A 72,089-nucleotide genomic window follows, 5' to 3' on the forward strand; every position below is an offset into this window, starting at 1 on the left:
TCAAAGTCTAGCCTTACTTAATTTCCTATTGTGGCCTTTACCACGACATCTACTACATTTACGTTCCACTACTAATTGCTCGCCTAGTGACGATAGACGTTTTCTTTTTGGCTTTCCTAATTTTTTCTTCATTGGACTGTCAAACCTGGGATGAACAATAATAAAAAAAATTAATAAGAAACAATGTTTATGCGAGGTGTAGCGAGGTATATTCAAGTAAAAAATGAAGAAAAAAAATGCACAGGGATCATCGAGGTCTAGTGAGGTTTAGCGAGGACTAGTGAGGTATGTTCATGTTGAATGCTATTGATGTCTAGTGAGGCTTAGTGAGGTCTACTGAGGTGTGTTCATGCTAAATGTTACCGAGGTCTAGTGAGGCTTGACGAGGTCTGGTGAGGTGTGTTCATGTTAAATGTTATCGAGGACAAGTGAGGCTTAGCGAGGTCTAGTGAGGTGTGTTCATATGTTAAATGTTATCGAGATCTAGTGAGGCTTAGCGAGGCTAGTGAAGTATGTTCATGTTAAATGTTAATGAGGTCTAGCAAGACTTAGCGAGATCTGGTAAGGTTTACCAAATTTTTATTGCAGAAAAACCCATAAAATCGCAGAAAAATTCAGATCCATTTAAATACAAGAAAAACCAACAACGATCACAAATATAATAACATATATGTTCAAAATATGATTTTAATTGTTAAAAAAACAACACCCATCGCAATATTTGTTGGGATTATGGCTTATGAACACAACATGAAAATTGTAATTTAAGAGAATTAATCACATTATACCAATATACATAATGAAAGAATAACATATCTTAAATCAAGGGAAAGAGAGGAACTTTATTAAGAGACAACCTAGTTACATAAAATCATAAACATGAATGCTTGACACAATAGAATTGTTGTCTAAAAACTCTATTTCTAGCACCCATAAGAGATTGCTCGAAGCCTCTACAAAAGTGGAATGAGTCTTGGGATTAACAAGTCTTGGTCTTCAAATGAGTCAAGCTTTCTTGATGAAGATCTTGGAGAAAACTAGTAATCTTTGTGAGTTAGAAAGAGATGGTTTTAGAGAGTGAGAGAGTGGAGAATGATCAATTCACCAAAATCTCAGGAACTGTCATTAGTGTTAACCAATGAGATTAGAACATTTTAAAATAAGTTTTGGAGAAAAAAATACGTAACTGTACGGGTCTGTATGGATGGGATGCTTCACTTGCCTGGGCTGTTGTAAGACAAACGATTCATTGCCTCTCAACAGGTGATTCAACGCCTATTGCACTTACTTTTGAACCCGTACATCGACCCAAAATATTTCCAAATGCCTCCAAACTTTTTGGGTACTCTTATATACTTCAAATAAACACTCTAGATGCAAAAGATAGTTTTTAAGTGCCCACAACAAAAGTCAACCCGCTCATGTTGACTTTAGTGAAATCGTTATGGCTTTGCACTTTTTTGTGCATAACAATTTCACTATGTATTTAACTGTTATCCCCATTTCCTGGAAGGGCTTTGGGCCTTTGCCCTGGCCCACGGTCAGAGGTCCGACTCGGCATATGGGCCTAGCCCAAGGTCCCTTGGTTTGAATATCGCCCAAGGGAATTGGTACGGATCGGGGACTCTAGACTGGGCCCATCTGGAGGTGTCCGAGACGTACCTCCCGGTTCGTCGTCACCTTGAACGATCCCGGCGATGTCCAGAGCGCCCGGACCATCGCGGCCTATGCGTCCCTATCCCGGAGCATGGTATGGTCCGGGCCCGAGGTAAACGGAGCGGGCCGATGGTAAACGGACCTAGATCACCTCCTCCCTAGTTGAAGGGCCAGGCGTCCAGAATCCTTAAACCGCCTCATTTCGCGTGGGCATTGTCCCCCACTTTTCGCCTGCAGAAAAGGTCGCCTCGGGATTGCCCACTGGTGTCTCAGGACTACGCAGCCAAGTATCCTGACCGGTCTTGTCTCCTGAATCAGCCTCATGACTCGAAGTGGTCAGAGCCAAAGCGCCGTTTTGTCGGGCGAAGACTTGTGTCACAGATCAACTAATTGGGCCTTAGCTGGTTTGAATTTTGTGTATTGTATACCTTTTTATATTGGGCCTCCACTAGAAAGGCCCCTGGTGCACATTCCTCTGATGAGCCCAGGTCGGATCCGGCCCAGACTCGATGTCCCCCTCAGCTTATAAATATAAGCTGTAGAACAACGTAAAAAAGAGAGAGAAAAAGGAGGGAGAAGGCAGAAACTCTGTTAAGATATAATTAGAAAACTCCATTGTAAAAGCTTCTTCTAGCTCTAATATATGGACTCGTGGACTAAGGCTAGTTAACACCCCAACCACGTAAAAACCTCGTGTCGATCTTCCATTTTCATTATTATTACTAGTAAATATCATTCATTAATATAGTTGCCGAAAATCTCGGTTAACAGTTTGGTGCTTTCATTGAGAGCTGAAGGAAGCTAGCGCCAACGTCAGGCCTTTTACTACGATGGTGAACACGCATCACACCACCTTCGACCCTACCAACCCAGAGCAAGGTAACGGAGACCCGCTGCCTTCTCAGCACATTCCTCAAGACCTGCCTGAAGACGTGCCTCCTCAGACATCTCACCAAGATGAGTCGCAAGACTGCGAGGGTGAGGCAGAGTACGAAGTAGAAAATGAAGAAGAGTACTACGAGGAGGAGAACGAGGGAGAGTATCACGATGAAGCCGCAGACCTCGGGGTCCCTCACGACGATCAGCAAGACTCGGAGGTGACTAGACTGAGGCAGCAGATCCTGGATCAGGAAGCCAGGATGGCTGAACAGGCGGAGGCGCACTGCCGGGTGCAAGAATCTCTGCGAGCCCTGCAAGCACTGATGGTCGAGTAGGGCCCGGCAGCCAACCCCACAGCTGGCCCGCAACCAGAGACGCAACAACCCGCTCCCCAAGCGCAAGCCGGGGGCCCCAGGGGTGCCAGCCCGATCCGTTCTCCAGTGCCTTTTCCCGACACGGCTACGAAAGTCCCGGACAAGGAGCGACAGACGACCCGGAAAAAGACCACCCCCGTCAATAAAGCCGGGGCACGTTCACGGCCGTTACCTAGGAAAGAGAAGGTGCGCCCTGTCCCAGGACGAGGCCACCCAATCAATCCGCAGGGAGAGCGGCCGCGGAACGATCAGCCCCGGTACGCCCCAGGGGCGAACGGGCGGGAAAGGTCTTTGCACCCAAGTGCCTCGGTCAACAAGAACCTCCAGGACCGGTCTCGCCACGAGGATCTTCACGCTCTCAGTTCAGGGGACGACACTTCCCGGGTAGATCTACGTGACGGACTGAATGCCCGGAAAGAGCGGGCCCGCAAGGAAAAAATCCTTCCTCGAGACGGCGACCTCAGGAACGACATTAATGACAGGAGGAACGAGAGAATCCCCCTAGATGATAGCACGGCCAAGCAGCTCATGGAGCAAATGGCCGCATTAAAGAAGGTCACTGACCGCTTGGTCCGCAAGCAGGAAGGAGCGGACACTGACTCTGACGAAGAGGATAAAGAGCCATGCGCGAGGCACATCCTGGACGCCGTACTGCCCAAGGGGTTCAAGATGCCAAGCCTCACCGCCTACACTGGAAGCACAGATCCTAGGGATCATCTGTCCCGGTACAACCGACTCATGACCGTGGCCCACGTCAGCGACGACGGCAAATGCCTCTGCTTCTCCATCACGTTGGGCGGTCCCGCCGAAGAGTGGTGGAAAAGGCTTAAACCGGGGTCCATCCAAACATGGTCCAGGCTACAGTCGGCGTTCCGGAAGCAATTCGTGGCCGCCATGAGGATGGACATGCAAATCAGCGCCCTCGCCAATATTAAGCAACTACCCGCGGAGACGTTGAGAGCCTATATCCAGCGCTTCACTGAAGAAGCCTCCAAGACCAAGATCAATGACGGACATCGTCTGGTGGCACTGCAGTCTGGGATCCGAGCCGGGTCCCCACTCTGGGACGACATGCAGCGCAGTAAAGCCACCACTATGGAAGAATTCATCAGGAGAGCCCAAGGATTCATCAACTGGGAGGAGGCTCAGATCCAGGCCTTCGGATGGTCGCCGGCTCCTCACCCCATCCCTCAGACGATTTCGAGTAGTGCGGGGCAGGTCCCTGCGCAGTCCTACGCAACGCCCCCCATAGTCCTGGGGATGGCTGTTGTGCCCGGTGCCAATTACACGCCTACGGTATACGGCCCTGCTACTTCGGGATACGCCCCGGCCCAATCAGCGCATTTCTCTGGTTATGGCGTCGCGCCGGCGGGGCACAGTATGGCCCCCATCGTAGCCCAGCAATCGCAGACCGGAGTAACCGAGGCAAGCGTGAATCCCTCCCGGAGGAAGCGGTCCGGCAAAGGCCAGAACCGGACAGAGCTGGCCAAAAAAGGGAAGAAGGGATACGAGCCCCAATATTCAGAATACACCAACTTGGTGGACACCCGGGAAAACATCTACCTGGCTACGGAAAGAGCAGTCCACTACCAGAAGCCTAGCCCCATGTTTAAGGGGGGAAGGAATCCCAGAGATACCAGCAAACGGTGCGCCTATCACAAAGATGTAGGTCACACCACCGACGAGTGTCGACAGCTCAAAGATGAGATTGAGAACCTCATCAAGCTGGGGCACCTCCATCAGTGGGTAAGAGTGCCCGTGGGCGTCCCTGGCGTGTCAGCAATCCCCGGACATTCCACGGCGCCGGTGACGACTCGTGCATACCTGCCCCAGGGAGGGTATGCACCAAGACCCTCAGCGCAGGCCCCTCAGGGGACCATCGTCGCGCAGGCCCCCGGCCCTGGAATGCCCTATCCTACCGGAGCAGCGCCCCCTCGAGTGGACGGGCACGTGGCGACCATATCGGGCGGACCCCACCTAGGAAGACCTTCGAAGAATGACCAAAAGCGCTATCTGAGCGAGCTGGACCACGACCAAGAAGTTTGCGCCCTTGTCCAGGTCCCGGCTCAGCGCCCTAAATTGATGAACCTCCCCATCACGTTCACGGAGGACGACGCCCGCAACGTCCATTTTTCGCGCCACGACCCGCTGGTCGTAGATGCCCAAATTGCCAACAAGCTGGTATCCCGCGTGTTGGTGGACGACGGAAGCTCCGTCAACTTGCTGTTCAAACCTGCCTTTGCCGCCATTGGCCTGACGGAGGCTGATTTGGCGTCCTGCCCGACCCAAATCTACGGCTTCAACGGAGACGTGCTTCTCCCCATGGGAAAGGTCCAGCTGCCGGTGACGCTGGGGGATGAGTTGCAACACTCGTTCAAGTTCTGCACCTTTGTTGTGGTGGATTGCCCAACCGCTTACAACGTCATCTTTGGGCGACCCGCCCTGGTCGAGTTCAGGGCCATCACCTCCATCCGCCATCTATGCATGAAGTTCCCGTGCAGCAATGGAGGAATAGGGACTGTCCGCGGAGACCAAAAAAGCGCTCGTAAGTGTTACCATGTCTCTGCCCATCCCGTATATAGGGTCTGGGAAGAGCCCGTCGAGCCGGCCCTCCGCCCAGTTGAGCAAGTAGTCCAGGATGAGGACGATCTGGACCCGCGAATAGGGGACGAGTGTGTCCTAGAGCCAATGGACGAAATAGAAGAGGTATGCATCAGCGAAATCGACCCAACCAAGGTCATCCAAGTGGGAAAGAGCCTACCGGCGGACATTCGGGCCGCCATTATCGCCCGAGTCCAGGAAAACCAGGATTTTCTGGCGTGGTCCCACTCTGATATGACCGGGATCGACCGCAATATCATCTGCCACACGTTAAGTATTGACCCAAACGCGACCCCGGTCCGCCAAAAACGCAGACCTTTGGGGACGGAAAGGGCCGAGGCCCTCAAGCTGGAGGTGGAGAATTTGTCTTCCATCAATTTCATCCGCGAAGCGGTATACCCCGTATGGCTGGCCAACCCGGTCTTGTTGCCGAAACCTAACGGGACCTGGGGAACTTGCATCGACTTCACGGACCTCAACAAAGCGTGCCCGAAGGACTGTTTCCCGCTCCCCCGAATAGACCAAATGGTGGACGCTACGTCCGGATACGAGATCTTAAGTTTCATGGACGCCTACTCGGGCTACAACCAGATCTCCATGCACGTGGCGGATCAGGAGCACACCAGTTTCCAAACCGACAAGGGCATCTATTGCTACATAGTCATGCCTTTCGAACTCAAAAATGCCGGAGCAACTTACCAGAGGCTCATCAATCGAATGTTTCGGGCCCAGCTAAGGCGAAACATGGAAGTATACATCGACGATATGCTGGTCAAGTCCAAGACGTCGGAGGACCATTCGGAGGATTTGGCGGAGGCTTTCGCGGTTATCCGGAAGTACGGGATGAAGCTGAACCCTAAGAAGTGCACTTTTGGCGTAGCTTCCGGGAAGTTCCTGGGCTTCATAGTGATCTTCCGAGGAATCGAAGCCAACCCAGAGAAGATCAAGGCACTGATCGACATGGCCTCAACCTGGAAGCACAAGGACGTTCAAAGCCTGACGGGGCGAGTGGCCGCCCTGAGTCGTTTCGTTTCCAAGGCCACGGACAAGTGCGTCCCTTTTTTCAACGTCCTTCAGGGAAGCCAGCGGTTCGAGTGGTCACCCGAGTGCGAAGAAGCCTTCCAAAAGCTGAAAGAACACTTGGCCAAGGCCCCCATCCTGGCGAAGCCAGTCGAAGGAGAGCCTTTGTACCTATACCTGGTCGTGACCGAGCATGCCATCAGCGCCGTGTTAGTATGAGAAGAGGAAAGGACACAACTCCCGGTATACTACGTGAGCAAACGGTTACTAGACGCCGAATCTAGGTACCCGCTGATCGAAAAGCCGACTTTCTGCCTATTTATGGCATCCCGGAAGCTTCGACCCTACTTCCAGGCTCACGCCATAAAGGTCTTAACCAACCATCCCCTGCGGCAGGTGTTGCAGAAACCTGAGTCGTCGGGGAGACTCCTGAAATGGGCAATGGAGCTGAGCCAATTTGATATATCCTACGTGCCCCGGGTGTCCATTAAGGGACAGGCCTTGGCTGATTTCATCGTCGAATGTTCCGGGATCCCCCCAGAAGAGAGTATCCCCGCATCTTCCGCGGCGCCCGTTTGGAAAATCTTCGTGGACGGAGCCTCGAACGAGAACGGGGCCGGCCCTGGGATCATCTTGGTGTCACCGCAGGGGCACCAGCTACAAAATGCCCTCCATTTCCAGTTCAAATCCTCGAACAACGAGGCGAAGCATGAAGCTGTCCTAGCCGGCCTGCGTCTGGCCCAAGAAGTAGGGGCAACGAACCTCGAAATTTACAATGATTCTCAGCTGGTATTCAGACAGATTTCGGGGGAATATCAAACCAAGGGAGAACGGATGGCGGCATACGTGACTCAAACGAGGGAGATGCTCCAAACGTTCGCGGCGCATTCCATCCGCTAGATTCCTCGGGAGAAGAACGTGTTCGCAGATACATTAGCGAAGCTGGCACCCGACGCAGAGGCCGAACTGGCCGGACTGGTTCCCGTCAACCATCTCCCCGTCCCAAGCATCAGGGCTCCCACCGTCAATACGGTCGACCACTCCACTTCCTGGATGGGGCCGCTGATCCGATACCTGTCCATCGGGGAAGTTCCGAACGATCGAGCCACGGCCAGGAAACTCCTCTACCAGGCCCACCGGTACGTCATGATGGACGGGAAACTCTATCGCCGGGGACTGTCTATGCCTTACCTTAGGTGCGTGTCCGGGACCGAACTGGGAGCCATTATGCATGAGGTCCACGAAGGCTTTTGCGGAGATCACACGTCCGGGCCCAGTCTGTCCAAGAAGATTCTGCGCCAAGGATACTTCTGGCCCACCATGAAGAAAGACTGCATAGACTACGTCCGTAAGTGCGAGCAGTGCCAGAGGTACGCAAAAATCCCTCGGGCCCCCCCGACAGAGATAACCTTGATGAACAGTCCCTGGCCGTTTGCAGTGTGGGGGATCGATCTTATGGGATCTCTCCCGACCGGGAAGGGAGGGGTAAAATATGCCATTGTGGCGGCAGACTATTTCACGAAATGGGTCGAGGCGGAGCCCATGAACATGATCACGTCCAAGAAGGCCCTAGATTTCGTCGTCAACAGCATAGTGTGTCGATTAGGCCTCCCCTACAAAATCGTGTCCGAAAACGGGAAGCAGTTTGACAGCTTCCACTTCACGAATTTTTGCGAAAGACACGGTATAGTGAAGAGTTTCTCGGCAGTCGCCAGATCGCAAGCGAACGGGTAGGGCGAAGCCGTGAACAAAATCCTAAAAGGGACGCTGAAGAAAAAGCTCCAGGCCTGTAAGAGCAAATGGCCCGAGGAACTCCCACGCGTATTGTGGGCCTACCGGACGACCGAAAGGACGTCAACCGGGCACACCCCTACTCAATGGTTGATGGATGCGTAGCCGTCATCCCAATTGAAACGACCGTCTCGTCCCATCGACGTGACACATACGATCCTACCCAGAACCACGCCTTGCTCCAGAAATCGCTGGATCTTATCGAGGAAATCCGGGAGGAATCGCAAGTGCAGTTGAAGATGTACCAAGGCAAGATCGCGCGACATTTCAACTCCAAAGTCAAGAACTGCAAGTTCGAAACTAGCGATCTAGTCCTGCGGAGGGTCTTCCCTGCCACTCAAGATCCGGGAGTAGGGGTTCTGGGCCCTAATTGGGAAGGGTCGTATGAGATCCAGCACGAGGTCTGCCCCGGAACGTACCGCTTGAAGCGGCTCGATGGTTCCGAGGTTCCGCGAGCCTGGAATGCGGAGCATCTCCGCAAATACTACCAGTAGTCCTAGGACTTGTCCCAGTTTAGTATATACGTTGTAAGCAATGTACGCCTCAGGGCTAATTCCCTTTTGAACAATGAAAACGACGTGTGTAAAACGTCGTAAAGGGCTATCGTCACCAAGAAAATGTACGCCTCAGGGAGAATTCCTTTCGAATTTCTTTCCCAAGTGACCCCAGACCATCTCCGCTCACTTGCGGGGGGTATCATTCCAGGCACATTCGAAAAAGAGGACCGAGCCCAAGGCCGGTCCCACCCCGGACGAACGATGTCCGGGGGTATATAATAAAAGGGACCAAGCCCAAGGCTCGTCCCGCCCTGAACGAAATGCTGTCCGGGGGTATATTAAAAAAGGGACCAAGCCCAAGGCTCGTCCCGCCCCGGACGAAACGACGTCCGGGGATATTAAAAAAGAGGACCGAGCCCAAGGCCGGTCCCACCCCGGACGAACGATGTCCGAGGGTATATAATAAAAGGGACCAAGCCCAAGGCTCATCCCGCCCCGGACGAAATGATGTCCGGGGGTATATTAAAAAAAGGACCAAGCCCAAGGCTCGTCCCGCCCCGGACGAAACGACGTTCGGGGATAGTAAAAAATAGGACCGAGCCCAAGGCCGGTCCCACCCCGGACGAACGATGTCCGGGGGTATGTAATAAAAGGGACCAAGCCCAAGGCTCGTCCCGCCCCGGACGAAACAACGTCCGGGGATATTAAAAAAGAGGACCGAGCCCAAGACCGATCCCACCCTGGACGAACGATGTCCGGGGATATATAATAAAAGGGACCAAGCCCAAGGCTCATCTCGCCCCGGACGAAATGATGTCCGGGGGTATATTAAAAAAGGGACCAAGCCCAAGGCTTGTCCCGCCCCGGACGAAACGACGTCCGGGGATAGTAAAATAGAGGACCGAGCCCAAGGCCGGTCCCACCCCGGACGAACGATGTCCGGGGGTATATAATAAAAGGGACCAAGCTCAAGGCTCGTCCCACCCCGGACGAAACGACGTCCGGGGATAGTAAAAAATAGGACCGAGCGCAAGGCCGGTCCCACCCCGGACGAACGATGTTCGGGGGTATGTAATAAAAGGGACCAAGCCCAAGGCTCGTCCCGCCCCGGACGAAACGACGTCCGGGGATATTAAAAAAGAGGACCGAGCCCAAGGCCAGTCCCACCCCGGACGAACGATGTCTGGGGGTATATAATAAAAGGGACCAAGCCCAAGGCTCGTCCCGCCACGGACGAAATGATGTCCGTGGGTATATTAAAGAAGGGACCAAGCCCAAGGCTCGTCCCGCCCCGGACGAAACGACGTCCAGGGATAGTAAAAAAGAGGATCGAGCCCAAGGTCGGTCCCACCCCGGACGAACAATGTCCGGGGGTATATAATAAAAGGGACCAAGCCCAAGGCTCGTCCCGCCCCGGACGAAATGGTGTCCGGGGGTATATTAAAAAAGGGACCAAGCCCAAGGCTCGTCCCGCCCCGGACGAAACGACGTCCGGGGATATTAAAAAAGAGGACCGAGCCCAAGGCCGGTCCCACCCCGGACGAACGATGTCCGGGGGTATATAATAAAAGGGACCAAGCCCAAGGCTCGTCCCGCCCCGGACGAAATGATGTCCGGGGGTATATTAAAAAAAAAGGGACCAAGCCCAAGGCCGGTCCCACCCCGGACGAATGATGTCCGGGGGTATATTAAAAAAAAGGGACCAAGCCCAAGGCTCGTCCCGCCCCGGATGAAATGATGTCCGGGGGTATATTAAAAAAAGGGACCAAGCCCATGGCCGGTCCCACCCCGGACGACTGATGTCCGGGGGTATATAAAAAAAAAGGGACTAAGCCCAAGGCTTGTCCCGCCTCGGACGAAATGATGTCCGGGGGTATATTAAAAAAAAGGGACCAAGCCCAAGGCTCGTCCCGCCCCGGACGAACGATGTCCACGCCAAGGCTAGAGACTTGGAAAATTTAGTTGGGCCTGGTCTCGGCCGTTGGAACCAGGACTAAAACCCCTTGCAATCAGTTAGTCGCGGCAACAAATCGAAATTTCTACTGAACAATGGAAAGAAGCTTTCTTAAAAGACAAAAGAAAGTAGCAAGGTTTTAAGTTTAATTACAAGCCAAAACACAGTAACAAAAGTACAAGGCCAAGACACGGGCCTACAACGCATCCGCCCGGAGGTCCGCATCCTTCCTCTCCTTGGCCTCGTATTCGGCACGCTTCGATTGCGGGTCAGGGAAGATGAGGAGGTTCATGTTCTTATCCTTGCACCAGGCCATATAGATGGCTTCGTCGAAGGTAACATCCACCAAGTTATCGGCCTCCTCCTTCTCCTGGCGGGTCGTCTCATGCGCCGCCTTCTCCTGAAGCAGGGAGTCGCCCAATTCGCTGACTCGGGCTTTCAGGGCCAGGATCTCCTCCTTGTCCAGGGCGGACTGTGCCGCGGCCGTCTCCAAGAGCGTCGCCCTTTCATCGGCGACTCTTGTCTTCCGGGACAACTCCTCTTCCAGCCCAGCCTTGGCGCGGCCAATCTCCTCGCGCTCCGCCTTCAGGCGGGCCACTTCTTCCTGGAGATGGGTCGTTTCCCGGCTAAAGGTCTCCTTGACGGCCTCCCTCTGGTTCACGGCCGCCTCCAGCTCCAGCTTGGCCATCTCCATCTTTATGGCAAGCTCGGCTACTAGGTCGGCACTCCTCTGGGACAGTAAGTCAACCTGGAGCAAAGAAAAGTTAGAAAATAAAACCAACAAATGACGGAAGGAATATAAGTGAAGCGAACATTACCGCGGTGGCCTGGTGGCGGAGAGCCTGAGAGATGAACAGCACGTCCGGGTTAGCTATCGTGGCGTACCTCTTCAGCTGAAGGTTGGACATAGTGCTCCCAACTTGATCCAGCAAGTCAGCAGCCATGGGGGTGATGTCTTGGCCCAGCTTGGGGCGGAAGCCCGCCTCGGCAGCTAGCCGGTCCACGATCGGCTGGGGAGCACTGAACTCGGCAGGACGGTTCGAGAACTCGACCTGACGATGGATTTTCAGGGCCTTGTAAGCGTCGTCCCTCCAGCACCGGCCATTTTCCCATGTCCGGTTGATCAGCCGGGACTGTTCGTCCCGCAGGGCGATCTCCCCCTCCTCGAGAAGAGTTGGGCGGAGGGGAAGGACTGGCGGAGCAGGGATCTCCTTCGTGGTTAGCCGACTCTCCCCATGCGACTCCTCAGCTGTTTCCGACCGTGTCGTCCGGGGCCTCTTCCCGCGTTCGCCTTCCCTGGCATTGTCTTCTGGGCCCCTCTTTCCTGAGCTCCGGCTTACGGCGTCGCCCGCCTCCAAATCAATCACCGGGGGCCGGTCCGAAGGGATGTCTGCGGCCGGCTCCACGGCCTGCAAGGGGACTACTGCCAGAGCCTCGCTGGGACAGGGCACTGGCCCGGGTGTTTCACTGGTGGGGAGGGGCTCCGAGCCTGCCACGACGTTTGACCTCCTGCTCACCTTCTTTGCCGACCTTTCCTTGATGAGCCTCCTCATCTTGCTGGCCGGGTTAGACATATCAGAATCCTCTGGAAAAGTACAGGAGAAAGGAGTTAGTATGATAAGCCAGACAGGAAAACACAGCAGTAAAAAAGAACAGCCCAGGACGAACCCTGATCTAGGCCCCGGGCGAGACTCAATTCCCTTAAAGCGAATGAGTGTATCCGGTCTCCTACGTCATCCGGGGTTAGAAACCCCCCATACTGGAGGAACCCGGACAGGAACATTAGGATCCCTGATCCTACAGGGATGGGAGATGAAGGCCTCATCTCCCCATCAGCCCCAAACGCGGGGTCCGGCGGCTCTAGCCTATCCCTAGCTAAGTCCCCGACTTGGGGAGCATAAGTTAAGATTAAAGGGGAGTTACCTCGCCCCGATACACTAGCCCCGGGAGTCCCGGCGTTTGGTAGGGCGTCTTCGAAAAGCTCCTCCAGCTCTTCCGAGGTGGCCTCTTCCGCCGGATGCTGATTCTTCTTACGCTGGGCTGCCATGGCCCGCGCCGCTCTCACCACCTCGGCGATGTGGTCGAGGGCCAACTGCTCCCGGACCTCGTTGTCCTTCTCGCACGGGATGCCCTGGAAGCTCGGGACGACAATGGTCTGGGTGGCCGCCAGCAACCCTATTAGCCGGAGGTTTTTATCATTGACGTAGCCCCCAACGTCCAGCTCCTCCGCGGTCAGCTTGGCATAGAACCTCCTCCTTTCCAGGAAAAACTCGGTAAGGGGGGTTTGAATGAAGGGACTTGCGACCCGGAAGATACGTTAAGAGGTGGAAGCAAAAGATGAGTAAAAGAGAGGGTCCGGGGGAATATTTACCCACTCGCTGGAAGTCTAGCAGCAGCGTGGGGTTCTTGTCAATAAGGAACCCGGATGTCATGAACCAGTAATGCCTGACATCCGGAGGGTGCTTCCAGGTGCTGGTAGGAGCAGGGTAGCCACTCCGCGGCTGCAGCCTGTAAAATCCATCCAAGCTCTTGTTTTTAACATTGACTTGCGGCACTAACTTGTAAAAGTACAAGACTTCCGCTGGAGTGGGCTCCGCGATCTCCTTCGCGACACAAAACACCTTCCACCCAGCAAGCAGACGGTACGCTTGCGGCAGCAGTTGGAAAGGTGCGATCTCCACGTATGTTAGGAACCGCACGAAGTAGTCATGAAGCGGGAGCATAGCTCCCGCACTAATATGTCCAGCGCTCCAAGCCCCGAATCCATCCACGGACGTGTGCGCCCGTTCCTCTAGCCTAGCCATGCGATTGTGGAAGAGGCCCGGAGTCGATTCGATGCCCAGCTTTGTCTCCAGGAGCAGCATCATCCGGTAGTTCCGGAACGAGTTGGCCGTTACGTCCATTTCCCACCTGTTGCCGGTGGGCGTCTTGGATCCGGGAGCGACTACAGGGGCCCTATTGACCTCTTCTTCTGAATGGAGTGTAACGCCCGTGGCCATTATTGATGATCTGGGAACAGAGAAAGAAAAACCAAGCAGTCAGTACCTTAACCCAAAAAAGTCGGTCGAGGTACAGGGAGTCTCCTAAGGACTGCTTGGAGTCCCGTCGGACCAGGCCCGAGACCCCGAAAAGCCCCGGGACCCTGATCGGGAGAGAAGGCTACTAAGGTCCACCCCTTGTCCGGGAAGCATCCGAGCACGGTGCCACCCAAACCAGGCAGCCTCCCTAACAAATTCTAAAGCACAGGGCCTAGGTGCATGCATCTAGAGAGCATAAGTTCACAAAGTTGGTAACAGAATTAGAAAAGACTTACTGTGTGGTGTCGACCGCTGAGGCTGGTGGCTGTCCGACCGTAAGGATGGCAGAACTTCGTTCTTGAAGTGGCACAGCCGATGCAGTAGTTCGTCGATGGGACAAACCCGAGAAACGCCGTCAGGTTGAGGAACGAAGGTTGAGGCTCTGGGTAACAGGCGGTGGCGCAGAACTAGCAAGCGGCGGAGTAGTTCGTCGGCGACGTCGGACATGCAAAGCTCTAACAAGCGTTTGGGTTTTTTCTTAAGCTGGTTCGAAAATGGAAAAGTGCCAAATGTTGTTCTCTGGGAGTCTTTATATCAGCCCCCAAATTCGGGTCCACGATCCAACGGTCAGGTGCCTCTTCATCCGACGATCAAGAATCGCGCAGGGGGCATTTATGAGTCCTTTTGGTCTGGATCCTCGACGTCTCAAATCCGACGGCCCAGGAGTGGCGAATGCCAAAGGACGTCCCATCCTACGGTCCACCTCGTTCCAGGGACATTAATGATGACTCCCCCCCCCCCCCCGTGCGGATGTGACGCCTCGTGACGTGCGCTGACCCCTACTCTAGGCCTAGCGGTCTCTGGGAGGCCTAGGCAACTCTTCGAGGCCCTTGCAACAACCACATGGCGACACGTGTGTCGTTTTTCTTAAAGCGAGCCAAGGGTAAACGTCCCCGGATCACGGTGAACGATCTGGGCTGAGCAACCTGCCACTGCCACGACCTTTCGGCCATGCCTCCTAGCTTGAGCAGGAACTGGGGAGACAACTTGGCGAGCGCCGCGAGGGTGATGCAACCCTCCTCCCGGCAAGCCCGGGTGAAGGCTTGGGGGGTAAGTGTTATCCCCATTTCCTGGAAGGGCTTTGGGCCTTCGCCCTGGCCCACGGTCAGAGGTCCGACTCGGCATATGGGCCTAGCCCAAGGTCCCTTGGTTTGAATATCGCCCAAGGGAATTGGTACGGACTGGGGACTCTAGACTGGGCCCATCTAGAGGGGTCCAGGATGTACCTCCGGGTTCGTCGTTACCTTGAACGGTCCCGGCGATGTCCAGAGCGCCCGGACCATCGCGGCCTATGCGTCCCTATCCCGGAGCATGGCATGGTCCGGGCTCGAGGTAAACGGAGCGGGCCGATGGTAAACGGACCTGGATCACCTCCTCCCTAGTTGAAGGGCTAGGCGTCCAGAATCCTTAAACCGCCTCATTTCGCGTGGGCATTGTCCCCCACTTTTCGCCTGCAGAAAAGGTCGCCTCGGGATTGCCCACTGGTGTGTCAGGACTGCGCAGCCAAGTATCCTGACCGGTCTTGTCTCCTGAATCAGCCTCATGACTCGAAGTGGTCAAAGCCAAAGCGCCATTTTTTCGGGCGAAGGCTTGTGTCACAGATCAACTAATTGGGCCTTAGCTGGTTTGAATTTTGTGTATTGTATACCTTTTTATATTGGGCCTCCACTAGAAAGGCCCCTGGTGCACATTCCTCTGATGGGCCCAGGTCGGATCCGGCCCAGACCCAGTGTCCCCCTCAGCTTATAAATATAAGTTGTAGAACAACGTAAAAAAGAGAGAGAAAAAGGAGGGAGAAGGCAGAAACTCTGTTCAGATATAATTAGAAAACTCCATTGTAAAAGCTTCGCCCGAGATTGGGCCAAGAGAAAAATGAGATGTTTTTTTTCTTATTGGTGGGACACAGTAAAACAGAGAAAATTGGGACAAGAGATTTGGGTAGGTTTTGCTTCAATTTAAGATTTAGTGTTACATTTAGGATGTAGAGAAATAAGGGTATACAAGTAATATATTGGGAAAGTGGTATTATTCAAACAATAAAACCAAAATGGGTAAAGACTAACTCAAGGAAGCCCATTATCTTATATAGATGGCCCAAACTCAACAGTTATAGACCGAGCAAGTGGCCCACGTATAAAAACGCTCAATTTCAACCTCCACAAATCGTCCCCAAAATCAGAGTTAGGGTTAGGGTTTAAGGCATTCGTCCGACAAAGTAGAGGGGAATCAGTCTGCGTTAACGACCCATGGCAACGGCGACCACAAACGCTACTGGGACCGTCACAGAAAAGAGAAAGCCGGTCTTCAAGAAGGTCGATAGCCTTAAACCAGGCACGACCGGCCATACCTTGACCGTCAAGGTGGTCAGCTCCAAGACCGTGAAGGTCGGAAGCAAGGGTACCGGCCGGTCATCGGCGATGCTCATGGGTCGCCCTACGCAACCTTCTCGGATCGCTGAGTGCCTCGTCGGAGACGAGACTGGGACTATCTTATTTACGGCTCGGAATGAACAAGGTCAATGAGTTTTCTATGGCTTGCTCTGCTTTTGTTATTGATCTATTGAGACTGTTTTCAGAAATTTTTCCTTCTTTCATAATTGGTATATGGGATTTTCGAATTTATTTGTTTAGTTTTTGTTTTCATCGCATGTCATGGTCTTTGATAGACTAATCTTCTCAGTCTAACTATTGGGTACCCAGAAAATTGGGTCACCCTTGAATTTCTTTACCATAGAATTGAAAGCCCTTTAGAGTAGAAAATTATATATATGACTAGCTTCTATTGTTTGTCTAATAGTTGAACCCTGTAAAGTTTTGGAAGATTAAAAGTCGTGAATATTTGAACCCCAAATGTCATGGCCAAACCAGGGACTTTTTTTAGGGATTTGAACTAGCCCAAATGTCAGATTTATTTTATTGTTGTTGATGAAATGACAAGGAGTGGTTCTTATCAACGTATTTCTATATATGGCATATGCAGTGGATATGATGACGCCTGGGGTTACCATCATTCTACGTAATGCAAAGATTGACATGTTCAAGGGGACTATGAGGCTAGCAGTTGACAAATGGGGACGTGTTGAAGTAACTGAACCAGCTGACTTTGAAGTGAAGGAGGACAATAATCTTTCCTTGGTGGAATATGAATTAGTTAATGTGGATAACTGATATGTTAATGTTTAGAGTGAGTGAACGGTATATTGTGGGATTTGTGTTTCTTACGTTTAACGGTTAACTGGGGTTGCGATTTTTATATATGATTACCCAAATTTTGCTGAAGATGTTTTCTTCATCATTATGTGTTACTGCAAAAGGAGTCTTGTCTTCAGTGATGATTTTATGAATTGACATATATCCAATTTGTAGAGTGTTTTACTCATTGATTTTGCTTTTGATAAGAAGCACATGTTTATCCTGTAAATCTTAATCCATTTACTCGTGGATTTCCGTTTGTTCTTGTTTAATTTCGTCGAGGAATTGGATTTGCATTTTATTATTATTGTTATTAGAGCCAGGGTTCTGTGTCTAGATTGACATTTCTCGTTCCTATACTATTGATCATTAGTACCAATCATTCTCGTTCTATTGTTTTCGGCCATATAAATTATTATTATTATTTAGAATTTCTCAAAATGTTCCCTATAAAAAGAATTAGTGTCAAAAGACATATATGATGTATCTGATAATATTTAATATAAGATATTTTATTAAATAAATATTTTTTAAAAAACGAAATTAATTAATTTTTAATAATTAAAAAAAGTTTATGATATATAATATACTAATGTAAAAATTTATTAAAAAATAGTTTTTTGTAATGAAAATATTCCTTGGACTATATTAACCCACCACCCTCTCTAGGGAGACTATTTTGGATGATATGACAATTTTTGGTCCCAAAACCAAACCAAACCTAAATATGAGACGTGTTAGTTCCATGCTTCAAACACGCCTTTATGGTTTGGTAACTAACCCAAAGTTTACCGAACAAGTCTAATTAACAGCACAATGTCATAAAATACTCGAATCTAGAATTTTTATAGGTTTATACCATTTTAGTCTCTGAATCGTGGTGCATTCAAAATATTTTTGCCTTCAAGCTTTCAAGCTTTATTATGGGTTCACCATTTGGCAAAGGGTATGGTCCAAAAATGTATACATATATATTTTAAACAAATAGTCCATCATAGAATTAAAGCTAAAACATAAAGACCAAAAATAGTATAAACTTATTTTTATATGATTATTGAATTAATTTAGTCCAAACATATCTAATCATATTATATACATTAATTTGACTAAAATATTTATACCAGATTTCATATTAATTAACAATTAAATACTTTATTTAAATTATTAATTTTGAACTTAAGTTTCTTATATATTGTGTTTACTTTATTTAGTTTCAACTAATATTATTTTTTGTTTAACATTTATCAAACACTAAAAATCCTATTTTTTTTTAAAAAAAAAAGCAACATTTGTTTCCTTTAAACTAAATTTAAATTTCACAAAAATAAATTTGAAACTCATTAAAATTATATCTCCTGAATTAATTAATTCATTTTACTAATTTGTGTCCATTTAGAAAGTTAAATTATACTCATTTTGTTTCTTTTCTTATAATTTAGAATTATTTTTTTTAACTAATTAATGTGTTTTTAAACATTTTTGTTTCTTGACACAATCGTTACTTATTTGTTGATAGGGAATGCAACACATTAATGGAGAATGTAATTGTTTTTTTTTTTATTCCGACATATTTGTTGAAGAACAATTTAAAATATGATTGTTGCAAATCCTTGCAACACAGAACTCAACAAAAACAGAAAGTAAACATGTTAACTTGATCAAACCATATTCTGATAATGAACCAGAAATTAAAAAAATAAAACTGAAAACACAGAACACAGAAATTTTATACAGGTTCGGCCAAACAATGACCTACTTCCTGTTACTCCCCTGAGATGTATTCTCTATTAATCAATAGATTACAATGCTGAAGATTAGCTTAGTGCACCACCAAGAACCTAGGTGAAATCCCTCCTTAAAACTCAGCTTGAGTTTTCTTCCAAGAACATTGATCTTGGATTCAGATTTCCCCAACTCTCTTACACTCTTTTCTTCTCTCTAAACACTCTTCTCACTCTCAAATTCAATGTGAATTTTCTGTCACATACAACAAATGATTACAAGACTTTAAATAGAAGTATAACAACTGAGATGAAAAGACTAAAATAACCTTGGTGCACTAAACTAATCTAACCGAAAAACAGAGACTAATATAACAACTTTAACTGTCAAGTTGTCAAATATGTTTTCTGTGGATTATAATTCCCACAAATTCCACCTTAATCCATAGAAAACAATTCTTGCAACATCAGGGGAGTGAACCAGCTACCTTTAGATGGAGGCAATGTTCAGTAGTTCCAAACAGTGTTGGAACTTACTGATTGAAAGAACTTTGGTACCAGCATCAGCAGGGTTCTCTTCACTTGGTACCTTTTCAAGCTCTACTTCTCCTTCCTCTATCTTATCTCTGATCCAAAACAATCTGACATCAATATGTTTGGATCTCTCATGGTAAACTGGATTTCTACATAGATGAATGGCTGATTGATTATCTGAAAACACAGTTACTTTTCCTGTCATCATTTGAATCTCATTTAATATTCCTTTAATCCAGACTGCCTCCTTGAAAGCTTCAGTGGTGGCCATGAATTCAGCTTCTGTTGTTGACAGTACCACCACTTGTTGCAGCTGAACTTTCCAACTAATGCAGCAGCTGTTGAGTTGGAAACAGTAGCTAGTAATAGACTTTCTGGTATCTCTGTTTGATGCATAATCAGCATCAACATAGCCTTCAAGTTGTATCTTAGTTCCTGTCTTGTTAAACCTCAATCCGTGTCTGGTTGTAGCTTTTAAGTATCTCAGTAGCCACTTCACTCCTTTCCAGTGTTCTTCTCCAGGGTTGGACATGTATCTACTCAAAACACTCACTGCATATGCAATATCAGGCCTAGTGCTGATCATAGCATACATCACACTTCCAATTGCCTCTGCATAAGGGACCTTTTCCATTCTCTTTTCTTCTTCCTTGTTTTGTGGTGACTGATCTGCACACAACTCAAAATGTCCAGCTAGAGGTACATTTACCTCTTTAGAATCTGTTAGATGAAACTTGTTAATCACTTTCTCCAAATAACCAACTTGTGAAAGTGCAAGTTTCTGTCTTTTTCTGTCTCTAAGGATGTTGATACCCAGAATTCTTTTGGCAGGTCCGAGATCCTTCATTTCGATTTCTCCCTTTAGAACATTCTTTAACTTTGCTATTTGAAGTTTGTCTTTGCCCATTATCAACATGTCGTCCACATAAATGAGCAGAAAAGTAGCTAAGTTAGTATCCAAATCTGTAAAATATAAGCAAGTATCATACTTGGATCTTGTGTACCCCACTTTAGTCACAACTGAATTGAATCTTTTATACCACTGCCTTGGAGATTGTTTAAGCCCATATAAAGATCTTTTAAGTAAGCATGCAAGTTCTCCTCTCTTAGATTCCACCTTGAAGCCCTCAGGTTGACTCATGTAAATAGTTTCTTCAAGTTGCCCATTGAGAAAAGCAGTTTTTACATCCATTTGCTCTATATCCCAGTCATACTGAACAGCTAATGCTAGCATCATTCGAATTGTCTTCATTTTTACTACTGGTGAAAAAATTTCTGAGTAATCTACCCCTTCAACTTGTGTAAAGCCCTTTGCTACGAGTCTAGCTTTGTACTTCTTAGGTTCCTTCTCTGAGATTTCATCTTTAATCTTAAATATCCATCAGCAACCTATGATCTTTTGTCTTTCAGGTTTGAGGACCAACTCCCAAGTGTTGTTTTCCTTTAGAGACTTTAATTCTTCCAGCATTGCTTGTTTCCATTTCTGGGCTTCCTTGCTGTTTACAGCTTCTGTATAATTCTTTGGTTCTTCCTCTTTTGATTGATTAGTTGTTGTCAGGGCATAAGCAATGATGTCTGCCTCACCATACTTCACAGGGGGTCTAATTTCTCTTCTGGTTCTATCTCTAGCAAGTTGGTAGTCATCTAAGTCTTCATCTTGAGTTTCATTTTCAATTTCCTGTTCAGGTTCAGATTGGTATTGAGTATCCAAGTCAGTTTGTGTCGGCTCCACCTCAATTTGTACCCCAGATTTGCTTTGTAACCTGCTGCCTGAAACATCAGAAACACCACCTTTCTCATTTCTTTTAAAAGGGAAATCTAATTCATTGAAAACTACATCTCTACTGATAATAATTTTGTTAGTTTCAGTAGATAATAATCTGTAACCTTTGACACCTACTTGATATCCCAAGAGAATACATTTTATAGATCTCTTACCCAATTTATCTTCAACATTATGTGAGTATGCAGCACAGCCAAATGTTCTAAGATGAGCTAGTGAAGGAGGCTTACCATTCCACAGTTCCTCATGAGTTTTTAGTTTGATAACTCTGCTAGGACTCCTGTTTATTAGATAGCAAGCAGTGTACAAAGCTTCCCCCCAATATTTTTTTATGTAAACCAGATTCAATCAAAAGACATCTAACTTTATTTAGGAGTGTCCTATTCATTCTTTCAGCAATACCATTTTGTTGAGGGGTTCTAACAATAGTTCGGTGTCTTTGTATACCATGTTTTTCACAAAATTCATTAAATTCATCATTTATGAATTCAAGTCCATTATCTGTTCTGAGAGTTTTGATTTTAGTATTAGTTTGAGTTTCTACATAAGTTTTCCAATTTTTAAATTTATCCAAACATTCATCTTTATGTCTCAAAAGAAATACCCAAACTTTTCTACTAAAATCATCTAATATGGACAGAAAATATTGGTTACCTCCAGGAGTTTTAATCCTGCTAGCTCCCCAGAGATCTGCATGGATATATTCAAGTGTCTGCTTTGCTCTATAGCTGCTGGTTGAGAATTTTATCCTGTGCTGTTTTCCCTGTACACAAATCTCACAGAAAGGTAAGCTTGCATGGTTATAATTATTAAGTAAACCTTGCTTAGAAAGTTCTACTAAACCTTGTTCACTCATGTGCCCCATTCTAGCATGCCACAATACAGAATCTGATTTGCACTTACTGTTTCAACATGAGCAGGCGGTATAGTCTTTCCATTCAAAAAATATAAACCATGTCTCTTAGTGCCCTTCATTACAAGCAGTGAACCCTTAGTAATCTTCATAGTTCCATTGCTGGTCTTGTAATCACAGCCTTCATCATCTAATGTCCCAAGAGAAATTAAGTTCCTTTTCAGATCAGGAATGTGTCTGACCTTGGTTAAAGTTTTGACAGTGCCATCATAGCTTCTTATGGCAATTGATCCGATGCCAATTACTTGACATTTGTGATCGTTTCCCATCACAACACTTCCTCCATTTATCTCTGAATAATCCATGAACCAGTTTCTATTAGGACTCATGTGGTAAGTACAACCACTATCAAGAATCCATTCATCTTGATCTCTTTGATGTGTGCTAGTACATGCACTTCCATTTTCCAAGCGTGTACTTTCTTCATATGCTTTGATTACAGTAAAGACATCCCCATCTGAACTATAAACCTCATCAACCAAAGCATTTGAATCATTATTCTTTTCATCTCCATCTTTGTTTTTGTTTTTCTTCTTAGTCTTCAATTCCCAGCAGTTTTTGATCAGATGACCAACTTTACCACAATGATGGCACTTTCTTGTTTCTTTAGTTCTTGATTTCGATCTTAAATTTCCTCTAAACCTCGAGTTGCTTCTCCTTGGAGTTCTGCCTCGAACCATCAGACCCTCATCCAGTTTGTTCTCTTGCTTTGCAGCCCTTTGCCAATTTAACTCTGCATCCCTTGACCTAAGAGTGCTCATAACATCTTCAAGAGTTAGTGTGTCCCTGCTATACATTATAACAGTTCGAATTTCTTTAAATTGGTCAGGTAAAGCATTAAGTAAAATCACAGATTGATCTTCTTCTTTAATGGTTTCACCCACGTTAGTAAGAGCCAAAACTATTTTATTTAGATCATCAAGATTTTGTTCTAAAGAAAATGTTGCATTCATTTTAAAGCCATAAAACTTCCCTTTTAAGAAGATTTTAGTTGCTGTTGTCTTAGCCATGTATAACTGATCCAGCTTATTCCAAATGCCAAGAGCTGTCTTCTCTGCAATCACTTGTCTCAGTACATTATCTGCTAAGTTCATGATGATAGCAGATCGAGCCTGCTTCATCACCATCTCTGCATCACCCTTCTTAGATGCATCTGTCTCCTTTTCAGATTTCTCAACCTTTTCTTCAAGAGCTGAGTCCAACTTCTGGTAGATTAGGATAGCTATCATCTTTTCTTTCCACAGACTAAAGTCCCCTGATCCATCAAATTTCTTCAGATCGAATCTTGTTGATGAGGAAGCCATCTTTATGCAATTCTTGAATCTTCACAGTTGAGTTCTTCTCTTTGAAGAACCTGGCTCTGGTACCACTGTTGCAAATCCTTGCAACACAGAACTCAACACAAACAGAAAGTAAACAAGTTAACTTGATCAAACCAGATTTTGATAATGAACTAGAAATTAAAAAAATAAAACTGAAAACACAGAATACATAAATTTTATACAGGTTCGGCCAAACAAGGACCTACTTCCTATTACTCCCCTGAGATGTATTCTCTATTAATCAATAGATTACAATGCTGAAGATTAGCTTAGTGCACCACCAAGAACCTAGGTGAAATCCCTCCTTAAAACTCAGCTTGAGTTTTCTTCCAAGAACACTGATCTTGGATTCAGATTTCCCCAACTCTCTTACACTCTTTTCTTCTCTCTAAACACTCTTCTTACTCTCAAATTCAATGTGAATTTTCTGTCACATACAACAAATGATTACATGACTTTAAATAGAAGTATAACAGCTGAGATGAAAAGACTAAAATAACCTTGGTGCACTAAACTAATCTAACCGAAAAACAGAGACTAATATAACAACTTTAACTGTCAAGTTGTCAAATATGTTTTCTGTGGATTATAATTCCCACAATGATTTTAATAGTTAACCCTACTATATATGTCATAAGTAGTATTACTTGTGAAATCTTGCCAAAAATCCCTTTAAAAATTATAATTAAATTCCCAATTAACCATTACTAATATTTTGTTTCTTAATCCAAGTGATTCAAATGTGGGATCACACAAAATTAAAGTGTGAGATATACGAGTGTAAAGTGTTGGATTTATATTAACAGGATAGAATGTAGTTCCCATTACAGTAAATTCATTCAAATTTGATATAATTTTTTTTTACCTATTATTATAAATAAAATTCAACTGTTGGTTATATATGGTGTGACAGAGTCATCCCGGATGGACTAATATTCAGAGTGTATTTTGAATGTATGATACATAAAGACTGGCATTGCCTTATGTTAAAACAATATAAGTCAACTAGTAAATATAACCTTAACTACAAATCCAATAATGTTGGAATGAGAACCAATTGGATTTGGATTGGCCTTGAAAAAAAACATGAGCATTACAAAGTGGTGATAATCTTACACCAAAGTAGAACAATTATAAAACATATAAGTACAATGTTGTATTGTATGTAGTTGGTCGACGCCAGAAAGTTGTAATAAAATCTTTACTACGAAATAGTTATTATAAGATTGTGAAAATAGATTGGTGGCCGTATTTCCGGTCTTGGATCATATGATAAGGAATACGTTTGCTAACTTTTGTGTGTTAGGACAACTTTTGTAACATTTTTTTCAATACTAGCTGTGTGAGCCAAATTTTTGATATCAATATCGTTAACTCGATATGATTATTGGGAGAATTCTTACATCTAATGTCTACATCTGCCAATTATGGAAAGTAATTAATCTCTCCATGTTTTGATAACACTAGCAAGCTTAAGCAACTTTTTCGGCAGAAAGACAACCATTTTCTATATTTTATCTTGATTTTATTCCAGTGAGCGTGTTGAGTTTGAGACAAAGGAAACTAAAGCATCCAAAAGACAATTTATTTGTCATAGTACATTTTGGAAATAGAAGAATCACTTTTATGGCTAACCATCACAGTGTTAGCTGATTACAGTAGACATTTTTAATTGGTTACTAAACATATATACTACTTCTAATACTACTGTTGGCACACAACATCTGCCAAAATCAATGCCCCTTGTTCTTGTTCTTGTTCCTGTTCTTGATTTCCTTCTCCTTCTCTTTCTCCTTCTACTTCCCTTTCTTCTAAATCTTCCACTATATGCTGCCGGCAGTATCTAACTAATACCAGACAGATAAATGCTGCAAAGAAAATTTGCTTATACATGAGAAATAAAATAAACTCTGTAACAAATGGTATCAAATTAGTGTTTAGTTTCAACATAATATCGCTATCTTAAGAGATCACCTGTAAAAATTCTTGTCTTTAGAGAAGACAGATTCCAAAAGGCCGTGATTGCTGATATTGCCACCATCTTTTTGTGTGAGCAAGTTCCCCATGTTTCCAACACCCTCCATATCAAGTACTCAACTACATGCCAGGATTTACTTGCTTTAGTTTATACACACTCACACAATAAGAAGATAATATACAGTCAGATTGGTTGATCTTTTCACCTTTTTGGCTGATTTGAATGGAGTAAGATGAGTACATTTTCGGGACCATGAACGCCATAAAAAACCCTATTCAAATCCACTCTAAGTGTTATTATTTACATGAAAGAAAACTTGACAAGAATGTTAGCAATGATTGGTAATTGGATGTGACTATCACTATACCAATTGCAGAGAGTCTCCACAAGGTAAAAAGATGACCATATTCAGCTCCTAAAAGTAAAAGGGGAGCTACCTGTAACAACCAGAAGAATGCGAGTTCTCTAAGGAATTGAAAATCCAAAGAACAGTTTTGAATTGAAATAAACCATTAGAGTTTTTGTGATTACTTTGAGAGTCATGGATGGCTCTCCAGAGAAAACATCTCTTGTCTTTGAGATTGCAAGATTTGTAAACGGTAGAATCATTCTGGCAAAACGTAAAATATCATCTTCTTTAAGCAGGGATTCCTTATTCCCTTCATTGTTATCCCTGCAAGTTCCTCAAAATCATTAATAACAAACTTGAGCCACATAAATTTAAGTAACATAAACCGGTTGGAGCTGTACCTTTGACGTATTGAGTTTGAGAAGAAAGACAAGCCTAAAAACAAAAAACCCAGCTTGGAAATCGCTGAGAATATGCTGAAAACATGAAAATGACTAAAATTAGATGTTGATATACCCAGAAAATTTAAAGGGATAAACACAGAGATAAAGAAAATACCTAAAACTAAATCCTTGTGCAAAGCAAGAAGAGAAGAAGAACAAAGATCCAAAACCAAACCAAAGGCTAGACTTGGCCACATCTCTCCACATGACTAGATCACTTATCAAACACCCGATTCGATCTAGACTACCTTGACAGTCCTCATCAATTTCTAAATTGAAAAAACACGCTCTTCAGTAATAAAGAAAAAGAAAGAAATAAATGATTACTCAATGGAAGGAGTAGAATATTTGGAACTTACTTGGAGATAAACTTGAAGAGGGCACAGAAGGGACTAAGCTCAGCTTCTCCTTCTTAGACCTTGTGCTATGGCGCCTTTTCCTTGGCTTTCCAAACTCTTCAGCCAGAGGTAAATCCTTCTCTTCTCTAACTTCTATTTCTGATCGCCTCCTCGATCTTCTGGCATTCCTTGGCGAGGCACAACCCAGCAAACCCAATTGAGATGTCCTAGTCTTACAACGCCGCCGCACTCCCACCTGCTCCGCGGGCTCTTCGGCCATATCTAGCCGATCGGCGAGACGGGTCTTGGATCTTCGAAGAGGGGAAGGAGAAAGAAGCAGAAGCTCTTTAAGAGGGAGAGAACTGGGAGATTTTAGAGACGGTACAGAAGGTGATAATAGAGTTCTCTTGGGCGATGATTCGATGAGACCAAGGGAGAGATGAGGGACTTCTTCGGTTTGAGCGAGTCGCGATGCCGATTTAGTCCGGGCCCGAAGCTCAGATCGGTGCTGATGATTTGGGGGCGTTGAATCCATAATATTCGAGCTTGATTTTCTTCAACAAAAAATGGGAAAAAATAAAAATAAAAGAAGTTGGTCTTCGTCAAGACAGTATGAGAGATTTCTGGGTTTCCGAAAGATTTGATTATGTTGTTGTTGCCTGTGAAATTTGGGGTGGGTATATGGGTGGTTTTGTTGGGTTGCTGGAGAATAGTTCCGAGTCTCCAAAGTAGCCGTTGGGAGAAAGAGGGTTTCTTATTTTTTTGAATTTTAGCGGCGGGGGCGGGTGGAGCCGTAGTGGGCTTCAACGGTAAGAAACAGGCCCTTTGTCTGCTACCGTTTTTGGACTTTTGGTTACCTTTTATGGGCCCTTATTAGGATGGGCCTTTTTTTTAATAAAGAAATAAAAGAAGTCAACGATAAGATGATTAATGTGATAGCATATGAGCCGCAGATCAGATTATAGTGAGATCATGAACCGTTGATTTTCAACTTTGTCATAAAATACATTGGTGCAGCCCACATGTGCCCTTCTGATCTCTGGGCTATGTTTTTATTTTTTTATTTCCAAAGTATATGGATAACTTATTTATTTTAATTTAACATTTCTTAGTGGAACGCTTCATGATAGCTGATAGCTTTACTTAGTTTTGAGCTCGAAGAATGATGAATTATAACAACAATATATATCATAGAGTAACACATGTTTTATTATTAGGAAAATCATAAAGCACATGCATATGTTACATTTATTTAGAAAGGAAAAAAGAAGGAAAAAACATCTATGGAATGAGATCTAACTTCACAACAAAGAGTTGTCACTGTTCTAGCTTCTTGGCATGCCTTAAACAACCAACAACAAATCCTTCAAAATAAATATATACATATTTATATTTATATAAGAGCAAAGGTCTCAAGCAATTAAGTGAATTCATTTCACTATTTAGACTCATTTGGTATGTCGTATTTTATTGTATTGTATATAATTGTACTGTACAGAATTATTTTTATACAACCATGTGTTTGATATTCACTTATATTAAAATATTGTATTGAATTATATTATTTTAGTACACAATTGAATTGTATTAATTATATTTAGGACCCTGGCCCTGAACCTAGACCCGAAACCAGCCCCGGACCTGGACCCGGCCTCGGACCCGGACCCCAGCCCAGACCTAGACCCCAACCCCTGGTGTTGGACCTAATCTTGGACCCCAACCTCAGATCTGGACCTAGACCCCAAACCCAATCCCGACCTTGGCCCCGGCCCCCGACCCAGGCCCCGACCCAATACGAGCTAACTCATACCATTTCTTATGTATTTAATAATACATTTGGTATTATATTAAAATTTATGATTGTAATAATTAATACAATGTAAAATTCAATCCAAACATAGTATTCTACTTAATTAATCAATTCGAACTCCTTATACATCACGTCAAATGTGCCCTAAGTAATAAATTTACCTTGTTGAACAGTTACAGATTAATTTCTCTTCAGCTAGCTTAATGCAAAAGTCCATATCATCATTATTCATTAACACCTTGAAGAAGTGATAGAATTAGCTTAACCAGTTGAAAGATGACTTTTTTTATTTATTTGATGAAGTCTCAAATATATACTAATCTTTATAAATAAATATTTATTTTGAAGCAAAGTAGAATAAGTCCTAAGGAACACACTCTATATATATATATATATATATATATATATATATATTTATATAATTAAGGGATATTTGCAGCATAAATATCTAATGTTTTATACTTGTTACAGTTCAACACTTATTCTTTTATTTTTACGATAAAAATACTCAATGTTCAATATATGTTAAAGATAAATACCTAATTTTTTTTCTTTGCGGCAAAAATACCTAAAGTTGCTAAAACATTGCTTTTGTCAGTACCTCCTCTGTTGGAGTTGTTAAGTGTTGATTTACCAGATTTGTATCACTCGATAATTTATGTATTTTGTCATCAAAATATGTATTTCTAAATTTGTATTAATTTAAGATGTCTTTTTAATTCATTTTTCTAATTTAAAATATTAAAAAAATGAAATGGATCGATTACAGAGTGACAAATGTTAACTTAGTCACATGCTTAACCGTTCCAACACAAGAGGTATTGACAAAAATAATGTTTTAGCAACTTTAGGTATTTTTGCCTCAAAGAAAAAAAATTAAGTATTTATCTTTAATATATATTGAACATTGTGTATTTTTGTCGTAAAAATAAAATATTAGTTATTTAATTGTAACAAGTGCAAAACATTATATATTTATGCTGCAAATACCCCTATAATTAATATTTTCCCACATAATTGAAGACACATACAAAAGAAAAAAAAATTGTAAAAAAATACAAAGGAGGTGCTGTCCTTTTCGTTTTTTTGGTGGTCGCTAGGTTTATTTGTTGATTTTGTTTTTTGATTAGTCTCCATCAATAACCTTTCTTTTCTACCATTCTATTGTTATCACTATTTAGCTTTTGATTTTGGAGTATTGTTAAGATGTACTAATGGTGTTTAACACACTTGATGTTGGGTTTTATGCCCTTATAAAATCACATTTCTTATGTACTTCATTCATTATCAATAAAGTAGTAAAAATCATTTTGTTCAATCAAATTACGTTATTTATATTTTGTATTACATGATTAATTATTATTAATACAAACGTTTATAAAATCCCGAACATATGTATATTTACAATTATAGTGACTCGGTCACAGTGGATTATAATTGTAATTATATGTTCAAAATCATTTTGTCCTAAGATTAAATCAGTACACTGGATTTTTACTGATTAGGTAATCTACGATAAGATCTACTTACACATCTGGTGTGATGTCATATTCAGGACTTGACCAAGTAGATAAGATCATATGTATTTTGTTACATTAGACTAGACCGATATTGATTATTGAAAAGATAAGTAAGTATCGTTATTATCTAATCTAATCATATCACAACGTTGACCATAGGTCAATTCAATCTTAATTCTGAGTGATTAATATTTTGTTAATTGTATTATTCAAGTCTTTTGATTTGTTCGTTACCAGCTTACCCTACGGACTAGCTCATACTTACATATTGGAGATTTGGTAGTATAATTGAGTGTGAGTGTTTATCATAGATATGAAATCTATCGCTTCTGTTTAAGAAGTGAAATGATAATTTCCTTATAGCTTGGTTCAAGTGTTAAATAATAGAGTACTCATTTTTGTAATTAAATTTACTGAAATATCATTTACAAGGAACTTAGTGGGAGTTAAGGATAAAATACCAAGATAGGTAAAATGGTAATTTGCACTTGTCTCATTAGTAGATCATCTATAGAGGATTGAATGTCGATTATGTTTATAACAATGGATAACATATTTACATTTGGTGTAAAACGTTCTATGAATTCAAGAGTGCAATTCTGAATCTATAGTGGAATCATGAGGAATTAATAAGGTAGTGAGATTATTTGTTATAAATAAACTCACGGTAACTTATTGGAGCTTCAGTTCATGGATCCATGGTCCCCATGCCATCTCTTATCAAAATGAACATAGTAGTCTTGAATAATTAATAATAAAAATAGCACATTGACTATGTCAATGAAAATAAATAATTTAAAATTATTTATTGATATTTTGTGAGAAAAGAAATAGAAGAAACTTTGAGGTTTTTATTGCAAAGTCTAAAAAAGAGAGTATTATAGCCAATTGGGATAATTTCATTAATATTGATAAATTGGTATTAATATTAATAAAATAAATTAAGTAAATGTCAAAATTATAATTGCTTGATTTTGACAAGTATTTAATTAATTATAATTATTAAATAATTATAACAAAAGGGGTAACTAAAACCTATTTTATGTCCTAGCTAATTGCCTATATATGCTAGTGTTATAGAATGCATTAAAAAAGCTGAATTTGACAATGTAAAAATTCACTACTAATATTCTATACCTAGCCGCCCACTATCTCTTAGTTTTCTTTCTAGAAAATCTCTTCTCATGTGTTGAGACTTGCCCACACAAACACTAGGTTGTTTTAGAGAAAGACTTGGAAGACCGTGGTCTTGTTTCAAAGCGATTTAGATTCCTTGCCATACATAGCATTCAACAAGAACAAAAGGTTAGGGAATCCAAATGGTGTAGTCATTGTTCCGCTACATATCTCGTAAGTAATCTAATGATTTTATTGTTGTATTTACGAATCTCTGTATGAAAATGACTTCTATGCATGTATTTATGTTTTCTATTGTATGTTATTATTAAATAAAACACTTATTTTTTTAGCCCATATTTTTTTAGGACTCGAATATTATTTTAGGACACTCATTGCGAGTCCTAAATTGTGTTTTTTCAGGACTCTCAATAAGTGTCCTAAAAACTCTAAAAATATTTTTAAGGACTTGCATTTAGGTGCGTGTCCTAAAAAAGTGTCCCGTAAAGGGTATTTTGTAGTAGTGGTGCAATAGGGAGCATGCATATAGACTTATATAAATGAGATTCTACAACTGGCTTCAGAGCCAATGATTGCTAGTTTATATGTTTATATACATGAATGTGATTTTTTGACATGTTTGATAGGTTAATTGGATGGTAGCATAATTATTTGCATGTTTAAGTTTTATGTATGTGTGATGCTAAAATAATATTGTTCATGGTTTTTGTATGTTTATTGTTTATGTGTATTTTATTTTGTTGTATAAAACCCATTAACTTTGTACATAAAATCAAAGTTTGAAAATTGCACAAAAATATATATTTTTTTATTTTGAGAATTTTTTTAAGCCCACACGTTAATGGCATATATATGTATATGTGTTTAATTTGTTTTAGTTATATATATATATATATATATTTATATACAGAACGTAAAAATAAAAAATAAAAAAGTTGCTGCGAATTTTTTTTCTTTTTTTGGAAACTTTATATGGTAAACATTATATATATAGGATCAAAAGACTAATGAAGGTTGGGCCTTTGAGTGGGTGACCTACCTGTCTCGGAATCTTGTCTCGAGGGTGAAATGATCAAGCGTCCATTCACTGCAAAAGAGAAAGGGCCATAGAACCACTAGGGCTGGTTCATTCAGATGTCTGTGGACAGCTGAATGTTCTAGCAATGGGTGGTTATGAGTATTTCGTCACTTTCATTGCTACTCGAGATACTCGTGTCTTTACCTAATTCATAGGAAATCTAAAACATTTGAGAAGTTTAAAGAATTCCTTGCAATGGCTCAAAACCAATTAGGTAAAACGTTAAAGATCTTGCAATCTGATCGGGGTGAAGAATACATGGATATGCAGTTCCAAGATCATTTAGCTAAACTTGGAATATTATATCAACGTACTGCCCCAGGTACTTCGCAACAAAATGGTGTTGCGGAGCGTCGGAATCCCACGTTCATGGAAATGGTTTGGTCCATGGTTACTTATTCAACTCTTCCGATCTCTTTTTGGGACATGCCATACAGACTGCGTGTGTCATTTTAATTGTTGTGGTGTCTAAAGCTATCTCCAAAACACCTTTAGAACTATGGAATGGTTGTGAGCCTAGTTTGCGTCATTATAGAATCTGGGGGTGTCCCGCTCACGTCCTAAGGAAAAAGAAAGGAAAGCTAGAATCACGAATTGAAATTTGCTTGTTTGTTGGCTATCCTAAAGGTACTCAGGGTGGTCTATCTATAGTCCACAAGATAAGAAAGTGTTTGTTTCTACAAATGCTACTTTTCTCGAAGAGGACTACATGTCTAATTTCAAACCTCGTAGGAAAGTAGTCTTGGCAGAATTGCAATATGACTTAGCTATTCCTACTATTTTGAAATATTCCTACTGATCTTCCTCAAGTGACGCAAGTCGAGATTAACGAGGAAGAACAAGCAACCACAGTTCCAGTTCAGATAGATATGATGCCTCGTCATCGTGGGAGGGTTTCTCGTACCTCTGTAATGACCCACTACTCTAGACTTTTAGACCATTAACGAAACTATACATACAAAACCTTAATAGAACTTACATTTGCGAAAATACCATAATTTTATTAAGTAACTTGTAAAAAAATAAGAGTTACTTACAAAATATCAAGAAGGATATGGGATCCCATTGTTTGAAAAACAATAAAAAAAAACATAATATGATTTAAAAATAAAGGGGGGTTACATAGTAAGTGCGGAAAATACATATAAAGACCATAAGTAAATGACTACATCCTCGAAATCGAACTCTCGACTCCTTGAATCCGTTCATCACCGATACACATTCTCTAAGCGTCCACGAATCTTACTGCCTCTAAAGCTATTTTCCTGCACATAAAACAAAAAGGAATGAGCCTAATGCCCAGCAAGGAAAATCTAACACATAGTCATAAACATAAATTTCATAAAAAAACATAAAGACATAACATAACACTTATTACATACACATACTATAATGGCCATTATTACTTGGGGTCCCATAGACTAAACAAGTCATATGCCCATGAGATTAGTGGGGTCCTACTTGCTAAGTAGGTAATATGCCCATAATCTATTTGGGGTCTTGTTAGTCATATGGGTCATATGCCCAAGCCTACAAACATACATATCATAACACTTTATAACATATTTCATAACATAAAACATAAGATAACACAAGCATATAACATATAGATTCTATCCTATTTCCTTTACCAAAGTTACCGGGATATGTGGACAGCGTTGGGACTTTGGAACACTCCTAATAACCATTATGAAAAAGAGTGAGTCTAATGAAGAAAAAGAGATGAAAAGGAATGGGAAGACTAAACCATTGAGAAACATACTTACCGAAACTTATGTGCTCAAGAACTTAGATTTCCTAACCAAAATAAGAATGAGGTTAGAGGACTGAGTAGAAGGCTATGAGAAAGAAAATAACATAAAACAAATGAACTAGATTTTTGGTTTACCTCAAAGACTTGTAAGACCAATCTACACCACAAACCGAAATACTATAGAACCTTACTTCCCAAAGTGTTTGATAAGCTTATGATTTCCCCAAACCAGGTGTTTACACTCTCACACTCACTTAGCACTTGCAGCCTCTGAACTTAGAGCAAAAGATGAATAATGGCTGGGTACTAGGTCCTATTTATAGAGTTTAGGAATGAAAGGATCTTGATTTTACTTGAATAAAATAATAGCTTTTTAGGTGAAAAATATTTGAATAATTGTTCAGCAGAGGCTGAAGATTCGTTCAAAAAGATGCTGGACTTATCAAGAGGTTGAATGGCTGAAAGGAAAAGAATTCAAAAACTTTTGAAATATGCTGAAGGAGGCGATATATCGCCCCCTGTAGGTGATATATCGCCTGGGCCAGTATGTCCGAGGCAGTCGTGCATCGTCTCGTGTTTTCCGTATCTACGTGCTGCGATATATCGCCCCCTATAGCTGCGATATATCGGCACATGCTGATTAATTAAACACGGAATTACACATTTTTAGCTAAGTTTGAATGGAGTAAACAGCCTTGACTAAGCCCTCAACGTATTCAAAGCTGCTGACTGACCCTATAACATTCAAACTTTACTCCTTATTAAATTTAATCCTCAAAATACTTAATTCTTAATCATCCATTCATAACATGTGCTTAAAATCCTATTGGTCCTCATCTAAACCTTATAGTATAACAAATATTATCCTTAATATCAGTCATATAATCAAACTTTAGGTTAAACTTAATATTCTTAAACTATAGGTTAAACTTAGAAAATCTATAAGTGCTACTATGAGTGTCCAAATAATTCCCGGTCTGAACCAAAAATCCACAGTTACAAAGATAATACTATACATACTATAATACTACTAAATAATTAGCTAAGTAAAGTTCTTGGACTCTACACCTCGATCCGCTATCGTATGGATGGTGAAACCAACATGGTCGTTGGGGACACATGTGACGATGATCCGTTGTCTTTCAAACAGGCAATGGGTAATGATGATAAGGATCTTTAGCTTGAAGCCATGAAACAGGAAATGGATTCCATGTACTCTAACTCTGTTTGGGATCTTATAGAAGCACCTAGTGTTTTTAGGGCCATTGGGTGCAAGCGGATCTACAAGAAGAAGAGAGGAGATGATGGAAAGGTTGAGAGTTACAAGGCTCGACTTGTGGCAAAGGGTTATACCCAGAGAGAAGGAGTTGACTACGAGGAAACCTTTTCTCCAGTTGCCATGCTAAAATCTATTCGCATACTCGTATCCATAACTGCAGCTCTTGATTTTGAGATTTGACAAATGGACGTCAAGACAGTGCTCCTTAACAAGAACCTAGATGAAGCCATTTATATGGATCAATTGGAAGGGTTTAAAATAACTGGACATGAAAAGAAAGTGTGCAAGTTGAATAAGTCTATTCATGGACTTAAGCAAGCTTCACGTTCCTGGAATCTAAGGTTTAATGAAATCATTAAAACTTATGGTTTTGAGCAGAATGGTGAAGAGCCCTGTGTTTACCAACTTAAGGAAAACAACATTGTGGTATTCTTGATTCTCTATGTGGATGATATCTTGCTCATTGGAAACAATGTTAAGAAATTATTAGACATAAAGAACTGGCTGGGAACTCAATAAATGAAGGACTTGGGTTGTAACGACCCAAATTCGCTAATAAGGCTTAAGGGCCTTGATTAGCGTGCCAGGAGGGCATGATGGGATTTATGTGTGACTTTAATGAGTTAAATGCATGGTTATGATTTAAAGCATGTTATATGACTATTTGACTATTTGAGATGCATGACTATGTGTATTAGTATGCATGTAGGCCCTGATTGTGTTAGAAGGGCATAATTGTAATTTTGGCCATAACTGTATTGATATGTGATGATTTTCGAGACCACATTGTGATGTGGATGTATCGGTGATTTGTGACTCGAGACGATCCCAGAGAGCAGTTTAGCGGAAAAGTCCAGGCGAGAATTTATACCCAGCTCGGGGCGAGCCTGGGGGTATAAATAGGAATTTAATGAGTATATTGGGGTCTATTTTGATATCGAGGAATATTATTGGTGGTTATTCAGGTATTGGGAAGCAACGGGAAAATATTAGAGACACTTGAGGAATTAGCGGGAATTGGGTAAAATGACTAAAATGGCCCTACGTGGACAAAAAGGTTTAGAGTTAATAGGGAGGGTATTTTGGTCAATTGGCTTTTTAGAGATAGATTAATTGAGGCTTTATATACTTAGTGGGATTGATAGAGAGAGTTATATGGCTGTGGAAAAGAAAGAAAAAGGAAGAAAAAGAAAAGAGAGAAAAACAGAGGGGTTTTGTTTCAAAGGATCGGTTTGTGGTTCTCCCACCATTTCTCTTCATTTTTCTTGGGGCAAAGCTCAGTAGAGAGCTAGGATAGGCTGAGCATCAAGGATCTTAAAGTTAGACTTGAAGATTTGGCAAGGATTAGCAAGAACACATCAACTTTTGAGGTAAGTTTTTTAGAAATTTCAGTTTTAAGGGTTTGGCTGGTTTGAGCTGTGTTTTGAGCCGAGTTGATGGGAACTTTAGGGAATTTCTGGGCAAGCTTTGAGGAAGAGCAAGCTAAGGAGGTCTAGGAAATGAATCAAGGTCTAAATTGCATCAACGGTATGAATTCTAAGCCTTTAACTTGATGTTTAACTGAATTTCTGGGTTTAAGGTTCATCTATGGTGAATCTTGAGATTTGGGATGCTTGAGCTTGGGTTTTGAGATTTAGGGATGCTTGGGATGAGTGGAGAGTGTTTATAAGCTTGATTATGAGTTTTGTGAAGATTTGAGGAAGTTTAGGTTGAGATTGGCTCAAAGAAATCGCAGAAAAAGAAAGCTGGTGTTGCCTGCCTGCAACTAGCGCTAGTCTTTGGGCGCTGTAGCGCTAGGCCCTGTTTCTGGGTGGTGCGGTTCTGCTTGTAGCGCTATAGCGCCCTCTTTTGAGCACTGTAGCGCTACCCTGTTCCCAGAAAGGGGTTTTTGGGTTATTTTTAAGGGATTTTGACCTAGGGTTCGGGGTTCGATTCCACCATCTTGTTTTGTGGATCTAGGGCTTCCCGAGGGGCTCGGGATTGGTCCCGAGGCTAGGTTTTCGGACTTGAGGTTCGGTGATGACTTTGACCTATGGTTGTGGTTAGGTGTGCGCAAGGGCTCGTGTGGGATCGTGCTCAAGGAGTCAAGTGTTGAAAGCTATCAGATTGACAGGTAAGAAAACTATAGCACCCGTAGGACAGGGCATGGGCCCATAGTGTGATTGCAGGGCACGACCCTATATTGCATTACATGTTAGGGTGCAGACTTGATTGAATTGATATATGTTTGAATGTTATTTGGGTTATACTATTTGTGATTATAGTAAGAATGAATGGCAAGGAGCCGAGAACGGCAAGGGAGCCGAGAACGGCGAAAGGCTGAGAACGGCAGTGGGGCCGGAAGTAACACTTAGCACGTGAAGTGCTTGTAGACAGGGTGGGACCCCAACGGATACAGGGGATACCCTTACGATGAGGACCAAGACCCCAGGCTTAGGTAAGGCCTCTGGGACGGCATGGCCGTGTTTGTTTAGTTGATGGAATACTCATTTATCTGTGGATAATCTCATATGTTAACTATATAATCCGCATATGTTATATACTGTATGAGTTTTCTTGTTGGGCTTTGGCTCACGAGTGCTCTGTGTTGCAGGTAAGGGCAAAGATTGAGTCAACCAACCATGAGTATGGAGAGCGTGAAACGACGCGTACATGTTTGGCTTGCCCGACTGCTTTGGTTGGGGTTTTATTTGTGAAATGGCTGTAATAATCCGTGATTCTAATAATTAATCGACTATAAACTTATTTTAAGTTGTAAATAGTTTTCAAACCTTATTTTGGGATCCCAAATGTTTAATACTAGAAGTTTTCAATGAAACAACACATTTTCAAAGATTACAGCCTTAACTTTTGCTTAGTCACACTTTTGTTTTAAAAACCTCGGTTAGCGAGTTCATTGCACCTTTTTCGTTTTAAAACTCACTTAGTAACGACTCTAAGGAAGTAGGGCGTTACATGGGTGAAGCAAGTTATGTTCTTGGTATCCAGATTTTGAGGGATGGAAAGAACAAAACTTTGGCATTTTCTCAAGCAACTTACATAGATAAGGTGCTCAAATGTTTCTCTATGAAAGATTCAAAGAAAGGACGTTTAGTGTCCCGACATGGAATCCATCCTTCTAAAAAGCAGTCTCCACAGACTCCTGAAAAGGAAGATGATATGAGAAGGATTCCTTATGCATCTACAGTTGGAAGTCTAATGTATGCTATGTTGTGCACTAGACTGGACATCTGTCATGCAGTGGGAGTTGTGAGCATGTATCAGTTAAACCCGGGACGGGAACAGTGGATAGCGGTCAAGCACATACTAAAATATCTTCGACGAACTAAGGATTATATGCTAGTCTAATTGGGTGGAGTTTTGAACCCGTTAGGCTACATCGATTTTAATTTTCAGAATGATGTCGATGACATGGAGTCAACTTCTGGAATGGTGTTTACTCTGGAAGGTGGAGCTGTGATATGGAGAAGCGTTAAGCAATCTTCTATCTCAGATTTGTAATGACCCACTAATCTAGACTATTTGGACCATTAATGAAACTATACATAAAACTTACATTTTTACGAAAATACCATAATTTATTGAATAACTTGCAAAATAAGAGTTATTTACAAAGTAAATACCAAAACGGATATGGGATCCCATTGTCTTTAAAAACAAAAACATAATTTAAAATAATAAAACATTACATAATTAGTGCGGAAAATACATATAAAAAGACATAAAACCGAAACTACATCCTCGAATCGATTAACGCTCGGCCCCTTGACTCCATTCATCATCGATACACATCCTCCAAGCGTCACGAATCCTACCGCCTCTAAAGCTTATTTTCCTGCACATAAAACAGAAAGGAATGAGCCTAATGCCCAGCAAGGAAAATCTAACACAAAGTCATATACATAATTTCATAAGAAAACATAAAGACTTAACATAACACATATAACATACACTTATTATAATGGCCATTATTACTTGGGGTCCCATAGACTAAACAAGCATATGCCCATGGGATTAGTGGGGTCCTACTAGCTAAGTAGGTCATATGCCCATAACCCATTTGGGGTCTTGTTAGCCATATGGGTCATATGCCCAAGCCTACAAACATACACATATACATATCATAACACATTAATAACATAAAACATATACATAACATATGCACATAACATATTAATTCTAGCCTATTTTCCTTACCAAAGTTACCGAGATTATGGACTGAGTTGGGACTTTTGGAACACTCCTAAAACCATAAGAAAGAGTGAGTCTAAAGAAAGGAGATGAAATGAAAGAGATGGAAAGACTAAACCATAAAAAAAACATACTTACCGACTTATATGCTTAAGAGCTTGGATTCCCTAACCAAAATAAGAATAAGGTTAGGGGACTGAGTAGAAGGTTTTGAGAAAGGAAATAACATAAAATACAGAAAGGAACTAGAGTTTTGGGTTTACCTCAAAGATTGCAAGATCAATCTAACCTCCACCGAAATACTATAGAACTCACTTCCCAAAGTGTTTGATAAGCTTATGATGTTTAAGCTTATAGTTTTTCCCCAAACCAGGTGTTTACACTCTCACACTCACTTAACACTAGCAGCTTCTGAACTTAGAGCAAATGGTGAATAATGGCTGGGTACTAGGTCCTATTTATAGAGTTTGGGAATGAAAGTATCTTGATTTTACTTGAATAAAAATAATGGCTTTTTAGGTGAAAATCATTTGAATAATCGTTCAGCAGAGGCTGAAGACTCGTTCAGAAGATGCTGGACTTATGGAGGAGTTTGAATGGCTGAAAGGAAAAGAATTCAAAAACAATTGAACATATGCTGAAGGAGGCGATATATCGCCCCCTGTAGGCGATATATCGCCTGGGCCAGTATGCCCGAGGCGACCGTGCATCGTTTCGTGTTTTCCGTATCTACATGCTGCGACATATCGCCCCCTATAGCTGCGATATATCGGCACTCGCTGAATATTTAAACACGAAATTACACATTTTTAGCTAAGTTTGAATGGAGTAAACAGCCTTGACTAAGCCCTCAACGTACTCAAAGCTGCTGGCTGACCCTATAACATTCAAACTTTACTCCTTATTATATTTAATCCTCAAAAATCTTTAATCCTTAATCACCATTCATAACATGTGCTTAAAATCCTATTGGTTGATGTCTAAACCTTATAATATAGTAAATATAATCCTTAATATCAGTCATATTAATCATACCTTAGGTTATACTTAATATTCTTAAGCTATAGGTTAAACTTAGAAAATCTATAAGTACTACTATGAGTGTCCAAATAATTCCCGGTCCGAACCAAAAATCCACAGTAATAAAGATAATGCTATAAATACTATCATACTATTATCTATCTTAGCTAAGTAAAGTTCTTGGACTCTACAAGATTCTACCATGGAGGCTGAGTACATAGCTGCTTCTGAGGCAGCTAAGGAAATAGTCTGGCTGATGAAGTTCTATATGGATCTTGGTGTTATTCCAGAAATGGATAAATCCTTCTTTTTTTTGTGTGACAACAATGGGGCGATAGCCAATTCTAAAGAACGTCGGAGCCACAAAAGAACAAAGCATATATATAGGAAGTATCACATCAACAGAGAATATGTGGCAAAGGGAGAAGTGAAGGTCATGAAGATTGCATCTGAGGACAATCTTGCGAATCCCTTCCCATAGACACTGAGAGAGACAACTTTTCTAAATAATATAGAGGGAATGGGTTTGAGAGAAATGTCACATTTGTTTTAAAAGTGCAAGTGGGAGTTTGTTGGGTTTTATGCCCTTATAAAACTACATTTCTTATGTAATTTATTCATTATTAATAAAGTAGCATAAATCATTTTGTTCAATCAAATTACGTTGTTTACATGTTTTATTATTATTATTAATACAAACGTTTATAAAATCCCGAACATATGTATATTTACAATTATAGTGACTCAGTCACGGTGGATTATAATTGTAATTATATGTTCAAAAGCATTTTGTCTTAAGATTAAATCAGTACACTGGATTTTTACTGATTGGGTAATCTACGATAAGATCTACTTGCACATCTAGAGTGATGTCATATCTAGGATATTGACTAAGTAGATAAGATAAGATGTATTTTGTTACATTAGGCTGGACCGATATTGATTATTGACAAGATAAGTAAGTATCGTTATTATCTAATCTAATCATACCACAACGTTGACCATAGGTCAATTCAATCTTAATTCTAAGTGATTAATATTCTGTTAATTGTATTATTCAAGTCTTTTGATTTGTTCGTTACCAGCTTACCCTACGGACTAGCTCATACTTACATATTGGAGATTTGGTAGTATAATTGAGTGAGAGTGTTAATCATAGATATGAAATCTATAACTTCTGTTTAAGAAGTGGAATGATGATTTCCTTATAGCTTGGTTCAAGTGTTAAATGATAGAGTACTCATTTTTGTAATTAAATTTACCGAAATATCATTTACAAGGAACTTAGTAGGAGTTAAAGATAAAATATCAAGATGGGTAAAATGGTAATTTGCACCTGTCTCATTAGTAGATCATCTATAGATGATTGAATGTCGATTATGGTTATAACAATGGATAACATATTTATATTTGGTGTAAAACGTTCTATGAATTCAAGAGTGCAATTCTAAGTCTATAGTGGAATCACGAGGAATTAATAAGGTAGTGAGATTATTTGTTATAAATAAACTCATGGTAACTTATTGAAGCTTCTGTTCATGGATCCATGATCCCAATATCATCTTTTATCAAAATGAACATAGTAGTCTTGAATAATTAATTTAATTATTAATTATAAAAATATCACATTGACTATGTCAATGAAAATAAATAATGTTAAATTATTTATTGATATTTTGTGAGAAAAGAAATAGAAGAAACTTTGAGGTTTTTATTGCAAAGTCTCAAAAAGAGAGTATTATAGTCAATTGAGACAATTTTGTTAAAATTGATAAATTGGTATTAATGTTAATAAAATGAATTAAATAAATGTCAAAATTATAATTGATTTATTTTGACAAGTATTTAATTAATTATAATTATTAAATAATTAAAATAAAATGAGTAACTAAAACCTATTTTATGTCATAGCTAATTGTTTATATATACTAGTGTTATAGAATGAATTTGACAAGGTAAAAAATCACTACTAATATTCTGTACCTAGCCGTTCACTCTCTCTTAGTTTTCTCTCTAGAAAATCTCTTTTTATGTGTTGAGACTTGTCAACACAAACATTATGTTGTTTTAGAGAAAGACTTGGAAGATCGTGATCTTGTTTCAAAGCGGTTTGGATTCCTTGCAATACCTTACATTCAACAAGGACAAAATGTTAGGAAATCTAAATGGTGTAGTCATTGTTTCAATACGCATCTCGTAAGTACTCTAATGATTTTATTGTTGTATTTAGGAATCTCTGTATGAAAATCACTTCTATGCATGTATTTATGTTTTCTATTGTATGTTATTTTGTGCAATAATGAGCATGCATATAGACTTATATAAATGAGATCTTACACCTATCATACCATAATTTAGTATTAGAGTTTTATTTTAAATTAAAATATGTGAGATCTAATACTAAATTATACTAATAATAGTAGTATTGATTATTATTATAGGTGCTTTAGAGAAATCACTTAATTTTGTCTTGGCATGTTGGTCAAATTCATAATGATTAATAGAAACGTGTTCTCAAGTGAAAAGATAAATCCTTTATTTACGAAGTGCAATAAGGGTTTGTTAAATATTTAAACATGCATATTTGTGACTTTGTATATTGTTTAAATCCTTGCACTTTGAGATTTATTTCAGCAATTAATGTGTACGTCCTATTTAGATTAATAGTCTGGGAAAAAATATTTTATTTTGAGAAATGCTAAACATCTTATATTGCTATTGGTAGGATGTTAGACCTTGGGACTGTAAAATTGATCTTTTATTTTTGTTTGTTTATTTTTTTTTGGTAGTCTCTTTCCATGTGTGAATGTTCATTTTCAGTGAATAGTACTGTGAAACTTATTGAGCAAGATATGTAGTAGGACGATAGGGTTTAGAGGTATACATCTTTTGTTGTTATATGGCCACACCAACACCTACGGGGGTTCATAAAACTACCTACACCACACAAACCGCCCACACCGCATTGGAATTTGTGGTTTAGAATCCTTCGTGGTGTGGTTGCGGTTTGTATTTTTGCCAAACTGCGTGGTGCGGTTTGTGATTTTAAATTTTATAAATGCGGTTCAAACCACACCACACCGCATCATTATATATTAATTTTTTATATTATTTTTTTCAATTTTACTATATTTAAAATTAATGCATAAATATTTATATAGTATATATAATATACAAAATATCTAGTAAGAAATATAATGTTTCATAGGATGCTAACACATATTCTACTTCAATCTAAAGATATTCATTCTTAATTAAAATAATATTTACTTTTATATTACATTTTTTATTTGTTATTAGTTTGTTATATTTTTATTGTTTTACTTAAAGTTTATTAGCTTGTTGTACATTTAATTATTTTGTTAAACACTCTATGTTTTGAGATTTATTATGAATCTTTCTTAATTATAATATTTAATTGTTAAATTATTTAGCGATAGGTATAAACCACCAAAATCACACCGCACCACACCGCATTTTTGCAGTGCGGTTTATGCGATTTGAGATCTATGCGGTGTGGGTTACGGTTTGGAAAATTATTTAAACTGCATATGCAGTGCGGTCCAAAAAATTAGAAAAAAACTACACCAATCGCACCACGAACACCCCTACCAACACCCACATTGGTATTCATGTAAAAAAAAAAAAAATCTGAAACAAATAAACCAAACAAAAACTTAATAAAAAGAGAATATTCTTTCCAACAATTTGAAGACACGCAGACAGATTGACACAATTTTTTTTTGTTTCTTGTAATTAATTAATTAACTTACACAATTGCTCACCAACCGAAGTAAAAGAGTTGAATGATGACAAACTTAAAATAATAATAATGACAAACTTAAAATAATAATAATAATACCACACCTGGATTTGCTCTCCAGCCATTAATATTAATAATAATAATAATAATAATAATAATAATAATAATAGGGAACGACTACAACACATTTTTTTTTTTGCAATATCAGTGCATCTTTTTTCTATTTTCGGTACCTGAATAGATATAATCCCAATTTTTTTATATGGCGATGTACGTTGTAGGTATTTAGAATATCATGCAAATTTTCAAGAAAATTTGAATAGTTTACGAAGTTGAAAACAGAGCCCAAACTGTCAAATTTTACACGTGCATACAAAAAAACAGGCACGCGTGCAACAGACAGTTTAGATCCTGTTTCGGTACCATAATTTATTCATAATTTCTTGAAAATTTGTAGGATGTTTTAAATAGCTATAATGTACACCATCATATAAAAAAAATTGGGATCATAACTATTCAGGTGCCGAAATAGAAAAAAGATACATCGGTATTGCAAAAAAAAGGATGCATTGTAGTCACTCCCAATAATAATAATAATAGAGATTCTATGGTTGGAGTTTTAAAAAGAGGTCTATCGGTAATATTCTTTTGTATTTTTGACCCGTGAATAATTTTCGATGCGGTTTTTTTATGATCGCGTATATTGTAGTTATTTAGACCATCATGCAAATTTTCTATAATTCTGAATAATTTATAGTATCGAAAAATTAGGTTCAAATATGTTATTTTCTACGCACATAAAAAAATTAGTCACATATGCAACAATCTATTTTAAAACTAATTTTCGGCATTATAAATTATTCAAAATTTTCTAAAAATTTGTAAAATGCTCTAAATAATTACAATATACACCATCATAAAAAAAAGCTAACCAAAAACTATTTACAAGTTAAAAACACACAAAAAAAACACTAATAAAACTCTTTTTGAAGCACCAACCATAAAGTTTTAATTACTACCACACGTGGTTTTGCTCTCCAGCCAATGAAGAGCTAATAATAATACCACACGTGGTTTTGCTCTCCAGCCAATGAAGAGCATCAGAGACAATAATATATCAACCACTCCGAAAAAACATACCAAGTCTAAAATCCAATAAGACAAAACGCCTCATTTTTTAGTGGTGCTATATGACATTTTACACATGTTTGGTTCCCAGGACAAACTCAAGGGATTTGACAAAAAGTAATATGATATATTATATTATTAGTTGTTTATCATAATCTTTTCTATTTTTAGTTTTTTTATAAGGACAATTTTAGTCCTTCATTTGTATTTGAAGGCGACGTAGTCCTTCATTTATTTTTCAGCCATTGGATTCATGGTGGACGATAGGATTATAGTGTTTGGTTTAAGATATGTTAAAATACAAATATATCTCTTCATATTCTTTAGCAACCGGCTACTGTTTTGCATATAATTTTTTTTTTTTTATTTTATTTCTGTAAAAGAAAAACTCTAAAAAACAATGTGGTGAAATCTTGCTAAAAAAAAATAATCAAAGGATTAGCGGGAGTGTGTGATCGTTTCTGTTAAATTTATTGAAGAATAGGTCGATTGTTGTCGCTGATTGGTGATACAGGTCAGATATGCAAAGTTTGGAGTTCGAGCGTGGTGGGTTTCACTCATCGTCGTTGGTTCTCAGTATATTTTTCAATCATTTCTTCTAAATTGGAGAATCGAAGAGTGATTGGAGCTCTTTGGCATACTAGTAAGTTGTGAAATTGTTTTGGGCAGGCAATAGTGATTCTCCTTTTCATATACACCATGAATGTGTAATAAATCTACAAATGGAGAATATAATATATCTAAAAGTAGTTTTCTTTGCTGAATTTTAGATGACTCTCTCTTGTTTTTATATTGGGTATTGATGAGTGAAAATTAGAAGATTTTTTTTTAGGTAATAGGATTGAAAGATTGTTGTTAGTGAAGTTTTTAGAACGAAAAAAAAACATGTTTCAGAATTATGGAGAAAGCTTATAAATATTTTTTTTTCTTTTGTCTGCTTCAGTGAAGGCTTTAGTAAGGTATTTATCGTCTCAAATTTAGCCATTTAGTTATATCCAACTTAAGCAATTAGCTTAAATTTGTTGAACTCTAGTTCTCAACCTATTTTTTCATTGTGTTCCTCTTCAGATTGAGAGTCACTATCGTCCATGGTTGTCTCTGCCAGATTTGCGAGGTACATGCATTTGTCTAGTTCTAGTTTGATTAAATCTTTGTAAAAAAAATTTAGTGTTTTAATTTTGATTTATATGTGTTTAAATAAACCCCAGTACTCTAACTAAATTTTTGTTGATTATAGATATTCAATGACTTTGGTTTCGGTCCTCTTAGCCTTGGTGAAGTACCCGAGAACTTGGACAGGTTTAAAGAATCTAATTATTTTCATGGGCTATGTTTGTTGTTGTAAGGCTTTCAGGTTTAACACTCCACCAGTTTGTTAAAAATTTACTCAACCAAACTTATGTGTCATTTTTATGGAAGCAAATCTATAGGAAATTTAAGCTTAATAAAAGTAACATCAGCTTACTGCTATTATGTTGCTATTTTCATGAGGTTGGTTTTTAAGTTTTGGGTATTGCTTCATGCTAATATTATTTTGTTGCATATCATCTTCATGTGATAATATATGAATTGTTTATATTGATTGATAAATAGTTTTATGTATATATATATATGTATGAACACACACATAATTAGGTTCTCTTTCTGTTTTAATTTTTTCTTTTTTTAGGTTCTTGGTGTTAATCCAATTTAAAGATTTGATACAATAAAGATGAAACATAAGAGGAATCACATGAATGCTGAGAATAAAGGTGATGAAGCAATGGTGCCAGAAAATGTTAAACCTCTCTCTTTAAAATATTAGCTATATGAAATGTCCATTTATTTAATATTCCTATTATTTATGTGCTTTGCAATCTTTATAAGTGATATTGTAGGCTTAAGGTGCTTCAATCACTCTTTTAGGCCTTCTTTTATTTATTTATTTATTTATTTCTTTTGCATTATAAGTATAGATCATGGGGAGTTTTATTGTAACTAATTTCAGGCCATTTATTTCAATGTTTCTAGCTTTTTTGTGGTGGTGACTTCGAGAGAGCATGTGCAAGTAATCATATTTTGTTGTTAGGAAATAAACAAAAATCCAAGAGATTTGATTGCATATATCTTAGATTGATGATAAAAGTTTGCAGATTGATTTCAGGTCACTGCTTTAATAGAAAAAAAAAATATTATTGAAACTCACAGTGCATTATTTGTTTATTTGATGACATATCAGTTATCTGCAGCTTTGCCTCTTAGTTGATTAATCAATTTCAAATAGAAAAAGGGCAAGTTCTTTTTATATTGTTATTTGTGTACAACAATATAGACGGCAGGATTAAGATTTGATCATGAGCGCATCCCAAGAGATCAAATGTTGATGAGGTTTGTACTTCTCTAACTCATAATCTCATCTTTTTTATTTTGTCAATACAATGTATAGATGTGTTTCCCCTATAATAATTAGCAGTTTCATAAATATATAATCACATATTCTTTATCATGTTAAGTTTCATTTTTTATTGATCATTTTTTTCCTTTCATTTTTATCATTACTCTTACCAAGTTTTATATTGTTTAACTAACTTGCTTTAAATTATGTACATTGTGAAATTTTCTTTTGGCTTTTCCCCGAGTGTGCACTAATGAACAATTTTGATGTACAAATTATGCAAATTAGATGCAGTCTGCGTTCCTTGACATCAACTTATTGGACTAAAATTCTCATCATAATATCATGTAAGGTTAAAATCTCTTAACTTACTATTTGCTCCCAAACTTTCTCAAATTGGACTTAATCACAGTTCAACTGTCACAACAAAAAGCAGTAATAATTACAGTTTGAGTATGTGGCCGTTTTAGTGGTTGAAAACGATATTTAGACTCAAGTTGGTCAATAGATTATATTAATAGCTTTATAGAGAGAATATGTAACTTAGATATCATCTTGTATTCAGCATTGACAAAGGTTGTACTGGGTTCTTGTATTATGTTGATGAGAGTTTGAAAAATAAAAACAAAGTTCTTATTCAGATTATATAACTTTGTACTGATCTCGATTTGTGCTTACTAAAGAGTGTTGGTCTCATCCACTCGATTTAGGTCATACTTGTTTGAACCAAGTAAATTTCTTATGTTGTTAACATGAGTACCATTTATCTGATTCTCATTTGGTCGAAAATGTAATACTAGTGCAATGTTGTCAACATGATTAATGCAACCAATAAAGTTCTCTATGATGATCATGAGACAACTAAGGCTCATGAGGTGTGCTCATTGGATTCTAGTCATTGTTGGTTTTTATTATTATTATTATTATTATAATAATAAAATCATATTTACTTCAGGCTTTTTTACTTTCAGCTATAACATTATTACTCACCACTCAATTAAATATTACTTACTCGTATAAAAATGTTACTTATACGCAAAAAACAAATAAAAATTACTTCAAGATTTTTTACTTTTCGATGCAACGTTATTACTGACCATTTCATTAAAAATTACTTAGCCACTTCAAAAAATTACTGACCCAATATCGTAAATAAGCTCAAACACAATACATATTTTACCTTATTGCCCTCGACTGTACACTTTTTGGATTGCAAATTACTTTATTGTCCTTACTTTTCATAACCATACCAGCACAACTTCTTAGATCCGGTTTACATAACTGATTAATCAAGTATAAATTTAAAAAAAGAAAAACACCAAAATTGTTCAAAGCTTGACACTTGGCGAATTATTTGGGTCCCACTTGTCGGACTAAGTCCCGCGAGGGACTAAAGAATTTGCCTTTTTATAATATACATAAATTTCAATTAATTTTCTTAAAATTAATTAAAATATTATTATTTTTACTGAAAATGATTTAATTTAAATTTTTAAGCTATTTATTTAATGAGGAAAAATACTAGTTTGACCCTAGTGTTTTACCCGAATATGCAATCGGCCCCTGTATTTTGTTAAATTATAATTCAGACCCTGTATTTTACAAAATGAATCAAAATAGTAGCTTATACTCAATTTTGGTAAAAAAAAATTCAAATATAATATTCATTCTCAACTCCTCGACCACTTTCTTTGCTTCTCTAAACTCATCGCATCGCTAATGCCCAAGAATTGATCTTATAATTGAAAATATTTTGATGATAATCGGGTTTAGGGTACTATTTTGATCCATTTTGTAAAACACAGAGTCCGAATTGTCATTTAATAAAACACAGGGGTCGATCGCGTATTCAGAAAAAATGCAGGGGCCAAAATATTATTTTCCCATTTAATAAATATTAACATAATTTATTTTTAATTATGAATGTTGAAATATTATTCAACATTATTTAATAGTTTATTTAGTCCTACAATATACTGAACACAGTATAAGATTAAGATAATCCAATAATTCATTCCTAACTAATAATCCAATTATGCATGCCAAACGAACCTTATAAGGTGCCCAACACCACATGATGCATTGTGTGTTAATGAGTGCAATTTAATATCAGATTCTACATATTTAAAATTTAAAATAAAAATATAAGATCCAATATTACATTATGCCAATCAATGTATGTCGCATCGGGCTCCTTTCTCTCTTCGAAAACCTCTTAAAGAAACCTTAACCCTATGCTTGGTACCAAAGAAAGAATATAAGAGAGAACAAAAATATGGAAGGGATAGAAAATTTGAAAGAAAGAAATGAAAATATATTTCTTTTTATTGTTTGATATGTAGGAAGGAAATAAAATTTGTATATTGTAAAATTATTATATTATCCTTAGAATTATTAATTTAATATTTTTTTCTAAAAATATTTTAGTCTTTAGGGAAATTTGTTCATCCCTCAGTTCGTTTTGAAGGACTTAGTATTATGTTGATTTTGGGCCATTTGATTTATTGTTTGTCAAAGTGGATGGTTAGATTTATTTGCTAAGTGTATTGGGTGTCAAAATACCATTATGCCCCTAGTTACCCCTTCGTAACTGGCAACTCTCTATATCTTGTTTGAGTTTTTTTTCCCCGCCCATTTAGGTCATTCTTCATTGTTTGAAGGACTCATTTCAAAAGTATCATTCCCTCCAAACCTGAACAATAACCGTTTGGAAGGAAGAAGTTTGATTTTATTTTTGCAGCAGGTCGATTGGGTAGGAGGAGGAGTAAATTGAAGAACATACTTGCAAATTTTGGGTTTGAATTTTTTAGTTGGGAGTAGAGGACGGGCACATAGAGCTTGGTAATTTTCAACACCGTGGGTTGGAGGTGGACGATTCAAGAGCAGTTGTTGTCCGCCGTGAGTTGGAAGGACCATCGACAAACTTTTGTGATGTAATGCACCAATCCGCCTTTGTGTTGAGTTCTCCGGGTAAGTTTTTCTATCACATTTAGTTAATATTTTTTTGGGCATTAGCGATTTATGCCTTAAATTTTATTTGACTCCTTTTAAATTTTTAATGGTTCACTATAGTATTAAGTACCCCATGAGTTTCAAAGTGAGAATTCTTGTTTGAAAATTTGTTTGAGTGACACTAGTTTAACCTTCAGGGAGTGTGATGGCATACCTTAAGTTGTTAAAGTAATTGATTTTTTTGTGTGAAAATGGGTTGTGAAGAAGGGGGAGGGAGAACTAGTTTCTCGTACAAATTGTTTGCTTGTTTGACCCGTAGTTCTTTGTAATGATAAAAGAAATTATTATAGCAATCATATGATGTTGAAATATAACAATGCGTGATCAAACTTATGTTATACAAATTTTTATTGCATTTGTTTCATCCAATTCTAAGTTTTTTATGTGTATTTGTAACAGTTTTAAAAGTACTTGCATATTGTTTGATAAAATGTCTTTGTGTAGAATTTCTTGGAAATGTTATGAATTTTTGCTTGCTATATGAAAAGTTATGAATTTCTTGGAAAAACAATTCAATCCATTGAATTGAAAACGATCTTAAGTACCAAGAGAAGCCGAAAGGCTATACCATTTCTAAATGTTAAAGCATGGCAATTATTCTTGTATTATGAAGTATATTAATTATAATACAAGGTAGAATTTATTCTAATCAAATAATTTTATTTTTTATGTGTGGTGCATATCTAGTTAAACTATGTGATAACAATTTTACCATTTCATAATACAATAGACATACACTCATATAAAGACATATAACAATGATTTAATAGTCCAATAAAACCATCTCAAAAAATAACCTCACGAGGGGAAAAAGGGGGAACAACTTCACTTTTAACAATCTGATTCCAGTGTTTGGCAACCTGGGTTGAAGGCTTTTTCTTTTAAGTTTTAAGGGTTTTTTTTGTTTCACTTCCGAGTCTCCCAATTTGTTCTTATTCATATTCAGTACCAATTTCCCTATTGAGGTTTTGAGGTTTGTATTATTAATGTTAACTTAGCTTTCTGTGATTGAGTTTAAATGTTCTCTAACCTACTTTTTATTGTGAGTGTATATTTATATATAGATAGAGACAACCAAGAGAGTGGGGTGGCGTAAGTTCTTGTTTACTCAAGGTTGGGCTTTGACTTATCTCTTAATTCAATGTGTTAAGTGTGTTATAAGACTTTTCTAAAAAGAAACTTGCAAAATACTAATAAGAAAATATAACTTAGGTGCTTGAAGGGACTCGGGACTTCCCAAGAGTTGTTTCATTCTAGTTACGTAGGTGGGTAGGTTGTTTACATAAATGCATAGGAATGTTTACTTAGCGTTAGTTTAGTTGAGCCTACAATTTCTGCTTTATATTATTACAATTTTGATTTGATTTAAACAACATAGTCATGAGTACAATTTATAGTGAATGTTGGAAGGACGCAGAAACTATTTGTTTCCTTTGTCATTAGTAAATTTTATGATTTCCAAAATGGTGTATTTATTTTACGAGTTTGTAAATCTTAACTCGTGTATAATAATTTTTTTCCTTTTTTATTTGGAAGGTTAGTTTGGACTGATTAAAATCATTAAAAATTGGCTGAAGCAAAGAAATTAGATTATAGATGCTCACCTCGTAGGGCGTTTTCTGTTATTTCCAACCTCAGTGGGGATCGAAATGAGGTAGTGAAACAAAAGGGATTTGGGGAACTTTTGGGGATGAAAGATTGTGTTGTACGAAGGAATTCATACATGATAACAAAATAACCATGATATTAATTTGGAAAAGAACGTTTTCACTATTTACAACCATAAAAGAAAACAAATAATAAATAAAAACAAACAATGAAACTAACTATTCTAAAAATCAGGATCTTCTATATCCGATCCTTCATCTAGCATATCATCTTCTATCTCCTCATAGTTCTCATTATCATGTGCCTCAAAATGCCCTCGAGGAAGGTTCTTAAAAATTCTATGCTTTTGCTCATTTGTAAATTGAAACTCCATTTTTGAAGTGAACCTAATTAAGAGAAAATAATATCTCATTGCTATCGGCAATTCGTCTTCATTATCCATTGTCTCCCATATCTCCTCTAAGGCTGCAATTATGGTACGATAATCTCTAAATAGTCTTATTACTAAAATGTATTGCTTCCTTGCTCTCATCATGATCTGCCTAGTTTCTTGGAGATGACCTATTTCTCTGTGGAACAAAACCAGCCTCCGAGTGATTCTTTCTAGCACTCCTACGATGTTTCTTGGTTCTCTAATTCTTTTTAAAGCCTTAATGGCTCGGATATCCCCATAGGTTAATGCTCCATTCATTCTTAACTGAAACATAAAGACTAAACTTGTCAGCTATACATATAAACATAATAACTATAACTTAAACACTTACTTGGCGGTCAGATTCGAAGCTTTGATGCAGAAGAACCGTTGCTCTGATACCAACTGTAACGACCCAACTATTCTAGACCTTGGACCATTAATAACTACTATACTAATCTTAAGAAAATGTACATATGAAAACACCATAACTTTATTTAAAACTGTAAAGTAAATGTTTAAATACATAAATATTTCACTTAGGATATGAGATCCCATTGTTTTGAAAATAAAACAAAGCACAACTTCAATAAATTGGTTACAAAATTAAGTGCGAAAACCAAATAATACATAGAAATCATAACTAAAAGACTTTAAAACTTCATCCTCGAATCGTATGCGCAATCCACCGATTCCATCCTGCCTCAATACACATCCCCAAGCTACCAAGAACCTTCCCGCCGCCATAACTATTTTCCTTCACATAGAAAACATAAAGGAGTGAGCCTAATGCCCAGCAAGGAAAATCTACTACAAGCATGAAACATATACATACACATAAACTATAAACTATAAATTGTAAACTATAATGATATAACTATATAAATACAACATCTATTATAATGGCCATCATACTTCTTGGGACTTGCTAGTTAAGCAATCATATGCCCATAAATTTATGGGGCTAGTTATCTAAATAAGTCATATAAATTTATGGGGCCGTTATCTAAACAATCATATGCCCAAGGAATCTACTATTGGGACTTGTTATCTAAACAAGTTATATATTTGTTATCTAAAAAAATTATGTGATTGTTATCTAAACAATTCATATACTAAACCATATCATACTTATAACATGAACATATATGAACAACATAAAAGCATACAAATCTACCCTATTTTCCTTACCAAAATACCAGGATGTGAGAACAAGATCGGGACTTTGGAACACTCCTAAAATCCATAATAGAGAGGTGAGTATACTAAAGAAAAGAGATGAAAAGAACAAACTACACCATCGAAAAGATACTTACCAACGAGAATCTTACGTTCAAGATCTTAGATGCCTAACCAAGAATAGAGAATACGAGTTGTGATTTGAGTAGAAAAACTATAAGAACAATACAGAAAGGAACTAGAATTAGGAATACCTTGAATGCTTCTATGACCGAACTACACCTCGAACCAAAATATACTATAAACCTTACTTCCCAAGTGTTTATTAAGCTTATAACCCCAACCCAAGTGTTTTAACACTCTAAAGTAATCCTAGCAGCTTGTAGGCTCTGAACTCAGCTTGATGAGTGAAGAAATGGCTGGGTACTAGGTCCTATTTATAGAGTTCAAGAATGAAAAGATCTTCATTTAACTTGAATAAAATAATGGCTTTTTAATTGAAAAATATTTGAATAATCGTTCAACAGAGGCTGAAGGCTCGGTCAGAAAGATTCTGGACTTATCAAGAGGTTAAGGATTAAAATGAGCTCGGTTTCAAAATCGTTTGAAAACCATGCACCATAGCCGATATATTGCCTGTTCTGATGCTCCCGAGGCTCGTTGAGGTGGTCGTGTGAAGCTACATGTTTTTCGTATCCCCGTATGGATCACCCCTAGAGCTGCGATATATCGGCATACGCTGAAATATTATACATGTAATTACACTTTTTTAGCCTAATTTGAATTGAGTAAACAACCTTGACTAAGTCCTTTAACGATTTCAAAGCTGCTGGCAGACCCTAGGATGTTCAAATATTACTCTTAATAAACTTATTCCTCAAAAATACTTAATTCCTCATTAATCATACACATGACAAGTGTTAATATCTTATTGGGTCATCTAAATCTTATAATATGATAAATATCATCTCCATAATCAGTCATATTAATCAAACCTTAGGTTATAATTAATATTCTTATACTATAGGTTAAACTTATAAAATCTACAAGTGTTGCTATGAGTGTCCAACTATGTCCCGGCTTGAACCAATATCCACAGTCATAAAAAAAAAATACAACTATTACTAGCTATTACTATTACTACTACTATCTAACTAGCTAAGTAAAGTTCTTGGACTCTACAATTCCTAACGAGATATACGAGTATGTTGCTCCCGAATCAAATAATACTGAACATATATTATCGAGGATAGGAATCTAACCTGTGACCACTTTGTTATTAGCTTCAGCTTCTCCCTGGGTCAAGGCAAAGACTCTGGCAGGAACCATCTTGTTGTTCCTTTTCTCTTCTTGCTTGAGCTGTGGACATTCCCTTTTCCAATGACCTTCCTGGCCACAATTATGGCATCCCTTGGTGTTTGCACGACACTCACCAGGATGTTTCTTTTGGCATTTGGAGCACTGTGGATATTCTACATAACCCGACCTATTGCCTCCATTATTTTTCCGTGCTCTTTTGTCATTGTTGGATTGCTTGTTGTCAAGATGCCTTCTCTTCTAACCGTTATTGTTGCTATGATGATGGTTGTTGTTGTGGTTCTGACCGTTCTGAGGGTGATTCTGCTATTTAGGTTCAGGCTTACCGACCTCCTCTTTACTAACATTCGCCTGAAGCCTTTCTACTTCTATAGCCGTTTCTAGAGCATCGACATAAGTAGTGGTTCCAGGATTTTCTAGCTTGACTCCTAGCTCAATCTTTGGTCTGAGTCCCCTAACGAACTTAGTGACCCTTAGGAAATTGGTTCGGACCAACTTTGGTACAAACTTGGTTAGTCGGTCAAACTTTAGAGCATCCTCTGCTACCGTTAAGTTGCCCTACTTCAGACTGGTGAATTCTTCTACCCTCGTAGCGATGATTGCTGAGTTGTAGTACTTCTTGTGAAAAAGCTCCACAAATCTAGTCCATGTCATGGTGGCGACGTCATGAGTCTGTTGAACTAAATCCCACCAGATTCTAGCATCCTTCTTTAGAAGAGAAGAAATGCAGGATAGGCGGTCCGCGTTGCCGAGATTCATGTGTGCTAGGATCGGCTCTACATTCCTGAGCCATTCTTCTGCCTCGAAGGGGTCAGTTGTCCCTTCAAAGTTTGGAGCATGTTGCTTACGAAACAACTCGTAGATTGGCTCCATGTACTGAGCTGGGTAGGGCACATAGTTCACCATTGGCCATCCCCCATAAGGACCTACTTGTTGAGGTGCTTGAACTGCTGGTTGAGGCTGGAGCTGAGGCTGGGGCTGAGTCTGAGTCTGAGTCTATGGCTGAGTCTGTGCTTGTTGTCATTGTTGCTGCAACAATTCTTCCACTTGTTGCCGTAGCCAGACAATTTTAGCAGTATTGTCAACCAGAGGCGGCGGTGCACTTCTGTTAGCAACAACATTGGTAGGATGCGCTCCCCTTCTTCGAACTAGAGGGGCTTCATTAGTTTCTTGAGTAGCGTTGGAGGCATTGCCGGCTATGCGTGCAGACCTTTTGAATGACATTTTCAGCAGAGTTCTAACAATCGAGAAAAACATGTTAGAACTTACCCTAATAGGCTCTAAGGCAAAACTTAATCTAAGCAAACATAACTTGGACCTATTAGTTATGATTTATTATGAAGAATTATGTAAGCCTTCTTTATAATTAGGGTGTGTTTCTATACTTATAAAATCAGCCATCTTTATTATTTTCTAAGTCTGTTTCTAATCATCCTATATGACTTAATTCTCAGGCTCGAAACTCGTCGTTATTCCAAAGTTAACCATATTGAGGGAGGGCTGGGATCAGTAAAATCGTTCCCACTATAATGGCCCCCTAACTCTCAATATAGAACCCAGTCCATTGATTTGTATCCACCTTCACCGAACTTGGTCATTGTTTATTTATTTAAATTTATTATGATTGTAAAAAAAAAATCAAACTCATACATGTCATTCAAAAATAACAATAATATTCATTTGGAAAAAAGTTTTCGCTAAGTACAATCATAAATGCAAAAATAATAAATAAATAAATAAAGTAATAAACTAACATAACTAGGGTAAATCTAAAAATCAGGATCTTCTACATCTGACCCTTCATCTATCTCTTCATACTCATCATTATTTTGAGCCTCAAAATTTCCTCGGGGAAGATTCATAAAGATTCTATGTTTTTGCTCATTAGTGAATTAAAATTCCAACTTAGAGGTGAACCTAAGTATGAGAAAATAATATCTCATGGCTACCAGTAAATCATCTTCATCATCAATAGTCTCCCATATTTCTTCTAAAGTTGAAATTACAGAAGGAAAATCTTTAAAAAGCCTAATTACTAAGACATATTGCTCCGTAGCTCTCATCATAATTTGCTTAGTAGTCTGAAGATGAACTATCTCGTTGTGGAATAAGATTAATCTCTGAGTGATTCTTTCTAACACTTCTACTGTATTCCTTGGCTCTCTAATCCTTTTCAATGCCTTAATGGCTCAGATATTCTCATAGGTCAAGGCTCCATCCATTCTTAATTGAAAACATAAGGGCTAAAACATTAGCTATAAACATAAGCATAATATCTATAACATAAACACTTACATTGGCGGTTAGCTTTGGAGCTTGTGCGTGTGTATCAAGGAGAACTTCATGCATATGAACTGTTACTCTGATACCAACTATAATGACCCAACTATTTCTAAGACTTTGGACCATTAAAACTACTAGACATAGCTACTATTTTGGGAAACATACATAAGAAATATGTAATGACCCAACTATTTCTAAGACCTTGGACCATTAAAACTACTAGACATAGCTATTATTTTGATACAAACACAAGAAATAACATGCCTTTATTGAAAACCCAAAATATAAGAAATAACATATCTTTATTAAAAATGTAAAATAAAATGTGATATGGTATGAGATCCCATTGTTTACAAAACATAAAACATAGCTTTAAAAACAAGTTCAAAAAAAAAAAAAAAAAATTGAATGCGGAATTACAAAAGAGACATATTTCAAAAGACTAAAATAAATGTCATCCTCGATCGACACGCAGCCCATCCATTCCATTCATTCTCAACACACATGCCATGCTACCAAGAATCCTTCTGCCTCCATAATCATTTTCTTGCATCACACTAAAATAAAGGAATGAGCCTAATGCTCAGCAAGGAAAATCTACTAAAAAAAACAAAACATACATCGTAAGCATAAGCATAAGACTACATCAAAAACATATGACTATCTAGAACATATATCATATATCATAAGCATACACTATAAAACATATGGCTATAAAAACATCTATTACAATGTCCATCATACATCTTGGGGCTTGCTAGCTAGGCAATCATATGCCCATAATTCTACAGGGCTAGTTATCTAAACAAGTCATATAAATTTATGGGGCTTGTTATCTAGACAAATCATATGCCCAAGGAATATACTATTGGGACTTGTTATCTAAACAAGTTATTTTTTATCTAAACAAATTATATGCTTGTTATCTAAACAAAACATATACCCAAGAACTAAAACATATCATACATATACATATCATAGCATAAACATATAACATAACAGAAACATAATATAACATATAAGTACATAAAATCTATCCTATTTTCCTTACCAACAACGGGATATGAGAACAAGGACGGGATTTGGAACACTCCTAAAACCAACAATACAAATAGTGAGTATTTCTAAAGAATAAATAATGAATGTGGAAACTAAACCATCAAGAAGAAACTTATCAAGAAAGAACTTAAGTTTCAAGAACCTAATCAAGAACCAATAACGAAAGTTAGGATCTGAATAAAAGGAACTAAAGAAAACTAAAGAGTTTTAAAGAATTGGACTTAAAGAATAGTGATACCTTAGTTGACTTTATGGATTGGTCTAAATCCAATACCGAAATACAATAAACCTCACTTCCCAAGTATTTTATAAAGCTTAAGAATGGCAAAGCTTTTTCCCAACCCAAGTGTTTATCACTCGATGGTAGTACTAGCACCTTGGAGTTTGATCATAGCTGAAGAGTGAGGAGAAGGGCTGGGTTTTAAGTCCTATTTATAGAGTTCTAGGAATAAAAGTCTTTTTTTTTGGCTTTGAATAAAGATAATGAATTTAATTGAAAATATTTGAATATTCTTCAGTCAAAGGCTTAGGACTCGGTCAAATCGTTCAGAGGGAAGTCTAAGGAGTCAAAGCTTGTTTTTTTTTTTTAAAAAATAGAATCCTAATTTCTAACTTCCTAAATCTCGTAACTCTAAACTCACCTATAGAAAAATCAATATAACTGGAGCTGCAAGACTTCGATTTAGACCATCTTTATACTATTAGAAAGCTAATTCAATTATATACAACTTTCTAGAAATACTATTTTTCGAAATTCATAATATAACTGGGTCTAAAATAGGTCAGAAGTTACAGTACCTTAAAGTTACGGGAAAATCTATTTAATTATCTAAATAACAACCTAATCCACAAATTTCTTAACTAACCTTAAAATAAAAAACTCTAATTCCCTAATAATCATGCTTATGATAAGTGTCATATTCTTATTGGCTCTATCTAAACCTTATGTTATAATAAATAATACACCTAGGACCAGCAATATTAATCAAACCTTATGTTATAATTAATATTCTTAAACTATAGGTTAAACTTATAAAATTCATAGCTATTGCTATGAGTTTCCAACTAAGTCCCGACTTGAACCAAAATCCAAGGAATCTAACATACTACAAACTAATACTAACTACTACTACTACTATCTAGCTAGTTAAGTAAATATTCTGGGACTCTACAAAATAACTTTATTTAAAACCCCAAAATAAATATTGTGCAAAATATAAAGTAAAATATGAAATATAAAATACGGTATGGGTACCCATTGTTTAATACATAAAAACATAAATAATAAACTTAAATCAATTGATTTAAAAAAAACTAAGTGCGAAATTATAAAAGAAACATAATTCAAAAGACTTAAAAAAAATAACGTCATCCTCGATCGTTCACGCAGTCCATTCAATCCATTCATCCTCAACACACAAGCCAAGCTGCCATGAATCTTTCCGCCTTCCATATTCATTTTCCTGCATCAAGCTAAAATTAAAGAAATGAACCTAATGCCCAGCAAGGAAAATTTACTAACAACATATATCATAAATCATAAACATAACATTATATCATATACATATACTATAAAACACATGACTATAAAATCATATAACATATAAGACTACAATATTAATGGCCATTAACTCATTAACATGACATGTGATAAACCATCTAGGTCCTCTATTTACTAATTGAGGTAGGTTAGATCACATGGTAGTATATGATAACCCATCCAGGTCCTCTGTCTACTAATCGAGGTAGGGTAAATCATAACTCTAAACCATGAAAATGATAAAAATTCTTAGGGCTTGATATCTAAGCAAGTCATATGCCTAAGCGACTACAAAACATATTCTTGGGGCTTACTATCTAAGCAATTCATATGCCCAAGGACTATAAAACATATTTATACATATACATATTATAGCATGTCATGACCCAACTATTTCTAAGACCTTGGACCATTAAAAAAACTACTATACTTAGCTATTACTTTTGAAGGAAACATAAGAAATAATCATAACTTTATTAAAACTCCAAAATAAATATTGTATCAATAACATAAAATTATAAGTTTAAAATGTAATATGGCATGGGTACCCATTGTTTGTAAAACATAAAACATAACTTTAAATTAATTATTCAAAAACTAAATCCGAAATTTCAAAAGAAACATAATTCAAAAGACTAAATAAATGTCATCCTCGATCGACACGCAGTCCACTCAGTCCATTCATCCTAAACACACAAGCCAAGCTACCATGAATCCTTCCACCTCCATATCTATTTTCCTGCATTACACTAAAAACAAAATAAAGGAGTGAGTGTAATGACCCAACTAATTCTAAGACTTTGGACCATTAAAACTACTATACATAGACACTATTTTCGAGAAAACATACATAAGAAACATTCACAATTTTATTAAAAACTCTAAGGTAAATGTTAAAATACATATGGGATCCCATTTTTTGAAAATAAAACATAACTTTAAACTTTAATGAAATTTTTTACAAAGATAAATGCGGAAAATACATAAAAACATAATAAAAAGACTAAAAACAATTCGTCCTCGAATCGTTCACGTAGTCCATCGAATCTCTTCTTCCTCAATACACAAGCTAAGCTACCATGAATCCTTTCGCCACCATATCTATTTTCCTGCATACATAAAAATAAAGGAATGAGCCTAATGCCCAGCAAGGAAAATCTACTAGCACGTATAACATAAAACGTATACATAAACTATATCATAAATATATACTATAAACATATGTCATATACTACAAGGGCCATCATACTTCTTGGGGCTTGTTAACTAAACAAGTCATATGCCCAATAGATTTGTGGTGCTTGCTAGCTAAGCAAGTCATATGCCCATAATTTACTAGGGCTTGTTAGCTATACAAGTCATATGACCAAGGTTTATAATCATACTATACATAATGTAAACGTAACATAACATAACATAAACATAACATATCCTATAAACATATATAATTCTATCCTATTTTCCTTACCAAAACCGGGATGTGAGAACAAGGACGGGATTTGGAACACTCCTAAAACCAACAATAAGAATGTGAGTATTAAAGAAAGAAATGGTAAAGAAATGAACTAAACCACCAAGATGAAGCTTACCGAAAAGAAACCTTAAGTTCAAAGAACTTAAATACCTAACCAGGAATTGAAAACAATGAGTTAGGATCTGAATGAAAAATAAAGAAAACTAAAGAATTAAACTGAAATGAACTTAAGATTAGGAATATCTTTGAATGTACTAGAATCGAACTACACCTCGATATTGAAAAACACACTATTTATCTTACTTCCCAAGTGTTTATAAAGCTTAAGATGATAAAGCTTATAACCCAACCAAAGTGTTTATCACTCTATAGTAACCTTAGCAGCTTGAAGGCTCTGAACACAGCTTGAAGAATGAGAGAAATGGCTGGGTACTAGGTCCTATTTATAGAGTTCAAGGAGTGAACTACCTCCTTTTAGCTTGAATAAAAATAATGAGTATTAATTGAAAAATATTTGAATATTTGTTCAACAGAGGCTTAAGACTCGGTCAAAACGTTCAGAGGCTAGTCAAGAGGGTAAGGAATGAAATAAGCTCGGTTTAAAAAACGTTTGAAAATATGGCCCTAGGGCTGATATATTGCCCACCATAGGCGATATATCGCCTAGGCTTATATCCCGAGTACTCGTCGCGAAGTTGACGTGTTTTTTGTATTCCTCGTGTGGCGATATATCGCCCCTATAGCTGCGATATATTGATATACATTGAAATATTAGACACGTATTTGCACTTTTTCACCTTAATTTGAATTGGATATGTTGACCCTCATTTTGGTTAATGACATGGAGTCAATAAAATGACAAAAATAATATAAAGCTGGAGAAAACAATCTAATGGAAAATAAAGAACACAAAGAATTATAGTGGTTCGGCCCCAATAATTGGTAATAACCTATGCCCACTTGATACTATTATTAGTATTGAGCTCCAAAGGTGTGATCAAAGAACTAGGGTTCCCGAGTTTCACAGACCTTAGAAGAAGAAAACAATACAAACGATGGATAATAGTAATACAATTCGGAAAAAGAGAAAAATATCCCCTTCCTTGAGCTATTTCTTGTGTATTTATAGGCTCAAGAAGGGTTACATGAAATAAGAGATAATATCTTCCCTTAATAAATAGATCTTCAGGTCATAATGAAGAGATATTCTCAGATATCATTACAACTGTACAGATCTTTACATAAATGAACGGAGTATACGACCGGGCTGGTCGTATATAAAACTTGATCTTCGCATGTGGAAATATTTCTGGTCGATAGGCAAGCAGTATCTCTGCTACATGCCGGCCACCTGTCAAAAATTCTTGCCACATCATCGTCAGCTGTTTTTTGGATAAACATTTGCCCCCCAAGTTTATTTATTGCGACCAGCAATAAGTAAACTTAGGAAACTAACTTTTCGTATGCCCCACGAAATCTGTCAAAGTCTCTCGTGAGTTCTAAAAAATTGTGACTCAATCATGTCTAATCATGCTTTTTTGGTTTCCAAGTAACCTTTCCGACGACTATTACAGTCCCCCATGCCTTGAAAAAGGTTACTCATGATTACCCCTTTTTCAACACATCTCAACTTCTATAAATAATCCTTACATTTACCTTTTAACTTTTTACTTGCCATTTTCTTGCCAAGAACTCCATTTCAGAGCTCAGAACTCCGAAGGTCTTCCGTTGATTTACTAAGGGTCCTTTGTTTTCACGCCCAAAGCTGTTCCTTTTCAGAACCTCCAACCTTCATCCAGGTAAATTTCTTGAACTTTTAAACCTTTTGAGATGCCATGCATACTGCTTTTGAGTTCTGAAACTTTCCGTGTTCTTGGGTAAAAATTTGTGAGGATTTTTTAAATACCGTTTGATGCTTGATAGGGTAGTGTAGTTTTGCTCTATAGGAGTTAGGAACCAGTTTGATAGTAAGGATCATGGGTTTGGGACGTAAAATCGAAGTAAAAATTCGATTTTTAAGCTAGCTGAGTTGAAAAAGCTTTTTCCAGAAAAACTTTGTACTTTCACTTTTTGATCCGTTTTTCAAATTGTTCGCATAAAACTTAGTGTTTCGGTTAGAATGCTGTTGGTCATAGACGCGAGCAACGTTATTCCAACTTTCAACATAAGCTCCCAGGCTGTGCGTCTTATCTCCTCCTTTGTTTGTTTGTAGTTCACATGAAAGACCCATGGGGAGGAGAAAGACCCATCGATGACGACCTGCTAGCTCAACTGCTTGAGGACAAAGAACAACCCTCGTCATTGATACCCAAAATTCCATTTTCTCGTACCAATCCAAATACTTCCCCTGTCTTGACCCGAAATATGGATCGCACCAAAACCAAAGCCAAGAAAAGGAAAACCTCCGACCCTTCTCATCAGCCTGCTGCTTCGGTTGATGCTCCCTCGACCAGTGGTCGAGATGAAAATGCTCCTGATCCTAACATCCAAAGACATGCCCTCCCTCGACACGCCACTCAGCTAGACGTTGAGTGGTCTGTTGTTCCTGAAAGCAGGGTGACGATTAGAATGATCGCCAATTATTTAAGGAAATATTGTCTCCCAGAGGTGACCTTAGTCAGACCCAATCGAGACCAAAGGGCGAATCTACCTGGAGACGCCTTTAGTGCCTGGTCGAGGTTTCATATCGAGGCAGGGGCTACCTTGCCTCTTCATTCATTTTTTCAGGGGGTGGCCAACTATTTTGGAGTTTCCCCCTTTCAAATAACCCCAAACAGATATAGGATGCTCGCTGCACTCTATATCATGTACATCCAAAAGAAATGGCCCGTGCCATCACCTCATGAGGTCAACTACCTGTTCGACCTTAAATCTAACCCCAACCAAGAAGGCACGGGGTTCTTTCACTTCTGTCATCAGGAAACTGGGCACACCTTCCTAACTGACACCACCCACATATCAAACGTGGGAAGGTACTACCAAGAGTACTTCCTTACTACTGACATGATCGTAGACAACCTGGCCTTCGCACAAGGAGGTAAAACTTTCGTATCAATGGCTGTTACTTCTTCACTTAGTGTTCTCTTCCACAATTTCTTAAACTGTTAATGTCTTCTAGGCCCATGGCTGTGACCAAACCCAACTCCGGACATGGAGTTGAGATCGACGCTCCTAGCCAGCATGATTGATGCAGAAAAGAGCGTCAAGCATCTGGTTACAGAGGCTAACCTTAGGTTGGTTGGCCTCTGGGCCCCTCAATCGGACACGAGGGTGCCCTCAGCAAGGGGTGCCTTTGCTGAGGAAGAACCCGAGCAGCAACCTCCAGCCTCATCTCCACGGAGGAGACCGACTGGGGTCACGATCAGGGAACCTGTTGGCACTCCTGCAACAGAGAGGCCCTCGACCCCTTTGGGAAAAGGATAGAAGAAGGTTATCAAGCCTGTCGAACTTTTTGACGATTCGTCGGATGACAATGGTACAATTATTTCGCTTTTAGACAATTTGCCAATTCCCTGTCATCTATTCGACGGGGACGGTAATTTTAAATATGCTCCACATTTAGGTCCAGACTTCTTCATGTCAAAGAGTGAGTATAAGACTAGTAGAGTCTGTAGGATAGCGACCAGTAATAATAGCTCGGGTATTTGACTTTTCAATCCTTTTTACTTCTTTTTCTGATGTAATGTACTTGGTCATTCATGTTATCTGACTGTTCGACTTTGTTCTTCTTTTTTAGACATGGAATCCATCAATGTGTTCGACATCTACAACACTCCTGAGGCTGCTGCGGCTCCCCCAAGCAAGAAGAAAACCAGCAAGAGACACCACGGGGAGAGCCGCAAAGCACCTCAGGCAAAGAAGGCTCGAAACACAGGCCCTTCGGAGGATAGGCCCTTCGCCACCACGACTCTACCTTTTCCCCGCGAGCAGCAGACTCCTTCTGCTCCGGCCGGATCGACTCCTTCTCCCGTGACCCCGACTGACCAACCTCAGTAGGTTGATCCTGCTTCAACTGGGGGCGAGATGGTTGGTCGCGCCTTTAGATTGATCAAGGAGAGGATCACCAAGATTGCGAAGCACGACCGCTTCTGAGAGGCAATGGCTGCTACAGAGACGATGGAAGTTGACCCGATCTTGAACCGTGCCCTGAACGAGTTCACCAGTGTAAGTCATCTATTTTTATGGAAACATATGTTCTTTAGTTTATTGTTTGTCTAACTTCTGTTCTGACTGCAGGCCATGCTGACCCTTACTGCCGGCCGAATTCGCTTGGGTACCGTCACCGAGCAGGCCAGAACTTTGGAGCAACGGCACGAGGATGAACTTAAAGCTGCTGAGGCCAAACATGCTGAACAACTGGCAGTGGTGGTTGAGGAAAAGGCCCAACTTGCTAAGGAGTTGGAGGAGAAGTAGAAATCTCTGGAGAAAGTCCGCGAGCAGAGGGACCAATTTAAGGAGTTCAACCGCTTCAATTACCGCACAGCCCAATAGCTCGAGTTGGACTTGGCTGTGAGCAAGTAGGAGACCACAACTCTGGAGGGCTGGATTGAGGAGTTGGAGAAGGCCAACGCTGGCAACTTGGAAAGGTACAATAATGCCACTCTTTGATGCTTCTATGATTTCTGGAAGCACAATCAGGGTGCCAACTTCGACTACCTTCCCAAGAATGCGAGAGCTTCCGAGCTTGCTTGCTGCGCTACTCAGTTGGCTGAGGAAGAGAGATCAAGGGTTCCTGCTTCCCCTGAAATCTCACTGGCTGTTGGGATGGACGGGGCAGATAACGAGGCTGTGGGCGCTGTCGACCAGAACCTTCCCCAAGATCCTCCGGCTACTCAAAATCCTTGAGCTCCTTAGTCTTTTTTGTTTATATTTCTTTCTTTTAACTACACGACCCAAGGGTCATGATGTAAAAACAAAATAATGTTTTGCTTGCTACATGGGCAGCTTTTACTTTTACTTGAACAATTACATCCGAGCAGTGACTGCCCGCGGTGTAAAATGATTCGTTTTGATATTATAATATATTTGCATATTATTATAACATCTGTTCGCATGACCGAACTTAGCATAGCACTTTGGTTTAATTTAACAAAATAACAAAATTTTGAAATATACTCTAAGTTCCCTAACATGCTTTCACTTATTTTGCTCATGTGTTTACATACCTTTTAACGATATGCTTTGCTTACTTGTACCTTGTATGCCCCCAAGTGATCGGGGGGCTTTAGGTCCTTGGTCACTTGCCTTGACTAGAACCTACTCGAACATTACTGCTCGTAGCAACATGATTAGCATTATAATACAGAAAAACAACACACGTAATGAGAAAATACTTGTAATAAATACAATAGTTGGCAAGAAATGACTGGCTGAGCACAATCACTTTTATTTCTCGTAATAAATGGACTAAACATGTCTTTACGAGTGATCAATAAGATCTTACATTTTTCTGAAACTTGCAAAAAGTAAAATTTTTACAAGCCAATTCTTTAAGAAGAATTGTTCATTGATAATACTTGCGCAGGTGTTCTCCATTCCAATAGTGAGGAACAAGATCTCCGTTTAAGTGATGGACCCAAAATGGGTATGTTTTAAAAATTTATAACTCGCAAGCGCACGAATCGTATATGAAATATAGTGTTCGTGTAAGCACGAGATCGAACCCAAAGGAGTTGTCTAAAATCGGAAAGAAAACTATTTTAAACCAAAATTAATAAATCCTAACCTAGCCCCAAAGATTGAAGAGATTTTTGAATAATGAAAATAAAATAAAAGACAATAATATAGAAATTAAAGACAATCTATATTACTAAATTAATAATTATAAACAAGATGGTAAAATAAGATTATTAAGGATTAGAATCCACAAAATATAAGTTCAATAATATTTAAAAGTACATTGATTCCCAAGTTTTAGTGATAGTTAAAATAAATCAAACTATCATTTTCTAAATAAATTTGTAATTTTAAGCACCAATTACTTCTAAAAAGATAGGATTTTTCTTCACTTTTCAAAATTATAATTTTAAAGCATTTAGTGTAAATCAATCTAATGAAATAACAAATAAATCAATGAACATTATTTATAAGGCAAAACATAATATTTTTGTTCTAAGCATGGATGTGTACAATTTAATGACACATCTTACACAAAGAATATTATGTTTTTGCACTAATGAAGAACAAAGTGTAAATATGTGCTAACAATCCAAAATACATGATATTTAAGATGAAAGAAGATATTTGAAGAAGAAAATTCTATAAACTTTGTTGCACAAAATGGGAAATCAACATACAAAATAAACACTATCTAGTTACATATTGTTTCATCATCACCTTAATAATCTTAAAAAGATTAGAAACACATAACTAGAATAGCAAATACAAACTAAAAATTACAAGCATAAATAGGAAAATTTGGAGGATGAACCCCCAAATTTTTCCTCTAAAAATACATAGAAAATAACCAAAAAGAAGAAGAAGATGAAGAGAATAGAGAGGTTTTGAAATGTGTAGAATTTTTGGTATGGTAACGTCTCCTCTCCAATATTTGACACCCTAAATGGTCTTCAAAACTCCATATTTATAGCCAAAATGAGGTATTAAAATAATCAATTTAAATTAATTAAATTGATTAAATTAATTTAATTAATTATAATATGAAAAATATGGGTAAAGTATAGGGTGTAATAATGATGTTTTGGGGTAAAATGTGTAGAAAGTGGGGTAAAAAATGGTATTTTTGAACAAATAGACAATGGTACATTTTGCTTTTGTTGGGCTCCATGAGAGAAAAGGCAATGGCTGATTGCTGGGAGGAGGCATGTAAGGCAGAGGTGCTTTAGGAGGGCAGCTGGGCCGTGGGATGCTTTGTGGTGTAGCTGGAGAAGCACCTGTTGGATTGCTGAAAGTGCCAGGGGTAAGGCTCCTAGAACCGTGAACTTCAGGAGGCAAAATGGTGGAGTGCATTTGGTGAATGTGGCTGATGGCTCTTGGGCTTGGGCCATGGAGCTCCTTTGGTATTTCAATAATACCATTTTGTTTCTTTCTTTCCCTTGAAAATGCCACTTTTCTTTTTATTTTTCTTGTTTCTCTTGTATTTCCTCTTCTTTCCAAATAAACAAAATGCAACCTTGTTTTCTACAAAATAATCATAAACTAAATTAAAATTAAATATTTTCATTAATAAAATATACCATATAGATTCCATGAAAATATTAATTAAAATTTAATTTACATAACATTTAATTTCAATAAAATCATATTCAAACTAACAATACTAATTCTAAATAATTAAATTACAACATAAAACAATAAAATATCTATAAAAACATATAAAAATCTAGAAAACTACAATAAGACTAATAAATTAGAAATTACTTAAAAACTTAATAAATCAATTAAAAACTCAAGAATTAAGCAACAATTAACACAAAAAAAAAGTGGTATAATAACTCTATTTTGTAGAGTTATCATTAAGCATGCAAGTTTATAAGTGCCTGGTTGAAGGACTTCATCAATCTGGTAAGGCCCTTCCCAATTTGGCCCGAGTACTTCAGCAGCTTGGTCGCGGGTGTTAAGGAAAACTCTTCGTAGCACATTGAATTTTCTTTCACGCACTTTAGAGTTGAAATACCGGGCGACCTTCTGCTGGTATGCAGCTACTCAGAGCTGGGCTTGTTCACGCCTTTCATCAATTGAGTCCAAGGATTCCATCAGTAGTCGGCTGTTAGAATCTTGGTCGTATGTTAATCTGCAGTGCGAGGGTGGATCCAACTCGACAGGCAACATGGCTTCATACCCGTATGCTAATGAAAACGGGGTATGACCTGTTGCTGTTCGGTGGGAAGTTCTGTACGACTAAAGGACTTCAGGCAACTGTTCTGGCCATGCTCCCTTAGCTTCTTCAAGTCTTTTCTTTAGGGTATCCTTCAGCATTTTGTTAACCACTTCGACTTGCCCATTCGCCTGGGGATGAGCGACTGAAAAAAAGCTTTTGATAATATCATGATGCTTACAGAAGTCCGTGAATAGATCACTGTCAAACTAGGTGCCGTTATCTGAGACTATCTTCTTTGGTAATCCATAGAGACAGATGATGTTTTTGACTACGAAGTCAAGCACTTTCTTGGTCGTTATGGTCGCGAGTGGCTCAGCTTCGGCCCATTTGGTGAAGTAGATGATAAGTCCAGGATTTAGAGTTATTCTTATAATCTTTGAACTTGCTTTTCAAATTAAAAAGAGTAATGAGTCCTTGTTTATTGTAAATTTGTTAGTTTTAGTGTATTATTCTAGGTAGTGAGTCCATGTAAGAATTAGTTATATATTGTAATATTTTTCAGTGTTTTTATGTAAATTACTGTGTTATGTTAATCAGGAAAGGAAGCTTAAGAAAATATATGAAAGGGAAAATGCTGGAAGCAAGGGGAAAACAAATTCTGAAGGGGGCGTGTTGCTACTTCAATGCTGTAGCATCCCCACACAGCAATGCAAGGGATCAGGCAGGTGACGTGGCTAGAAGACAGCTGGACTTAATGAGTGAAATCAGCGCCTATGTGGCTAGAATTTTAATAACTTAAGTCAGCTGGGTGATGTGGCCCTTGGAGGACAAGGTGGGAATTGACTTTCCTATTAGGGTAAAGGAAAGTACCCTAAAAAGGAGGGGGGCAGCCGCAACAGGAGGGTACCCATTTTTTCTTCTGAAAGAAAATATATCACCATTTTAAGAGAGAAAGGAAGTACAGAGGAGAGCTGAAGAAAACAGAGAGAAAATACCAAAAAGGGAAGAGGACCACGGCACACGCCTAGGAGGACTTGAGCTCATCAATTCATTATACTCTTTCCTTCTTCCTTTTAATTTTGTATTAAATTTTCTCTCCATTTCAACTGTGAACAACTCTATGGATACTCTATTTACTACTGGTTTTGTAGTTTTCATTTCAGCAATGAACTAATACTCTAAGGATTTGGGTGGTTATGAACCCTATATTATGAATGAATCTTTGATGCATGGTTGAAGTAGTTGTGTCTTTGTTCAATTAAATGTGATTAATGCTATTTATTGTTATTTACTGGCCATAATTAACAATTACTGAGCTGGATCTAAGTTTGGAAAAACTTAAGCTAGCTGAACCCATTTAATTGATGCAAGAAACTTGCCTATTTGTAGGTAAATTTTAGTGGTGAAATAGGGATATTTTGCTGCCTTGTATAACACACGATTTGATTCTTAATAGACTGTTTGCAATCTGGTTTAATACAGGAGTATGTTGAGAGGGTTGTAAGCATTATACAGTGGGTTTTGGAAAAGACTTACTGGGCGTTTTTGAAATCTGTTAACTCTGGATGTAATTGCTGAGCCATTGCTGAACTTATGCTATAGCAACTGGAAAGAAATTATAGGGGGATTAACCACCCAGGTCACTAATTCACATAGAATTTCCTCACAGACTTGATTTCTCTTGGTTCTATTATTTTAGTTTAATTAATTATGCATATTTACTTTTAATTCCATATTCATTTGCCCATTATTCCCTTGAATTGGTTATTGTCTTTTTGAATTGTTTTAGTTGATTTTGCAATTATTTAGTTTAAAATCCCTGTGGAGACGATACTCATTTATCATTATATTACTTGTGCGACTACGTATACTTGCGTATTTTAATTGCTATAATTTTCGCAACAAGTTTTTGGCGCCGTTGCCGGGGATTTAAAAATTAAATTCTGTTTTATCAACTAATTTGCAATTTATTTTTGTTGTTTTTTTTTAATCTGTTTGTTCTGGCTGTGTACTTTAAGAAAAAGGAGAAAGGCTCAAAAGGCTAACAGCCGAGGTACTATGGCTGAGCATGTTGATGAAGAGGGGGATGGCCAGCAAGTTACTAATCCCATTGTTTTGGCAGATGACAGAGCCAGAGCAATACGGGAATACGCTGCCCCTATGTTTAATGAGCTAAATCCAGGCATTGTGAGGCCAGAAATACAAGCAGCTCAATTCGAGCTCAAGCCAGTGATGTTTCAAATGCTCCAAACCGTGGGGCAGTTTAGTGGGATGCCAATGGAGGATCCTCATCTCCACCTCCGTTCATTCTTGGAGGTGAGCGATTCCTTTAAGCTTCAAGGAGTGAGTGAAGAAGCATTAAGGCTGAAGCTATTTCCATTCTCGTTAAGAGACCGAGCTAGATCATGGCTTAACACTTTGCCTCCTGATTCCGTCACAAATTGGAATGATCTTGCTGAAAAGTTTCTGCGCAAATATTTCCCTCCCACCAGATATGCAAAATTCAGAAGTGAAATCATGTCATTCCAGCAGCTTGAAGATGAATCAACCAGTGATGCATGGGAGAGATTTAAGGAGCTTTTGCGGAAGTGTCCACACCACGGCATCCCGCACTGTATACAGATGGAGACCTTCTATAATGGCCTCAATGCAGCTTCTAGAATGGTGTTAGATGCCTCGGCCAATGGTGCTATCTTGTCCAAGTCTTATAATGAAACATTCGAAATTTTGGAGAGAATTGCAAGCAACAATTATCAATGGTCCAACACGAGAGCTCCGCAAAGTAGAAAAGTGGCGGGGGTTCTTGAAGTAGATGCAGTAACAGCTTTGACAGCCCAAATGGCCTCCATGACTAATATTCTGAAAAATCTGAGTTTGGGGAACAACATTCGGCCAGCTGCTGCTATTCAAAGTGGAGACATTTCCTGTGTATATTGTGGAGATGGGCACAT

The 72,089-nt window shown here is 38.7% G+C and overlaps 2 protein-coding genes and 1 non-coding gene across 3 annotated transcripts; 1 reads left to right on the forward strand and 2 right to left on the reverse strand.

Annotated features, from left to right (window-relative positions):
• The first annotated feature begins 16,000 nt into the window (after positions 1 to 16,000).
• Positions 16,001 to 17,269, forward strand: LOC133817440 (uncharacterized protein At4g28440). The gene is made up of 2 exons (XM_062249960.1): positions 16,001 to 16,363; positions 16,829 to 17,269. Exons 1-2 carry the CDS (start codon positions 16,096 to 16,098, stop codon positions 17,014 to 17,016), a joined length of 456 nt encoding a protein of 151 aa, XP_062105944.1. The 5' UTR covers positions 16,001 to 16,095; the 3' UTR covers positions 17,017 to 17,269.
• Positions 17,270 to 24,877: 7,608 nt separating this feature from the next.
• LOC133817441 (reticulon-like protein B17) lies at positions 24,878 to 27,182 on the reverse strand. Its single transcript, XM_062249961.1, has 8 exons — positions 26,443 to 27,182; positions 26,199 to 26,352; positions 26,042 to 26,116; positions 25,823 to 25,964; positions 25,659 to 25,728; positions 25,497 to 25,562; positions 25,288 to 25,410; positions 24,878 to 25,181 (listed from the first exon to the last, which is right to left on the reverse strand). Exons 1-8 carry the CDS (start codon positions 26,954 to 26,956, stop codon positions 25,018 to 25,020), a joined length of 1,308 nt encoding a protein of 435 aa, XP_062105945.1. The 5' UTR covers positions 26,957 to 27,182; the 3' UTR covers positions 24,878 to 25,017.
• A 44,455-nt stretch (positions 27,183 to 71,637) lies between these two features.
• Positions 71,638 to 71,744, reverse strand: LOC133820086 (small nucleolar RNA R71). Its single transcript, XR_009886520.1, has one exon. It is a non-coding gene; the product is annotated as a small nucleolar RNA R71 (small nucleolar RNA).
• Positions 71,745 to 72,089: the final 345 nt, after the last annotated feature.

This window comes from Humulus lupulus, chromosome 2 (assembly GCF_963169125.1).
Source record: "Humulus lupulus chromosome 2, drHumLupu1.1, whole genome shotgun sequence".
Taxonomy (NCBI): Eukaryota; Viridiplantae; Streptophyta; class Magnoliopsida; order Rosales; family Cannabaceae; genus Humulus; species Humulus lupulus.

Bases quoted from the DNA above. Each gene is read 5' to 3' on its own strand.
- LOC133817440 (XM_062249960.1), top strand. From the start codon at position 16,096: ATGGCAACGGCGACCACAAACGCTACTGGGACCGTCACAGAAAAGAGA. The intron at 16,364-16,828 runs GTCAATGAGTTT...TGGCATATGCAG, and splicing joins TACGGCTCGGAATGAACAAG to TGGATATGATGACGCCTGGG.
- LOC133817441 (XM_062249961.1), bottom strand. From the start codon at position 26,956: ATGGATTCAACGCCCCCAAATCATCAGCACCGATCTGAGCTTCGGGCC. The intron at 25,411-25,496 runs GTGAAAAGATCA...CCTGGCATGTAG, and splicing joins CATTCAAATCAGCCAAAAAG to TTGAGTACTTGATATGGAGG. The intron at 25,182-25,287 runs GTGATCTCTTAA...TTTTCTTTGCAG, and splicing joins AAAGACAAGAATTTTTACAG to CATTTATCTGTCTGGTATTA.